General features: G+C 33.0%; 2 protein-coding genes across 4 annotated transcripts; both read right to left on the reverse strand.

The window, feature by feature from the left end:
• Positions 1 to 1,035: 1,035 nt before the first annotated feature.
• On the reverse strand, positions 1,036 to 1,823 carry LOC137838749 (uncharacterized). The gene is made up of 2 exons (XM_068647976.1): positions 1,323 to 1,823; positions 1,036 to 1,236 (listed from the first exon to the last, which is right to left on the reverse strand). The coding sequence occupies exons 1-2, from the start codon at positions 1,821 to 1,823 to the stop codon at positions 1,036 to 1,038; spliced, it is 702 nt and encodes a 233-aa protein (XP_068504077.1).
• A 29,501-nt stretch (positions 1,824 to 31,324) lies between these two features.
• On the reverse strand, positions 31,325 to 35,415 carry LOC137837574 (S-type anion channel SLAH2-like). 3 transcript variants are annotated; one of them, XM_068646598.1, is made up of 7 exons: positions 35,180 to 35,342; positions 34,463 to 35,058; positions 34,188 to 34,329; positions 33,539 to 34,012; positions 32,550 to 33,320; positions 32,013 to 32,044; positions 31,325 to 31,933 (listed from the first exon to the last, which is right to left on the reverse strand). In XM_068646598.1, the coding sequence occupies exons 2-7, from the start codon at positions 34,549 to 34,551 to the stop codon at positions 31,555 to 31,557; spliced, it is 1,887 nt and encodes a 628-aa protein (XP_068502699.1). In that variant the 5' UTR covers positions 34,552 to 35,058; positions 35,180 to 35,342; the 3' UTR covers positions 31,325 to 31,554. The 3 variants fall into 3 exon arrangements, with proteins under 3 accessions (XP_068502699.1, XP_068502700.1, XP_068502701.1); XM_068646599.1 differs by lacking the exon at positions 34,463 to 35,058 and having other exon boundaries at positions 35,180 to 35,415; XM_068646600.1 differs by lacking the exon at positions 34,463 to 35,058 and having other exon boundaries at positions 35,174 to 35,342.
• Positions 35,416 to 72,089: the final 36,674 nt, after the last annotated feature.

Below are 72,089 nucleotides of genomic sequence, written 5' to 3' on the forward strand. Positions count from 1 at the left end.
GCGTCCTTTTGAGTGAATTTCATTATTTTCAGGGTACATTCGATTGAGGGCTTGTAGGCATATGCATTTTCCTGAATGTGTACTTAGACAGTTTGGATATATACAGTGAATCCCTCGTCACCCAACCACCATTCACCATGGCGATCCCTCCACATCCGAGATCGACCATCGATGGTTAGATTTTAATGTTAACCTCGTACAGGGTTTCGTATTAGCAGCTGATGTTGGAACCTGTGTTCCTGCATTTTGGAGTGGTTTCAATTTATATCACACCCATATACCATTCAGATGGTCGAGGATAATCGACCTCCGGTGATCACCCCTGATGGACGACGTCAGGATGAGAATGATACTATCTCTGATCATCCTGCAATGGTATGAACTTATTACTTGCTTATTTAAATAGTACATGCTCAATTGCAATCAATGTAATTTGTTTATAATTGTAGGGTCTTTGTAGAAGAATAACATCCACCTTGCAGTTGATTATAGATGATGGTCATCTAACCGAAGATTCACCTGCATGGGAAGAGACATAGACAACCTTGATGCTAGCCCGATCAGCCACCAAAGACAGGTCTGTGTTTTTTTTTTTTTATCAACAAAGACATGTCTGTGTATGTCCGCAGACGATGACATGGACGATGATGATCATCATTTTAGTTGTTATGTTTTGTAATTTCGTGAAGAAAGACTTAGTTTCCAATTATTTCTGAATTTGATGAATGAACATTTTGGTTATGAAATTAAACAATTCTTCTTCCGCATTTATAATAGTCAAAATGTTAACATATTCATTTATCAATGCAATTACAACTATACATGTCGCCTAATAGAACATAATTTATGTAAACATTTGCATCCGACTAGTATAATATGAACACCAAGTTTTGGAAATTGGATAACAATGAGTAAACCATAAAATATCTGTTGGTGGAATCGGGCAACCTTCTTGCATCTGAACTTGTTAAAAATTGTAAGCAATGTCATGAATTATGTTTTACTATGATTCCTAAAATTCATTAACAATGAAGTTTAACAAACCTGAACAAAATGATTTCCATGAACATGTCCAATACAAATGATGCGGTGATGATTAAAATTTGTTGGAGGTTGGGATCTTAATGGAAAAATAGTCAATGATTGTTTAAGAGATAAACAAACAACAATCACATTATATCGATTCGTAATAACGTATCCCATATCCGGTATTGTCATCCACTTATCTGTACTTATCTGCAAACAGAAGAAAATGTAACAAGTTAATCCAACTCATACACCATTTTAGAATTAACAACATCATTCCAAATGAATAGAATTACCATGTGGTCAACTATAAATGATTTTTTTAAAAATTCAAATCGTTCAATCCTGGCAAACAAATCAATATATTCTTGACGCCATTGACAAACTTCTTTATGCAAGTTCATGCGTACAATAGCCCATGACTCATCTCCCATACCGAATAATGCACCAACCGCACGATAGCCACAATGACCGTCGGCCTTAACATTAACAATATCAACAATGTAAGGATGAATTCCCACAGGAAATTGTTGTAGCATTGGTATTGATTTGTTCGGAGGAGTCTCCGAAATAAATCCTTTGCTACATTTCAAACTAGATAAACTATCATGTTGTGAAAGAATGGCATCAACATGTTCAAAGTAAGAAGGAATTCGCTTCGTTGATCTACCAAATTTACTCTGATGCCCTTTTTGTGCATCTTTTGTTTTGACTTTCTCCCTTGGTGGACATAAAGATGTCTTATCTGGATAGGCAATGACACGTAATTTGGCTTTGATGTTAATCTTACCAGCCATGTCAACTTCATTGAACCGATTCATGATGACAACCCACTCTGTTGGATGGACAACTCTGCTGAAGTATCATCACTTGAAATATCTAAAAAGCTTAATCGTGTCCAAATGAGATGCACTGACTGCAATGGTATGCTACCCACACCAAAGGAAGCCAATTCACAAGCACAAGGAAGGCCATGAGTAGATCTAATGGTGCACCCACAACGAGATTTATCTAAACCAACATATTCAACTCGATCACTCTCTTCTGCAATATACTGCAAGGCATATTTCGATACGAAGCCAACCAATTTCTTATATCTTGTTACATTGAAGACATGACTACTACATGCAAACTCTTTTCAAATGAAGATTTAATTGCATTATGTTGCAAGATGATCATCTTATTAATGGAATCCCAACAAAAGCATAAGTCCCCCATTGACGTCTCAAGGATCCTCTTTAAACTCCAATGTGCAGCCTCAACCTTGTTACTTGTCGTGTTGCCTAACTGCATGACTTTATCCGTTCAAGTCTTAACAAACTTTTCTTTATGTGGATTAAACCAAGTACTAATTGTTGAACCAAGGTGTGTTCAAGCTTTGAAGAATCCAAACCCTTTGAAGGATGTGGAAGCCTTGGTTGTGCTTGCTGTTGTTGTGTTGTCTTAGTTAGGATCTGGGGTAGTTTGAGTATTGTAATCCACCCCTTGATTGAATCCAAAGCATAGGCATTCTCAATCTTTTTGAAAGAAAAATGTTTTTCAAACTAAGTGAAAAACAACCGATTGTTTTGTCGAAACAACCGATTGTTTATACTTAGATGTTTTTAGAAAAGATTGAAAACTGTTTTTCAAATGGTTGAACTGTTAGAACCAAAACAACCGATTGATTCGAGGAAACAACCGATTGTTTGTTTTGGTACCATAACAAAAAAACTGTTTTAACTTTGACTAAGCTTTAAATGATTTAACTGCTTACGCTCCAGTCTTTAAATGCTTTGACCAAGCCTTTAAATGCAATTAAGAGTTTGTTAAGATTTGATAACAAACAACATCTTTGAATATATTCAGAAAAACAGATTTTAGTTTTAATCAATATACAGATTTTGAGTTTTTCAAAGAGCTGAGATTGCTCAGAGTTTGTGATTGATCAAAGTGTGTGGAATAGAATTTCGGCTTGTATTGATTTCAGATTATCTTCTGTAACAAGTGTAATCCTTGTACTCTGTTGAACAAGTTTCGTTTGTGTGTTTGCTGAGATTTGATGTGTGTTCTTGAGGGGATCAAGATCAACAATCTTAGTGTTGGTGTGTTGGCCAAGAGAAGTGTGTTTCTTGATGGGATCAAGGTCACTTTCTTGGTTGTGGTGTAAGTGATCAAGGTGTGATTGCTTAGTGGAATTCCTCAGTGGTTTCTGAGAAGACTGGATGTAGCTCTGGGTTTAGAGTGAACCAGTATAAACATCTGTGTGCAATCTCTCTATCCTTAATCTCTTTAAATTCAGTTTTGATATTTGTTTGCTGGTATAAACAACTAATTGTTTTTCTGGTGCTGCTATTTTTTGCTTATTGATTTGGCAAACTGGATTTCTTATCAATTATTTCTTGAGAGAATTTCATTCTTGACTTAAAAGTTTGCGAAAACCCTCTTTAAACAATTCACCCCCCCTCTAGTTTAAAACCATCCATTCTAACAATTGGCATCAAGAGCTTGGTTCTTGAAAGTTATTCAAGTTGATCCTAAAACTGTTTTTAAAATGGCTGATAGACTACCTTTTGAGGAAGGTGCTTCAATTAACAGACCACCTCTGTTTTGTGGTTTGAACTACCAATTTTGGAAAGTAAGAATGAAAATCTTTATGGAATCAATTGACAAAGGAATTTGGGATGCAATTGAAAATGGTCCTTTTGTCCCAAAGTTTGAAAAAGATGGATCTGTCATTGAAAAGCCATGGTCTCAATGGACTGATTCAGAAAGCAAAAAGGCCAAATTCGATTGCATTGCCAAAAATATAATAACCTCTGCTTTAAATTCTGATCAAATTTTCAGGTTCTCTCAATGCAAATCATCAAAAGAAATGTGGGACACCTTGGAAGTCACTCATGAAGGGACAAATGAGGTAAAGAGAGCTAGGAAGCATACTCTAATCCAAGAGTATGAGATGTTCAGAATGCTTAAAGGTTAAACAATTGCTGAGGTGCAGAAAAGATTCACTCACATCATCAATCATCTCATGAGCCTTGACAAGACCTTTGAAAAGGAAGAGCTGAACATCAAGATCTTGAAATGTCTTGATAGAGCATGGCAACCACAGGTAACTGCTATTTCCGAATCTAAAGATCTAACATCATTAAGTATGGCTTCTTTGTTTGGTAAGCTTAGGGAACATGAGTTAGAGATGAATAGACTCAATGTTCAAGAAAGCGAAGACAAGCACATAAGGAGCATAGCCTTAAAAGCTTCCAAGCACAAAGGAAAACAAGAATCCAGTGATGATAGTGATGAGGAAAACCTTAGCTTGCTGTCAAGAAAGTTCAGCAAATTCTTGAAGAGAAACCGCAACAAGGACAACAACAAAGATAGGTATGGACACAAGAAATCCAATGATTTTAATTCCAATAACTATACTTTTTTTGGTTGTGGTGAGCAAGGTAATATAAAGGAAGATTGTCCAAACAAGAGCAAGGAGAAAAAGCCTAGCTACAAGGAAAAGAAAGGCAATACAAAGAGAGCCTACATAGCTTGGGATGAAAATGAGGTATCATCATCAAGCTCTTCATCAAGGGAAGATGAGAAAGCAAACATCTGCTTGATTGCTGAAGATGATGATGAATCTTGCAGCTCAAGTGAGGTTAGTTCATGTGCTTCTTTAAATGAACAAAATTATAGTGAATTGCTTGAAGCTTTTCAAGAAACTCATGATGAAGCTAATCGATTGGTTCTTTCAAACAACCGATTGAAAGAACTTAACAGTTGGCTGGAAAAGAGAGTGAAATCACTTGAAGATGAGATTGAAAAATCTAAAAATGATTTCAAAAATCTGGAAAATCATTTCAAAAATTCTTCTTGCAAGTGTGACACTCTCATTTGCAAAAATTGTGAAAATCTTGAAAAAAAGGTTCATTATCTTGTTGAAACTGTAGACAAGCTTTCAAAAGGGAAATCTAACTTTGAGAATGTCTTGGCATCTCAAAGCTGTGTTTTTGGAAAGGCTGGTTTAGGTTTCAATCCACACAACCAACAAGATAAGTTTTCAAAAAAAAATTCAAGAAAGCCAGTAAAACAACCTATTGTTAAATCGAAACAACCAGTTGTTACATGCTTTTATTGCATGAAAAAGGGCCATTCGGTTAGATTATGCAAAATAAGAAAATTCTCTGTTCCTAGAGGCTACATGAAATGGATTCCTAAAGGATGTGAGGTTCCAAATGAGAAAAAAAATCAATTGGACCCGCATTTGTGAAGGGACCAAATCTTGTTGCTTGAACTCATGCTTGTGCAGGAATTCTAAAGAAAAGTGAAGGACTAAGTCATGTGATCAAGTTCTTGGAAGAAAAAGACCATCATTGAAGCTGAATCAATGCTCTGCATCTGTCCAAAGGCCCTCAACAGTGAAAAGAGGCTTCTTGATCATAAAACACATGGCTCATTGAAGAAATAACATAAAGGATAAGATCTTCCTTTCTCTGTTCTTAATTTCTATTTTAAAGTTCTTTCACATGGTTAAACATCTTTATTAATATGCTTAACTTCATCTGCTTTGAACTTTTTCTGCTCATGGTTAAAATTCAAAATGAGTTTTAACTGCTACAGAAAAACAACCGATTGTTTTGAGTCTGACAGCACTGTGAAGAAATCAATTTCATTTCTATTTTGAATTTCTATCCGTTGTAGATCTTTTTAAAGAGAGAATCCTTGGTTAAAGAACCTGTGTTGAAAGCTGATCACGTTCAGAGAGAAGTTACAACAGTCATAAAGGAATATATTCCAAAATCTTGGAAATTCAAGAGTCTTAATGACTAGTCAAAGATCACATGTGAAGACCATGTGATTTTCAGCTTTTTCTGACGTTTTCTGTGCAGGGCAGGGTCAAGTCCTCTATCTCTGAAAATCTGGTACCCACTCATATCATTGAATGCTTTTGATTCTTTTACTGCTATAAAATCTGTTGCAGCTGATCTCATCCTCAAGAACAACCAATTGCAACATCTCTTGCAAAAACTGTGAAGTGAGCTTTTCTCTGTTTTCTTCTCTACCATCATGGAATCAACTCCTCCCACCTCAAAGAGAGTCAAAACCAGAGGTGTAAGGTCTGAAGGAAGGCTAGAAGGTTGGTTTTCTGGAGACAATGATCTAATTGAGAGGTATAGGTATGAAACAAGTATCAAAAAGATAAACAACCCCAAGGTTGTGTGCTTTGATTGGCTGAAAAGTCAAAAGCTGGATAATGTAAGGAGGCTGCTCAAAGATCAATCTCTCAGAAAGTTCCTGGAAATGAAAGGAAACATCTACCCAGATTTGATAAGGGTGTTCTACACAAATCTCAAGTTTAAGGGAAACAATCTAGTTTCTCATGTAAAAAGTGTAGTAGACATAGAGATAACCCATGAGGTATGGGCTGCTGTTGCTGGTCTCAAGTATTCTGGCCTTAGAATCAACAAGGGAAACCTTGGAGTAGTGGAGGATTTCAACAAAATCCAATACTACAAGAGTTGCTTGAAGAATCAACATGCTCAAGTTAGAACATGCTCGGTTGGAGGTCTAAAGCTTGATGAAAGGTTGCTAGCCCTCATTGTGACTTGGATTCTAACTCCAAGGGGAAAAAATCATTCTGTTCTTACTGGGGAGGATCTGGTGTATATCTTCTGCATCATGAAGAAGATCAAAATCAATTGGATCCACATCATCAAAGAGCACATGCAAAAGGCTATGAGGTTAAGTGACTATCACTATCCATATGTTGTTTTGGTATCTAAATTTCTACTCTATTTTGAAGTGAACCTTGAAGATGAAACATCTGAGTTGGTCAAGTCAACTCAATAGTTGAACAACGGATCACTCAACAAAATGGGTTTTACCAAAGTAGGTGGCAAATGGATTAGCAAAGATGGTGACCTTGGTGCCTCATCTAGTGCTGCTGCTGATCTTGAACAAGATGAACCTGCTGATATGAATGTTCAACATGATGATCCACCTGAAGATTATTAAGATGCTGGACCTAGTTCTGGTGCTGGAAATCAAGAAGAAAGGATGCAAACCATGTCTCCTTTTGAGAGACTCATGGTAAATAGGCTTGATAGCTTTGTGGAGAATCAAAGGAACCTCCATGATCTCTGTGTCAGCAATTTTCAGAGGATTGATAACAGGTTTGACAACATGGATGCACGTTTCATGACTCTAGATGAACAGATCGAAGTTGTACAAAACCAAATCTTTGATCTTCAATATGATGATGATGATGAATGAAGAAAAACAACCGGTTGATGTATCGAAACAACCGATTGTTTTTGGTGGTTGTATCAATTTTTTTTTGTTTTGCTGCTTTTGCTGTTTAATTCTGATGTATTCCAAACAATTATCTTGTTTTATCTCTTCTCTTTGTCTATTTGTGAAGACAAATAGGGGGAAATATATGTTGTGTTTAATTTCTTCTTTTAATTGCTTTATGCAAAACAGTTTGGATGAGTGAAACCTTATAGGTTTTTGCTCTTATATTTATTTGTTGAATACTCTGATATTTTGCTCTGAATTTCTGTATTTGTTTATATGCTAACCAAATACCAGGAGTTTTATGCTTTGCTTAAAACTGTATCTTAGAGGAACTGCTACAGATTCAATCAGGTACAACACAAGCATCAGGGATTTGTCTTCATCAAATAGGGGGAGATTGTTGAACCAAGTAGTGCTCAAGCTTTGAAGAATCCAAACCCTTTGAAGGATGTTGAAGCCTTGGCTGTGCGTGCTGTTGTTGTGCTGTCTTAGTTAGGATCTGGGGTAGTTTGAGTATTGTAATCCACCCCTTGAATGAATCCAAAGCATAGGCATTCTCAATCTTTTTGAAAGAAAAATGTTTTTTCAAACTAAGTGAAAAACAACCGATTGTTTTGTCGAAACAACCGATTGTTTATACTTAGATGTATTTAGAAAAGATTGAAAACTGTTTTTCAAATGGTTGAACTGTTAGAACCAAAACAACCGATTGATTCGAGGAAACAACCGATTGTTTGTTTTGGTACCATAACAGAAAAACTGTTTTAACTTTGACTGAGCTTTAAATGATTTAACTGCTTACGCTCCAATCTTTAAATGCTTTGACCAATCCTTTAAATGCAATTAAGAGTTTGTTAAGATTTGACAACAAACAACATCTTTGAATATATTCAGAAAAACAGATTTCAGTTTTAATCAATATACAGATTTTGAGTTTTTCAAAGAGCTGAGATTGCTTAGAGTTTGTGATTGATCAAAGTGTGTGGAATAGGATTTCGGCTTGTATTGATTTCAGATTATCTTCTGTAACAAGTGTAATCCTTGTACTCTGTTGAACAAGTTTCGTTTGTGTGTTTGCTGAGATTTGCTGTGTGTTCTTGAGGGGATCAAGATCAGCAATCTTAGTGTTGGTGTGTTGGTCAAGAGAAGTGTGTGTATTGAGGGGATCAAGGTCACTTTCTTGGTTGTGGTGTAAGTGATCAAGGTGTGATTGCTTAGTGGAATTCCTCAGTGGTTTCTGAGAAGACTGGATGTAGCTCTGGGTTTAGAGTGAACCAGTATAAACATCTGTGTGCAATCTCTCTATCCTTAATCTCTTTAAATTCAGTTTTGATATTTGTTTGCTAGTATAAACAACCGATTGTTTATGCGAAACAACCGATTGTTTTTCTGGTGCTGCTGTTTTTTGCTTATTGATTTGGAAAACTGGATTTCTTATCAATTGTTTCTTGAGAGAATTTCATTCTTGACTTAAAATTTTGCGAAAACGCTCTTTAAACAATTCACCCCCCTCTAGTTTAAAGCCATCCATTCTAACACTAATCACATATTCAGTAACTATAGGCCATGGTGAACAAACAACATTAAATGCCTCCACACGATGTTCATAGGACTCTACATTTTCACAATCAACAATTGCTCCCCAAGATTCCATCACTTGATCTCATGCCTCTTTTGGATGAACAATCATTTTACATTTTGCCTTAACATTTTTATCTATGTGAAAACGACATAACAAATTAGAAGCTTTGGGAAACACAACATTTATTGCATTCATTAGAGCAATATCTCTATCACTAACCACAACCTTTGGGTATGAATCAAATCTAAAAAACAAACCTTTCAGCCTCTCAAGGGCCCATACAAAGTTATGATGACGTTCTGATTCGAGTAACATAAATGCAACACTGAAGGTCAATCCCGTTGAGGTTACACCAACAACTTCAAACAAGGGCATCCTATACCTATTAGTTTTATACGTACTGTTCATCATCAATACAATGTTAAAGGCATTCAATAACTTCACTGAATCAGCGTGTGTCCAAAATAAATCTTGCACAACATTCGTCCCTTCTTCAAACCTAGACCAATGGACATACATATCTCGCTCAAGTAACATGATCAATTGTTGCATTTCAGTTCTATCACCTCGTACTGATCTTGTGTACATATATCGTGCATTATAAACTTGCTTTATTGTGCTCACAGTTTTCTCATTATGCTCTTTCTTTGTTAGCAAAATATTTCTAGGTTTCACCGAACTGTCTGTCATGTCCATAAGCATTGACTTTTCACTACATGTGAACCTACCAGCATATGGATGACCAACCAATGTATTTGCCAACTCATGATTATGAGACCCACAAATTAATTTCAATATCTATCCTTCACCACTCTTTATTGGATACCCTCGTAATCTGAAAGGATAACCACATTTCCTAGTTCCACTCTCAGTAACCTGTAAATCCTTCTTATATCGTCAGTATTTACCTCCTTTATCACAACCTAATAATACAAATGTCTTCCTTCCTCGTTGGCCAGTTGAAGTATCCGATCTCAATATCACAATAACAAAACCAAAGTGAAACACAACTTTTCTAACCCACTTTAGGAGCTCATCCCAAGTACGAAATACCTACAAAAGTTATCATAACAAATTATTTACTAATTAACAAACAACTTAAACATACTTTACAAACTTAACTTTACCTCATCTGTAGTAAACGCATATGTACATTCATATATCTTCGATTTAGATAATGACTTCTCAATATCATCATCATCCCACACATCAACCCCATCATATAATTCTTGTTCAAATTCTTCACTACTGTCCATGCTTCTACAAATAAATAAAAAATGAAACAAAATCATTGCATTCCGGATCCATGAATCCATAAGTCAAAAAAATAATTCCGGATCCAACAATCCATAATGCAAGTGATGCATTTCGGATTCAGGAATCCATAACACAAAAAACAATTCTAGATCCGCCAATCAGTAATGCAATTTAGGCTTCTGGATTCAGCACTCCGGAAAACAAAAATTTATGACCTTTTACCTTCCGGAACACCCCCTAATCCAGAACACACAATTTAATCAATTTTGGATTCATGAATCCAGAATATATTACCGAATACCGATATCTAGTAACCCCGAAATCCCCATAACCACCGTGCTCCTAAAAAAAACTTAACTCTTACCTCTATAACCCAAACAACACTTCAGCAACGTTGTGTACTCCTCCACCTTGCTCTGAACAATTACAAAGACCCTCCACAGAAGTTGATACTCAAGAATAAAGATGAACAATGACAGTGGAAATGCAGAACGGTGCCCCTTTTCAAATTATAGGTCAAGGTTAATGTTGGAATATTTACAATTGTGGGGGTGCAGGAAGAAAAACATGGGGGTGGAGGAAGAAGAAGCCATTGTATAAAGTTGTTTAGGATTTCATGGGTCATGTCTTGGGCCTAGTAGTATGAAATAATTGGACCAAATATTTGGGCCAAGTAACATAGGTTTTTGGGCTTGTATTTGGGCCAATAGTAAAATATGTCTAGTTAGGGTTCAAAGTGACTAGTTAGTGTAACAACTGGTCTTCTTTGAGCCCAATGTAACCCTAAAACGTCTAGGGTATATTGGAGGACGAAAATTACCTTGGCATGGAGCACATGGACGTCCACATGGCAACCTAGGAGTGGAGAGGATTTAGCATGGAAGATGTGAGCTAAACATGGAAGGCATGATTCCACATGACACCTTTTCATTTGAGAGTTTTATTTTGAATTTTCAAAATTTGGCTCCAAACTGTTCAGCCCTCTCTCCTATAAATTGAGGTGCTTGGCTCATGAATTACTAAGATCAGATTTATGAGTAAATGTTGCCAAATTCGCAAGCTTCTACTCCCTTGTCTAGTCTCTCTAGGTTAGACACCTTTGATCTTCTCTTTCACCTTTCACCAAGTGATATGGCCCAACCATTCACTCTCCCTACCTATCCTACTCCTTCAAGGATACCATAACTCCATTGGAGCCTCCTTGTTCCACAACATCCATTTGCTTCCGCCAACCTCTTCAATTCTCTAAGAAGAACAATTCGGAAATAGAGCCAACCACCATCACAACCACTTCTAGCTAAGATCTGGTATTCTTTGGAAGGCATGCACTTCTAGCTAAGATTGAGTATTCTTTGGAATGCAACCACTCTTAGCTAAACCTGAGTATTATTTGGAACATAGTCATTTTTGCTAAGATTGCAATATTCTTTAGACTTAGTCACTCTTGGTTAAACCACTTTAATTTCAAAGGATGTGATCTAAACGATCATAGGATTTTGCTCACTAAAAGAGAGTTAACGTTCTATGAAAAATGCAATATTGGGGACACACTTCGAGATAGCCATGAATACAAACATTGTTCTTTCTCACAAATATTAGGCTAATGATTGCTTAAGATTACAAAAGCTTGTTCTCGTTCTTGTTGAAATCGTCAACCTTCACTACTACAAAATATCAAAACGACAATCCCACATTTAGGGCGTTTCTACCTTCACATGCTGTTATTGAAAACGCGATGAAATTTTTGAAATTAACTTCATTTAAGAGGGTAACTATTTGGTAGAGTCACATTCTTAAACAAAGTGCTTTGTTTTAAGAAGGCAATTTTGAGGTAAAGTCGCCCTCTTAAATGAAATTGGTAGTTAAAACCTTGGTAGTTAATTATATATCAATTTATAAATTACTTAACAATAATAGAAACTAATTTAGAAACCAAATTTTTTTTTAGTCTCTAAAATGGTCTCTAATTTGATCATTATAGCAACTAATTAGTTTTTGTATTTAAAATTAGTTTCTATTTAATGATTTTCTTGTAGTGTAAGCCCAATAATAATCGCTCTCCTTACATGTTTGACCAATGAAGATTATCCTCTGCTAGATCGATGGTGATTCATCTGTGCCATTTGGTTAGGTGTAGAAGCTTCTAAATCAACTTTATCCTAGTTCGCAAACTTCAAATAATTTTCAATCTCTCTGAAGTGATCATGGCTCCAAGCCTATTCTTTTGTAGCCTTCTCTTTCTATGTTATGGCAATGGCAAGATCATTGGGGAAGAGGTCTTTATAGACAAAGCCATGAAAAGTTGATACAAGCAGTGTTGTTTGTTACTATGAGTGTAGAGATGAGTGTAAGTATAGTACATACTGTCTTTGAAACTGCATTTCTGACATTATTTGAGTATATAGGGATGCCATTGTCTGCAGCAGTCATTGGAAAAGCATCCACCATGCAAGCGAGAATCAGCAGAATAACAATAACATTCAAATATCTTTGTCAGAAAATTCAATAGTGTAACTGTATAAAGTAAAAATATATAAGAATACGTGAGATGTAATATTCGTGAGTGCTCTGAAAAAGTTGATTCTGCAAAAGCATATGAAACTACTATGTACTGGGTAATTTTGATGTCAGAAATCTAGCAAGTGTTGCATGTGAAACTTATACAAGGCCTTGTTTAAGAATACAGATATATGAAACCTAAACAACGATGATTATGCATATATATTTCAAAGGCCTAATTCCGTTTAGTTCTCTTGCGACTAGTGCAATTTATTCCTAATTCCTATTTAAGTAAATATTTTATTCATCAAAAGTGTATAGGGTTTTTGGTTTTTATACTATCTTCCAACGGTTGGATTCCAACCACAAACCTAATATGTTTCATTTTCTTGAAAAAATGCATGTCCATCACCTAGGTTTAAGTACAAAATGTACAATACCTTTAAATTAGCAAAGGGTTACGTGTAAGTATAATTAATGCGAAGTTTATAATTATATCATTTATATATCAAATAGAAGGGAAAAAAGAGAGGGGAAAAAAGTACTAATGAGAAATAAAGGAAGAGGGCAATGAAATATGTAACCCGTGATCCATAATCAAAAGAACCCTGAACGTTGGCCGATGCCATAGGTGCTGCAAGACTGTTTCTTCCTGCACCTCCATATCTTCTTCTGGCACCTTCATACACAACATGAAAATAAAATTTTATCCTTCTTACGCCATTCCCATATAATAGCTTCCAGATTATGTAATCCGGAAACGCATTTGAAAAAAGACTTCCGGATTACATAATCCGGAAAGTAATCATGCATATGAAAAAAGACTTCTGGATTATATAATCCGGAAGCTGATTACAAATTTGAAAAATGACTTCTGGATTATGTAATCCGGAATATTACAGAGGGGTATTTTTGGAAATACGAAAATCTATGGAGGTGAGAGAAGAAGGTATGGAGGTGCAGGAAGAAGCAGCCGTGCTGCAACAAACAGAAAGACCACACGATGCAGCTCTTTTGGAAGGGTATCATTTGTTACAAACAAGACTATGTACTGGGCCAGCCCAACAGAATAGAAGAAAATGGGCCCTTCATTTAGGCCAATAGAAGCTGGTTGTTTCTTCCTGCACGCTAACAAACTTCTTCTTGCACCCCATCATTTTTTAAGAAGACTATTTAACCCTTTTAAAAATGATTTTCAGATTGTTCTTTCCGGAATATTTTTTGGAAAACATTTTATTAATTCCAAATAAAAAAAATGTGTTCCGGAAAGGATATTTCAGAATATGTTTTGTCTTCCAGATTTCCTAATTCTGGAAACATTTTTGCTAACGGAGCCTCATTCTGGAATTACCCAAAACTGTGAAAGGATATTTTCGATATTTCAAAGAATGTAGGGGTGCAGGAATAAAAATGTGGGATGCAGGAAGAAGCTTCCATAGAAGCTCTTTGCAAACCCCACAAAATTTTTAATAACTGATAAAAGAAGGATTTTGCTTTCTGCACACAATCAATTCTAATCTGCTCCCTATTACTGATGTAAAATAATAAAAGTGTCCTCTTTAGTTTTTAGATTTGTTTCCTGAACAACTTTCTGGAATTCTTAGAATGTTTTCAGATTGTCTTTTGAAATCTCTTTTCCAAACTATTATTTCGATTTTTTTTCCAAGAATCCAATTTTTATAATGTATTATTTGTATTTTAAATTTACCTTTTTAGAATTGAGATTTTTTTTTTCCACTTTCGTTCCAAAATTTCATTTTCAGGATGCAAAAGACTTTTTCAAATTTTCTTTTCTTCATTACTAAAAAATCATTAAAAATAGAAACTAATTTCACTGACAAAAGTAATTAATTATTATATTAATTAAATTACATATTATTTTATATACTAACAAATTATTAATATATAATTAATAATATCTAATTTAGTCAATATAATAATTAATTATTTTTTTTAAAATTAATTTTTATGTAATAATTAGTGTAATATTTTATTTAATAATTATTTTAAATTTTAAATTAATTTAATTAAATATTAATTTAAAATATAAAATAATTAATAACTAAAATCTTAATAATTAACGTTACATACTAATTTAGTAAATATTTTCTAATTTTTTGTTAATAACATAAATTATTTGAGATACTAATAGTTTTTATTTATAAAATAATATTAACTTAATTAATATAATAATTAATTTTTTTATTTTTAAATCAAGTAATATTTAATGATTTGATTGTAATAATATTTTAAAAATATTTAGAAAAAACTTTGACATTCAAAGTACAAACTACGAAGAAAGCATGTTATGTACCGCATAAAAAAAAACTGATTTTTTTATTGGGTATTCTTGCCGGAGAAACAACTTTAAAATCATTAATTTTAATCAAATGAAAACGATGGTAAGCATGGAGCTGAAAAATGAAAATAAAATATTGAAAAATAATCATAGATTACACTTTTTTAAAGTTCAAGGACTTAATTTTTAATAAAGCAATCTAGATTTAAATTATTATCTCAAACACATAGTTGATTTTCAATAGGGTTCGAGTTTTATGTATAAAAAAATGTGATTAAAAAACTTTAATTAATATAATCTACCGATTTTAACAGTGATTAGTTATCAATAAATATTATCCCAATAGTATGTTTACAGGTATTCTAAATGAGATCATCAGTCCCGACTTAGTAGAACATAATTAATTTCTTAACAGTGGATTATGAGAAAGCCATGAAAAAAAAGTCAAAGTCAAGCAGGAGAAGAAAACAAATGAATAAATAATATACCACAAATACAACATTTCACTCACATTTTATGTTGTTGGTTCAACATTTAAAAAGTAAGTAGATGTCAACCCATGCCAGACACGGGTTTATATTTAAAATATTCAACAACATTATTTAAAAAAAATTAAGCAACTTTTTGTTTTATTAAAATAACAAAGATAAAAAGTATGATTATAGATATGATTGTAACGACTCGAGGTAATTTAACTGAAGATTGAAGAATGGCAAGTAGAAGAGAAGGTTAGGTAGGAGGGATGGAAGATAACACAAATGTTGTGTCAATGACTATGTTGATGATATTGTAGGAGGAATTTGAAACTTTAAAGAAAAACAATGAAGAAAAGATGAGTATGTTAAGAGCCGAAAACTCGTATATGAAGTAAAAGTTAAATGAAGAAACAGTTTTAAATACAACTTCTTTAGAAATTGTTGAACCTAGGAGACTTATTCATCAAAGTACATATAATGAGACAAGTTTTAAAGCAACACAAAAAAGGCGACAAGAAACATCAAACACATTTTTTGAAACATCTATCAGAAAACATCCCTTCTCGAAAGCGATTATAGAAACATCATTGCCTGATAACTGGAAGAATCCAACCATGGAAAAGTATGATGGAAGTACAGATCCTGATGAGCATATAGCAATTTACACAACATAAATCAGCTTGTATACATGGAATGATGTCATTCTTTGTCAGGTATTCCAACAACATTAAGGGGAGCGGCGTTAAGTTGGTTTACTCGTTTGCCTCCATTATCCATAGACTATTTTGATACAGTTGTTGAGAAATTTGGAGCACAATTTGCTACAAATCGACCACACCATTTGACTTCAATTGCCCAGTCAATATAAGGCAAAAAAAAGGAGAAGCGCTTAGGTTGTTCATGGAACGATTTGGAAAGTTTGCACTGAGTATATGCAATCTAAGTCCGGAAGTGACAATGCATCATATGATCACGACATTAAGGTCGGGACCTTTTGTCGATGGCCTTTGTAAGAAACCAGCTACTAATCTCGATTAGTTAGACAATGAGCTGCAAAGTTTATGCAGATGGAGGAGTTGAGGGATTTTAGAAATCAAGTGAGAGCAAACGGTTGAAATTTTAGAAACAAACTAAGAGAGAAAGAGGTTAGCAATATAGAAGGATAAAAGAAGGGCCTCATGGACCAAAATTCCCGCAATATACACCTTTGAGTACTAACTGAGCTCGAATATTACAAGAAGCGTTGACGACAGAGATAATACCAACACCTAGAAAGGCTCGAACGCCAGAAAGAGCTGATCAAAGCAAACATTGTCAATATCAAATAAATCATGGTCATCACACAAAAGAATGTATAGCATTGAAAGACCGAATAAAAGAACTGGTCTAAGTTAGATAATTAAAGTGTTTTGTAAGAGACAAATGAATGTCTAGAAGGGGGAGAAGTCCATAGCATATGAAGAGAAGGTATGGGAATAGAGAGAAGAGAGATATGATAGAAGAGATGAAAGAATGGAATAAAGGGTAGAAAGAAGAGAAGAGAATCAGAGGAATTGTCAAAGTCCTCAAAGGAGAAAAAGCCAAGAGCGAAGTTTAGGAAGGCCTGTTAGAGAATTTATTGTTACAATTTCAAGAGGACTTGCTATCGTCTTCTAGAAAGAAACACTTGAGAAATGTTCGGACAGTACATTTAGTTTTTAAATAAAGAAGTATGTCGCCAATCATGTTTACTAATGACTTTCAAGCAATTGATCCAGATCAAGATGATCCCATGGTGATTACGGTGGAAATAACAGAGTATGCGATTATGAAAACTTTGGTAGATCAAGGAAGTTTTGTTGATATTCTGTTCTGGGAGACATTTCAAAAATTAAATTTGGGGAAAGAAGATATTACGCCACACCGAGACCAGATAATTGGCTTTTTGAGTGAGAGGGTAGATACAAAGGGGTATATAGATTTAAAGACCACGTTTGGAATGGGAAATGTGAGGAAAACAATCAAGATTAGATACCTAGTTGTGGAGGCAAACACTTGATATAATATTTTGTTGGGGAGGTCCTATTAAACAAATTATGAGCTATAGTGTCAACACCACACACTTAGCTATGAAGTTTCCAACTGAAAACAGGAGAAATCACAACTATTTATGTTGATTAACGAGCAACAAAGGAATGTTATATGGCAAGCCTTAAAATGGTTCAGGAACCGAGAATAATAAGAAGTAGAGAAGAAGAAAGAAATTTAATAGCAATGTTTGATTTAGATATGAGAATGCATAATGAAGAAAGAATAGAGCCATAAGAAGAAACAATATTGATCTAACTAGGAGAAGACGAGAAACATTACACTTATATTAGGGGGAGTATACTTGAAGATTTGATGAAAGAATTGGTTAAAATCTAGAAAAAAAAAGAATTTGTTTGCATGGAGTGTTACATATATACTTAGAATTAATCCCACAAGTTGTCTTTGTGTGGAGAAGCTAAGCCGATATCACAAAAGAGAAGGAGGATGGTGAAGAGAAGAGAAGAGCGACTTTGGAAGAAACTGAGAAGTTGTTATAATCTGGGTTTATCCAAGAAATTCAATATACCACATGGTTGGCGAATGTGGTGTTGGTAAAGAAGTCAAGTGGAAAGTGGAGAATGTGCATTGATTATACGGATCTAAACAAGGCTTGTCCGAAAGATTCATATTCGTTACCCAGTATTGAGCGATTAGTAGATGGAGCATCTGGTCAAGCAATGTTGAGTTTTCTTGATGCCTATTCTGGGTATAATTAGATACATATGTATGGACCTGATATACTGAAAACAAATTTTACTACAAAGGTAGCTAATTATTTTTATAAAGCCATGCCTTTTAGATTGAAAAATGCGGGGACAACATATCAAAGATTGATGGATAAGGTGTTTAAAGAGCAAATTGGGAGAAATATGGAGGTTTATGTAGATGAGATGATTATCAAGTCATGTGAAGTTGAAAATCATGCTAAAGATTTCGAGGAAGTGTTTACAAAAATAAGAAAGTATGATATAAGGTTGAATCCAGATAAGTGTGTTTTCGGTGTGAAAGGAGGAAAGTTTGTAGAATTTATGTGAGGAAATCAAAGAAAATGCAAAGGAAGCTAGAGGAACAATCAAAGTATAAGTGTATAAGTGTATCTTTTGGAATAAGATATGAACTGAGAGGAACAATCAAAGTATAATCACTTGTAGATTTCATCATCGAGTTGTCGACAACACCGTTTGAAGAAGAAACATGAATTTTATATGTAGATGGATCATCGAATAAAAAAGGAAGCGGAGTAGGAATAGTATTGGAAGGACCGAGACATTTTCAACTTGAATTATCTTTAAGATTTAAGTTCAAAACTCGAATAATCAAGCGTAATATGAAGCTTTAATTGCAGGTTTAATTCTTGCCAGAGATATGGGAGCCATCAAGATCATTTGTAAAAGGAATTCTCAATTGACTGTGGAACACATAAAAAGGGAGTACCAATTAAAAGATCTTTAGTTGTTACAATATTATCATAAAGTTATAAATATAATGCAAAAGTTCAGCAAAGTAGACATTGAACATATTTCCAGAGAACATAACTCAATAGCAGATTCTTTGTCGAAGTTAGCCAGTTACAAACAACAAACTCAACATAATTCAATCATACAACAAACCATGAATAGTTCGACAGTTGGGGTAGAAAAGTGTTTGACAACGACTACAACTAAAGATGATTGGATTAAAATTTACAGAGAATTTATAAAAAAATCAAAAGCAAGGTGTCGAGAATGATGTAAATATTGCAAGAAAAGAGGCAAAGTTTGTTATGATAAGAGATTATCTATACAAAAGAGAACATTCAACCCCATTGTTGAAATGCCTTTCACAAGGACAAGCCAAATACATCCCCTAAGAGTTACATGAAGGACTTTGTTGATTACATTGTGGTGCTCGAACGATGGCAACAAAGGTCTTACGTGCCGAATATTATTGGCCAACAGTACGAGAAGATTGCAATGCATTTGTAAGGTCTTGTAAGAAATTTCAAGAATTCAACAATCTCAATCATATACCATCTCAAGAGTTACAAGGAATCATTTCACCATGGCCATTTGCAAAATGGGGAATGGATATCTTGGGTCCATTTCCCCCGGGACGAGGTCAAACAAATTTTTTAATTATGGCAATAGATTATTTCACAAAATTGATAGAAGCAGAAGCAATGACAAGAATAACAACCCAACAAGTCCAAACTTTTGTTTGGAGAAATATTTTTTGTAGATTTAGTATACCACATACCATGATAACTAACAATGGCTGATAAAAAAAACTTATGGAATTCTATGCAGATTTGAGAATCAAGCTGATAACAAGCTCAGTTGAACACCTACAAAAAAATGGACAAGCAGAGTCCGCCAAAAAAGTCATACCCAGTCAATTAAGAAGAAGACTTGGAAATGCTAAAGCATTATGGATAGAAAAACTACCAGAATTATTATGGGCCTACAAATGTACATCGGAAACATCAACTAGAGAAACTCCATTCAATCTTACATATGAAGCTGATGCAATGATGCCGGTAGAAGTGGGAGAGTCAACACTACGAAGACAAATTGAAAATTTGGGAATAAATGATGAATGTCTCAGAGAAGACTTATATTTACTAGAAGAACTCCGAGAGAAGGCAAAGATTAGAGAAGAAGCTGTAAAACAAAGAGCAGCAAAAAGATTCAATGCTAAAGTCAAACCAAGAACTTTTAATTAAGGAGATTTAGTGTGGAAAATGAGGACGAAAGCAAGAAAAGATCCAACTCAAGGAAAGTTTGCATCAAATTGGGAAGGACCATTTAGAGTGATTGAAAACCTACAAAACGATGCTTACAGACTTGAACAATTGGATGGAAAAGTAATTCCGAGAACATGGAATGCAAGTCATTTGAAGTTCTATTTCAATTAAAAGTTGTAAATCTTGTTTGAAGACAATCAATCAATGTACATACTGCCTCTTGGTTAAGGAAGTTTTTCACTCCAAGTGAATCCCTCTTGAGATGGTATCACATCAAATGAAGTAACTTACAAAATTATATTCTTACTTTCTTACTCAAGGCAAATGAATGAAAAACTACAAGCTCTCGGTCATGGAAGTTTTCACCAAAGTGAATCCCTCCCAAGAGAAATTTGTCTTTATTAATTTAAAGCTCTCGGTCTAAGAAGTTTTTGTTGAAGATGGTTGCTGCCCCTTCAAGACATGTGTTTGATGAAGCCATTTGTGTAAATTTCATTTGTATTTACATTTGCTTTAAGAATGTCTTAGGTATAGTTTAGAGTAGGCTTTTTGCTAGGTAACTCACCTCTTAACCTCTGACCATGTGATAAGAGCAAACACAAGTTTTATGAAACTGTTTTTCACATGTTTTGCAACAATTTCCTTACTGCATAAAAAATGAATCTGTTCTTGTCTAAATGAATAGATTATTTTCTTATGCTGATGCCTTGATTAAGTGTTTTTGAAAATCATGTTTTGGGCATCAAGTATTTTAACAAATTCTTCATTCCATCAAAACGACTGTGTTTCAATTGTTAAGAAGTTTTTGTTATCGTTTTGAAAATAAATCTGTTCATATGTAATGAATAGATTCTTTTTTGTCTGGTGCCATGTTTACCTTAAAAGGATTTTTACGTTTTATCCTTACACCAGGGTGTTTGACTAAGTCTCCTTCACATAACAAATTCTCTATCTGCCTTTGAAAATAAATCTGTTCATTTTATTTTCAATCTGTTATTTTTATAACAGCTTTAACTTTTTTTTGAAAATCTGTTATAAGATGTTTTTCTATAAAAGGAGAGTTTGTTCCTGCGTTTAAAAATTAATCATACAATTGATAAAACAAGTTTACAGTAGAGAAATAAGGATTTTCAAAGGATTAGCATGTGTTCTTAAAAGATTTTCCAAATCACAAATTGTGCTTGTTCTTAGTTGACTCTAAGACTTGGTTAGAGGTGCTGCTACTGTGTGAGCAATCTGTTCTACTGGTCTAAGGCAGATTTTTGCATTCTCTATCAGGTGTATTCGTTTCATATTTCAAATTCTTGTAAAGTGTGATTGTAAACTCTTCTTGATAGTGTTTCTTGAAGAGTGTGTGTGCTGAAATAGTGTTTTTCAGCAAGTGTGCCAAGATTCTTGTAGGGTTCAAGAACAGTGGCTGTGTAAATGTGTTTGGTACGTTTGTTTAGTGGATTTCACCTTGGATTAGGTGAGACTGGATGTAGCTCATTTGAGTGAATCAGTATAATTGTTGTGTGTTCAATTTCTCTTCATCCATGCACTCGGTTCTTGCTTATCTGTTAATCTGTCAGAAATTGAATCTGTTTCAATTAAAAATAAATCTGTTCTCTCTAGGCTTGTTCATTCTGTTCTTATTTTTTGGAAAATTAGTTTGGTTCTGTTAAGAAGATATATGATCTGTTAAATACAACTGGAACAGTTTAATTGTGATAGGTTACCCAATTGATTGTCAAGCTAGTAATTGAACCTTTATCACTTGCTTAAAAAGTTGGAGGTCACTGATTTTGTTTTTCATAATATCCTCTTAAAATCAGTGTGTGTATAGCTTGCAAATCAATCTGCATAACTTCAAGAATTACTTAGCAGGTATAATCGTTTTGAATACATAAACAGTGTAAAAATAAATCTGTTCATTACTAAATAAATCGATTTATTTTTGTGTACTGTAATAAAATTTGAATCTGTGCGAAAGTTTTAAAAGGTCAATTCACCCCCCCTCTTGAACTTTGACACTATTGAACCCAACGTTTTCACCAAAGTGAATCCCTCCGAGAGAAAATTCTTCTCGAATAAAAGTTCTTAGCCTAGGAAGTCTGCACTAAAGTGAATCCCACCCGAGAGAAACTTCTTGCTCAATAAATAAAAAGCTCTCGACTTAGGAAGTTTTCACCCAAGTGAACCCCTCTCGAGAGAAATCCATCTTCAATAAATAAAAAGCTCTTAGCTTAGGAAGTTTTCACCAAAGTGAATCCCCTTGAGAGAAAGTCATCTTAAATAAATAAAAAAACTCCCTACTTAGGAAGTTGTCACCAAAGTGAATCCCTTCTGAGAGAAATCCATCTTCATTATAGAAAAAGCTTTTGACTTAGGAAATTTTCATCAAAGTGAATCCCTCTCGAGAGAAATCCTTCTTCATTATACAAAAAGCTCTCAACTTATGATGTTTTTGTTAGAATTAAAGGCTTTAAACAAGAAGGGGGTGAATTGTTTAATGAAAGATTTTCGAAAATACTGGACACGAATGAAGATTAATGAAGAAGCATAGAACAAGCAATCAGATCAACCAAGAAACAAAATTGTTTTTAATTGATTCCAGAAAATCAACCGGTTGTTTATGCGAATCAACCGATTGTTTTTATCAGCAATTTGTAAAAACACAGTTCAAATAGTTTTAAGGAATGAGGGATAGAGACATTCATACACAATGTTTATACCGGTTTACTCTTACACCAAGAGCTACATCTAGTCCCTAGAAACCCCTGGGTATTCCACTAAGTAATCAACCACAACTTACAACACACAAACACCAAAGAGGTGATCTTGAACCCTTCAAGAACACACAACCTCTTTGATACACAAATACTACACCCTCTTTGATACACAAATACTACACCCTCTTTGATACACAAACACTACAAGTCAGAATACCCTTTGATTGTAGACACCAGTACCTTACAAGTTTAACAAAATATGAAATGAATTACAAGTAAGAACAGGAAAGATCACACCTGATACAAAAGGATTACAGCAGTTCCTATTCCACTCTTAACCAAAGCAAAGCCTTAAGCAATCTTGCAATCTTGGAAACCTTTAATCTTTCTAGTAATTTGATCTCTCTTCCTTTTTCAGAGATGTAAACACTAGTTTTATGGCCTAAAAAATATCTGTTTAAGACTTTTAATCAGGGCCCGAAACAGTTTAGAATCATGCAAAACAAATTTACCAGACTTAACCAATTCTGTTAAGAATTTTAAAAAACAATCAATTGACAAATCGATTCAATCGATTGAATTGGTCTTGACTGTGAGGTCAAACAATTTCAACTTTTCCAAATCCTTTTCAAAACCACTAAGTGTAAAACAACCGATTGAAACGATAAATCAACAGGTTGTTTTTCACTACTTTGAAAAACACTTTTCTTTTGAAAGAACTTGATTGATTCATTTTTGGATTAAGCTAAGAGTGGATTGACAAATTCTAATCTACCTAGAACCCATGCCCACAAGCACCAACCTAGTCTTCAATCAATCTTCTTGGATTTGGAGACATCAAAGTTTTAAGTTCAATAGTTTTCAACAAAGTGAATCTGTCCCGAGAGATATCCATCTTACTATACAAAAAGGTTTCAATGTAAGAAGTTTTTCACCAAAGATGATACAATCCAAGCCAACAAGGAGATGACCAAGGACTCAAATTACCATTCACACTTTGCGAAGTCATCTCAACTTTTAAGTGAAGACCCCACCAAGGATCTAACAGACCTCACCAAAAGGAGAAATAGACAAAGATGAGAACATCAAATGTTCTTCCTTCTGGTCTTCTTAAGAATAAAACAAGTTGTAAATAAAATGGGCTTACTTTAGGGGTCCAAATAGCAAGATAGGCTAGAATAGGTGCCTTTAGCATAATAGGGGGTGTAATTATCATTTTAGCTTGTTTTTTACCTAGTTTCTAGAAGAAGTGGCCTAAGGTGTGGTTTTGACTTAGTCAAACCCTAAAGGCAGCCCCTCACACATTTAACATCCTACCCTTGCTTCTTGTTTTCCAAGGCACCATCTCCTATAAATAGGGTGTCTTACTCCATGTATTTACATGTTGAATTTGATTAGAAAAGTTACAATGCACAAATTGTGTGAGGTGTTTGTGAGGCTTGTTTCCTCTTAACATTAGGTCTCATCTTGAGTGATTGGAGACCTCTCAAGTGGCAGCCATCTCACTTGCCTTGGAGGAAGACCACACTCCAAGTGGCATGATCAACTCTCTTCTATCTCCTAAGCATTTTCCTTCCTTCATCTCTTCCATTTTTTTCCATTACTCCATTTATCTTTGTGTTCTTATATTCTTATTGTCTTCCATTGTCAATTCGGTTTCCATCATGCTTTTATGTTTTCTTCCATGTTCATTTAATTTCCGCCCTTCATCATCAATCACCATATACTTGTACTTTTCATTTGCCCTCTAGAAGTGAACTTTCACACTTACTTAATAACTTGGGGATCTTCCATGTTCGTGTCTAGTGGGGATCTTCTTTGAGTTCTCACCATATAATTGATAAAATCTCAATCCTAAGTAAAGTGTCACATCTAAAATGGCTAAATCTAAAATAAACTCACATCAAAAGATCCATTCCATTACTTGGCGAATAGACTACTTTATATTCATTTCGCTAAACTGAAAATATTTCTTAAGTTGTTGGCTTAAAATTCTGATAATTTTCATAATTCTTTATTTCGCAAGCCGGAAGTTCAAGTAAGTTAACTTCTTTTTAAGTATTTGAACAATATTACTTGTTTGGTGAAGGCAAAATAGTAATAAAGAAACCATTAATATTAAAACGGACAAGTCTAAATGCCTGAACCAACATTACAAATGTTTGACAAATAAAGTCAAACCAATTAACAAAAATCGAAAACTAATGGTCAAAAGACACACAAAAAAGAAAAAACTAAGCTAGTTAAATATCTACAATATCATCTTCAACGTTGGCGACATCACCTTCACCTTCTTCTTCATAAGGAATTTCTTTATGTGAAAATCCTTTTGAACATCAAATTTTCCTTTATTAAGTGAAATTTTGTAAAAATACTTGGCCTATTGAAGAGCTTTTGAAGAAACAAGCTTGTGTTGCTCTATTACAAAACTCTAAGCTTCATCTAACTCTTTCTCTAACAGAACTATTTTTTCGGCATCAACTTGCTTAGAAGAGGACAAATCATTCAAAACTTTTTTCAAATTTTCATTTTCGGTTTGCAAAGAAAGTCTTTCAGCAATCAAGGCTGTGATTTCATCCTTCAAAGCTTCTTTTTCGACATCACAACGAGAGTGAACATCCAAAATTTCTTTAACTTGAGCTAGCAAAGTCGTGTTCGTATCAAGAGAAGATTAAAGCGTCTTTCCAGATTTTCATGCTCAGTAGAAGAGATACCATTCCTGATCTTTTCTTTCAATCTTTTACAAATCAACAAAGACCAATAGAAAGTTCAATAGTTGCATGCGCTAATGAAGGAATTGTTGTTGAATGAAAGACTTGTGTTTTTGGTCCACTTAAATTAAAACTAACAGATTCTAAAAGCCTCATAGAAGGACCAAAGAGACTTTCAGAAAGAGGTTGTGAAGAATCGTCAGCACCATGACGATGACGCCTAGGTGATGAATGAGAGTGTCGACCACTCTTATCTCTTTTCCTAGATTTCTTTTGAGGTTCAAGATGAGTGGTTGCAGGAATAGGATTAACACGAGTGATAGGTGTTACAACTTCAACTTTTGCTCTCGGTTCAGGAGTAGAACCACTCAGTCTATTCATAAGCTTTTGAAAATAAGCTTTACCTTTTGGATGAACAAAAGCCATCAAACCTACAATTCAAGAGAAAACATAGCAATGTTAAAATCCAGTTATAAAAACAAGAATATTAGAAAAAATGCATACCGTTGAAGTTACTTTCCAGTTTGGGGGAGAGGTAGATTCGTAGCAAACTATGAGTAGGAAGCTTCTGGGATAAGTGATCTAAAATTGAAAGGACTTGCAAACATTTTGGCTGTTAGAATTAGAGGCCTTAAACAAGAGGAAGGTGAATTTTTGGGAATTTTTTGCAAGTATTGAAGGTATAGTGAAAAAGCTATGAAGAAACAATGAATTAAATACTCGTTTAGCCAAGTAGAAAACTGTTTTTAAGTTTGATTAAGAAAATCAACATGTTGTTTTTACGAAACAACTGGTTGTTTATACTAGCAGTTTTAAAAAACAAAGATAAAACAGTTTAATGAGTGTAGGGATAGAGAGATTCACATAAGATGTTAATATTGGTTCACTCTTAACCAAGAGCTACATCCAGTCCTCAGCTAACCACTGAGAAATCATTATGTAATCAAACCTAGATTACAAACCACACACCAAGAGTGATGATCTTGAACCCCTCAAGAACACACGCAACTCCTTGGCAAACCACACAATTTTCAGAACAACCCTCTGAAACTGCACCACACTAAATCACACAGAAATACAATGTTCAAGAAAAGAAAGAAACAAAATACACTTGGATTATCCAAAGATTAAAGTTCAGAATACAAGACCCAATCCTATTCAACACTTGAGATGATCCAAAAGCTCTTTGAAATCTTGAAAAGTGATTTTGATTAATCTCTCTTTCTTAGTTCAAGAATAGAAGCATAAAACAACCTTTTTATACTCCAATCAAATGGTCAAAGCATTTAAATCAAAAACCAAAAGCTGTTAGGACCATTAAAAAACAGTTCAACCAACTTAAGAAAATTCTGTTAAGGTTTTTAGAAAAACAATCGATTGAATTCACGAATCAATCAATTGAATCAGCTTGACAACAAAGTCAAGCTGTCCAAACTCATTTTAAAAACAACTAAGTGTTAAACAATCGGTTGAATCGACATTTCAATATGTTGAAATTTCACACTCTTTAGAAAACACATATTTTTTCAAAGAGATTAAGATTCAATTAACCTTGGATCATCTTAAAGAGTGAATTAACAGTTCAAAGACTACTAGACACACACACAACCAACAACAAGGTCTTCAAGTATTCCTCTTGGATTTGGAGACATCAAAGCTACTTGTTCAACATCGGCTTCATTGAATGGCGCGACCAAAAGTTGAATTTTAAAGGAATGTTAGTCTAATAAAAAGGAAATTTTGGAACATCTCCATCATAAAAATATTTTCTCCCAGCTTCTTCTATAAGAATTTTAAAAAAAATCCTCCTTTAAAATTTGTATAAGAAGAAGTAAAAGGTGATAATAAGCAAGTCTTAGACTAACTAATCAAGGATAACCAACCGGAACGCTTGTCAGGCCGAGAGATATAAAAGTAAAAAAAAACTTCAAGAGTAGGAGTTAAAGAAAGATATTTACAAACGATCTGAAAGGCTTGTAGTGAAACTCAACTATTATGATGCAGTTGGGTGGGAGCTACATTCAAAAGACGAAGAACACCCATTTGGAGTTCATCCAGGGGAAACCGAACATGAATGTCGATAAACAGACACTCGTAGAAATAAAAATAAAAATCACAAGACTCACTTTCACGACCATGACAAGCATTGTCAATAGCCCAACAATGTCAAAAAGATATAACATCTTCAGTGTCTTAAGGGGAGTAAATGGAAATATTTTGACAAAAAACTACGAAGAGTTGAAGACCAACGATACCGTGAAAAATACTCTCGAACTCTATAATCAATCGATTTATAAACTCATCTTAAACTCCAATTTTCTTTCGCCCTTTCGGCCCGATGTTCAGCTTCTATATCAAGAGAATCTTCACTTGAAGGCAAACCGAAAGAAGCTTTATTTCTTGAAACTGATATAGTTGTAGATGAAGCGTAATGAACATTCCTACCAATCTCTTCAACTACTCTCTCGGCAACTTGATCACTTGTGCTCGAAAACTATGAATCCCCATCAAAACCGGAAATACAGCTTGAAGAAGACATAATACCTTCTTAAAAATCTTGCAAAAATACTTCTCGTCCACAACAAAAGCAGTGGGTCATTGTCATGAAGGAAAATCTATTTATAGAAGTAAATAATCTTTGGCAAACGAAACGATGCAATTTCTTAATCGCTAGATTCAAATGCATCCTATGGCCAAGGTTGAGAGACACTTCAAATCAATGCCAATATTAATCATCACGCATGCGAATCAACACAATTTTTCGTACAGTTGCATTTAATGTAAAAGATATTATAAATACAAAAATGGTAACATTATTAAAAAAAATAAAAAATTATGAGAATTCTTATCGACATTTTGTCATTCCAAAATACATGGTCGAAAGGTCGAGAGACCAAAAGACCGTTATCATATTAAAGATCAATAAAATGAGAAAAAGATAAAGGAATAATAAAACAGTTTTAATACGGTATCAAAGCCCAATGAATATGCTCAAAACATTAAAAATACATTTAGTAATTGTAAGGTATAAAAAGTAAAAGTCCAATAAAATTAATAAAGCCCAATAACGAGCACTATAAAAGAGAGTCCAAGTCCATTTAGTCGAGAGAAAACCCAAGTCCACCTAGCTGAGAGAAAGTCCAAATCAATTCAACCAAGTAAGAATCCAAGTCAACTAGCCTAATAGCCAGAAGCCCAAACTTTCAACAAGATACCGAAAGACCGTAAGAAAGAGAAGGAAGTTATTTACTTCGTAGTAAACCCTATAAAATATAAAAACAATATACACAAAATTTATTTCAAAGTAAACAAATTAAATAGTGTAATAAAAGAAAGTTTTAATTAATTAATTCCTCTAATTTTAAAAGATGGATCACGCAACTCTTTTGTCCAAATTGAAACAAACAGCATTATAAACCAGTTTAAATGTATCAATTTTGCACCTTTTCATATTTTGACGATTTCAAAGGTATCATAATTTTTTATTAGATTTTAATACGTCAACACTAATTTTTAGTGCTTGCATCGACCGTTGGTGGCACTTTTAAACCATGATAAAGTGTAAAAGTGACACGTTTCGAAATGCTATAAACGTGTTTGTCTCAACTTGGACCAAAGGATAATATTAAACTTATTATGAAAATCAGAGTACTAAACTAAATATTCTTGAGAAAAGAAAAGTATAAAATTGAAAAAGTTGATTTTAAACACCTAATTTAATCTAAAAATTATTCTATGAACATATATATATAAGTCATATCAATTATTTAGATATATTGATGTATGCCGAAGTATGAGGAAGAATATTTTTGTGAGCAGTGGAAATCATGTCCTTCTTACCTTACATGCGGAAATACCACGGAAAAACACATCAACATTAATTATTTATCTTATTTATTCAATATTTTGACAAGCTGAAGGAAAAAAAAAATAACAAAAAAAATCATATTATAAAACACAAATATTAAGTATATTTATAATAAAAATAAAAATATTATATATATTTATAATAAAATAAAAAATATTATATATATATATTAATAAAAATAAAATAAAAAATTAATTATATTATAAAAATTATATATATAATTGATTGATTATGCATAGTATAGTATATAAATTTGATAATATATTATACATAATGATTATGCATATAAATTTTATAATACAATTAATTACAATAATATAATATAATAATGAAATAATAATAGTAATATAAAAATATTTATATATTTATAATAATAAAAAATATTATTAATATTAATAATATAAATATTTAATTATTTAAATAATAATAATAAAAATTAATTTATAAAATAATGATAAATTTATAAATGATAATTTAGTTAAAATAATTTTTTAAAATAATGATAATAAACATAAATTAAATAAAATTATTAAAAATAATTAAATTTATTTTATTCTATTTATATCAAATATTTAATAATATTATAATAATAATTATTTATTAATAGAAATAAAATTATAATATAATAAAATAAATATATTTATTCATATCAAAAATAAATTTATATCATCTTATTATTAATTAAAAAAATAAATATATAAATTAATTAATTAGTTTTTTTTTCAAATATAAAAATAAATTTTTAATCTTAATCACTCACAAATTTATTATTTTTATAAAAAATTTCATGATAATAAGAAATTCATGTTTGTTTAAAAAATAATTATTCAATGGTATTGAAAATAATTTACAAAATTTTAATTAACTTAAATTTTAAAAAAATACTTCATATTTTATTATTCAAATATTTTAAAGATAAGTGTAAATTTGTAAACTTATATTTTACACCTTTAAAAAAAATAAAAAATTCTCACAACTATCATATCACTTACAGATTTCAAAAAAATATTCTCACACATTCACTCTAATATACCATAATTTAAACACACTCACTTTGCTCTGAAATCCTCATACATCCGAGGATACCCTTATGTGTGTTTGGATTAAAGAGTGAATTGAAGGGAGTGGATGAGGAAAAAACTATGGGAAAAAGATTAAAAAATGATGTTATTTAAATTGAGAAAAAATGAATAAAAATAAGTGAAAAAATTATATATGATTTGATTGATATAGTATAATGAATATATTTAAAATGTGATTTATAAAATATTTTTTTTAAATAATTTAAAATAAAAAATATTTTTAAAAAATATAACTAAAATAAAATTTAATATTTTTTTAATTTAATATACTTATTTTATTTTAAAAAACGTAAATATTAAAATAATAATCAATTATATAAAAGTTATAATTCGATTATTTCTGAAAGCTATAATAGTTCTTCATAATTTTTTCATTGTTATATAGAAAGTTTAAGTGACTAAATTTTGCTAATTTTAAATCATATTTCACTTTTTCAGTCTTAGTTGCTATCGTCTTTCTTTCCTCTCAATCTTTTCTTAGAAACAAACAAAGCATTAAAGAGCAAAGGACTTAGGGACATAATATTTCGCAAGACAGAGTGATAAGGTTGGAACTAGAGAGAAAATTGCCTATAACTTTTTTACAATAGAAAAATGTACCCAAGATATAAATTTGTTTAAGAATTTTTTTATGTAAAATATAATATTTTTTGAACTGCAAAAATTTTCAAAAAGATCTTCTTAATTTTGTATCCGAAGATGGTACAAAACACACCACATTTGTGCTATTCATTTCTTGTCTCAATGATACTGATTATCTACTCATAGTAACACAATTCTTTATTGGAGGGAAAGGGTTCTACAATAAACTGCTCTTCCTGCACAAACCTTCGTATTCCACAATACATGGTCACTGGAACAGTCAAAACTCCTACTTCTGCTCCTCACATGTTTGGCTGATGAAGATTATCAGGGAAGAAACTCAGAATATTATATTCTGTCTTTTGAAGGACACACATTACTATAGTAACAAAGCAAATATCCTCATATAGATGGTGAATCCTCTGTAACATTTGGTAGGGGGGTTGAAGCTTCTAAATCAAATTTATCCTGGTTCACAAATTTCAAGTAATTTTCAATCTCTTTGGACTCATGGCTTCTGTATAGACCTAGCCACTTTCTTTGTGGCCTTCTCTTTCTGTCACTGATGGCAATAACAAGGTCATTGGGAAAGAGGTTTTTGAACACAAAGGCATGCAATATAGTTGATACAAGTAGTGCTACTACTATGAGTGTGGAGATGATACTCAGTATGACACAGAGTGTCTTTGTAACCCCATTTGTGACCTGGTTTGAGTATCTTATTGTTGCAATTGCTGCACCGGTCATTGGAAAAGTATAGGCCCACCATGCAAGCGAAAATCTGCAGAACAATAACATCAAAAAGAGTTTATCTGATAATTCAATGGAGTAATATAAGAGGAACAGGATATGAAACATACGTGAATCCTCTGAAGAAATTGATCCTGACAGCCTGCAAAAGCATATGAATGTACTAAGTACTAAGAAATTTTGATATAAAAATTCTATCAAGTGTTGTACATGAAAATTATAGAATGCCCTGTTCAAGAATACATATGAAAGCTATACAAATTTGAGTATTTTAAAAGGCTAATTACATTGAGTTTTCTTGAAATTTGTGAAAGTTATACTTAAATCCTACATATTTAGAAATGAGAAACTAGTTTAAGCATATATAGAGTTTTTATACTATCATCTAATCACTGTTATGCATAACAAGTTTGTCAAAAAAAGTTTTTCTTTTATAGTTACTATCCTAACAATTATGTCGACAATAATTTCTGATCAGTAAATAACAAAATTTTTTACAATCACAGTACATAAATATTTGCATTTTCTTTAAAAAAAATAAACGTTCATCACCTTTTCTTTATGTACTAATAGTACACACAGTATCTTTAAAATAAGAAAGGGAGTAAGTATAAATAATGCTAACTTTAAAAAGGTAAAAGAGTTACCAGTGAGAAATAAAGGAAGAGGGCAATGAAATAAGCAATCCGTGATGCATTATCAAAAGAACCCTGAATGTTGGCCCATGCCATGGAAGCAACACTTGGTGCTGCAACAAACAGAAAAAATACAGGATGGAGCTCTTTTGGGAGGGTCTCATTTGTTGGAAGTCTCTGATAGAGAGTTACAAACAGGACTATGTAGTGGGCGAGTCCAATAGCAAAAAAGAAAATAGGCCCTTCTTTAAGACCCATAGATGCTCCTAGTAAAGCCCCCACAAAGTTTCCAACAACTGATAAATGATTTGAAGGATTGGCCACCTTCGAGAGCCTCCTTTGACCCCCTGACATCCACTGTCCATAGATCTTAATTTCAAGACAGAATATTGGTATCATTAGAATGTACCAAAGGGCATGGTGCAAGTCTTTGGTCACTGATGGGGGAACCCCGAGAGCTAAGAACAAGAGAGCTATCCATGGTGCAAAGAAGAAGTTAACACGGATTGGATGGTAGTACTCACGACGAACTGCTTCAAAGTAGAAAATCATTTTGAGAAGATAGGTGGTGAAAATTATGGCAACAAGAGCAATGGATATGATCCATAAGATTAAGTTGATTTTGAGGCTTATGTGAAGAAATTGAGTGGATGGAGATGTAGCAAGTGCTTTCCAAAGAATTGCTTGGCTGGTAACTCCAAGGCAAACACCAAAGCATGAAATAGGAAACCGAAGAAGAAATGGCCATTGTCTGTCCTGAGGAAGCACTGTCTCTTCTGAAGCCTGTTTGATGAGGTAGGAAAACAAAATATGTTATAATCTTCAATAACTAATAAGCAAAAGCAACCACGCCAGAAATTGTTTAGGAGGATAATAGTCACTCAAGTACTTCATTGAGCATCTCATACCATTCAACATGAGACTTAGACACCCCATATGGATTATATTCAAGTTATATCACACAACTGCATATGAATTGATAGAAGAAAGTAATCACATACCCTGAGAGTTTCTAACTCTGGACCTTCCAAGGCATCGAAATACCGATCGACTGGTAAAGGCCTCTCAGTGCTCCTGGGGTTGTCGTTACCATCTTGTGCAGTTGCTCTGGGTGACTTTCCTCGTAGAATTGTTAATTGTCTCTCAAGTGTTCCAGACCATGTTTTAAAAGAGTCAAACCTCTTGTCCTTGAATGCTTTGATGCCAGGATGGTTGTTTATGTTCTCTCTATTAGCTGCCTCTTGTAGCACATGGCCTTTCGGCATTGGTTGAGAGTAACATTTTGATGCTTGGGGATGGTTAGAGGTAGCAGGTCCTGATTCAGAAGAGGAAACAGGAATACGATTTGTTTTGGTGTCCAGTGGTGGAAGCTCCACTTCTTCAGAAGAAAGTGGCATGCTAATAGAATACTTCCTTTGATGATTGATGACTACAGGTGCATTATTCTGTCTTCCTTGTGAGATTGCTCCACTTCCCTATTGCAAACATGGAAGCACTTCGATTTTACTAATCTCTCAAATTTTTTACATAATAGAGCTATATTGTAAATTACCAAACACACAGGCACTCTAAATCCTATATGCCAGAAAAGAAACTCAAATTTTGGAATGTGTTTATAATTTTGCTGGTGAAATACTGAAAGAGTCTTACTTTGGTGGATGGGCTGGGAAACTGAAAGTCAGAAGTATCAAAGCCAGCAACTTCACTTGATGATATATACTTAATAAGTGATGGAACTTCTGGAGAGCCTTGTTCTACAATTTCAATGTTTGTGTTGTTTTCCATACTAGACCTGAGAAAGATATATATGTTAGACTCCCTTTTTACTAATGCATGAAAAGTTACATCAGATAAGATTCAATCAAATATAACATAAAGCTTTGCCACCAATTAGGAGAATCTCATTGGTGAGCATAGAACCATACATGTAGGAACAAGTGGAACTGGTCAAATCCAGATCTAAATTAGATGAGCAAAATGAATAGACGGTATTGGTTGACATAGAATTATGCATCGCCCATCACTTATATCTTTGCTCTCATTACAGAGACAAAGACAACCCTTTACATTCAATAAGATGATAACATTCATCCACTTAGTTCACAGAGTACTTATTCTTTTCATTGAAACTACGTTCCTGCCAGACACAGCAAATCCGAACTGAATTTCTAAGTATGTGCTCATTCAAAATCAGTGAATATGCATATCTTTTTCTCTAATTTAAAAGCCTTCCCTCTTCTGAATGGTGCTTGTCTGCTAAATTAATAAAACAAGGAAAGGTCCTTTTTCCCTCCCCACAGAAAATAGACAAAACAAAGAGAGTGAATGAAAATCAATAAGCATTATTGGATAATGACTGCAGAGTGTCAAATCTGAGTCCCTTCCATCTTCTCCAAAACACTGTTAACATTAATTTTGTTTGGACGAAGCCATAAATGCAGCAGCCCCAGCTATTAATTTAATCCGTATTGGCCATGGATCCATATTCCATATAATGGTGACATGAAAATCAGATCAATCTCTGCAGAAAAGAAATCAAAGGCTAATGCAACCTCAAACACATGGCAGACTTGAAGTTTGGATTAGTGAAACTATATTCACATAATACATATATAGCAGGATAATGGAGAAGTAACCTTTACCCTTTTCTCTTCTCTGCCACAGGACTGATTTTTAGAAAGCTTGGACAAAGTCCTAGTAAGCTGATAATCAAAAAGATGGAATTTGAATATGAACAAAATTTGAATTCAGCAGAGAAAATGCAGCATATGCTTAAAAAAATGAAGATGGAAAAAGATGTGGCTTGAAGTCATAGAATTAGAAAAGATGATTATATATGGTCCAAGACCAAGGTAGGCCAAGTGTACTTTGCCTCCGTAACCTTGAAAGGTCCACATTTTTTATAATCACAGCTTCTTATTTGTTTGAAAAAGACGCATCCGAGGAAGAGGACAAAACAGCATAAAATATAGTAGGACAGGTTAGAAGATACAAACTTTGAAATACCAACTTATTTGATGAATGAAGTGATGAACAACTGTGTTTGACAAGATATAATAAAAAAAAAAAAACTATGGAGTAGTTACGTAGTTGTCCTACAATTGAATACAATGGTGCGTTCCGGAATGATGAATGATGATGAAACTGTGAAAAGAGATTGTACTACACGTTGTAATACAATTTCTTTTCTATAATTTTGGGTAAAATTTACTTGAACATGCAAAATTATAGTTGTTACTCATAATTATAGAGTGAACGTTACACCATTTCATAGGCTTTCAATAAATTTTAATTAGTTTATAAGGAAGGTTGTGTCTAAAATAGTGTGTTAACCACGGAATGTGTAAATGGTACTAAGTTATTCTTGTTTAATTAATAATTACAAGTTTGAGTCATGTATGTTGCTACATTACTTCCCGGGAAGAAAAGTTACTATTCATTAACAACTCAAATAGGATTGTCTAAATCCAAAAAGGGGTTGTAAAACGGACTTCTATGCTAGTCCTTCACTAGTACTAGTTTGGGTTGATATTTTTATCTAATTGGTAATTTATTTTTAAATTAAAAATTACAAATGAAAAAAATAATTTAAAATATTAACTTTTGAAGAATGCAAATATATTATAATATTGTAAGTTAAAATACTTACAAATTAAGTTCCAATTAATAATTATAATGGAGGAATTTAACCTCTAAAGATAATATATAATGCTTTTAATTTCTCTAATTAAATATATTAATTAACCAATTAAAGACTTATAAAATATTTACATTTTATATTTATTAAATAAAAAATAACAAAATCATAAAAAAATTTGGCAAGTTGACCTCTTGTGTAGGATGGGTCAAGACTTCAACCCACCTAATCATGGTGATTAACTCACCCAATATTGTTTTTTTAGCTAATGATAGGTCGGACAGTCTTGTTTCACCACCTCTAATTACAAAGTATTAGCTTCACATAACAATCACAAGAGTGAAAAAAAAAAACTTTATTATAAAGAAATCTATACACAAATGAATATTTCATACTTCTATAGAGGTTCACATGTTTCTCTATATATAGAACTAGGAAAAAAATAGAAAAGCATTAAGACAAAGTATCGCCTACAAGAATATAAGGGTAATAGTAAACAATCTATCTAAACTTTTAAGATTACTAGATAGTAGATGGTTTTCTGCACTCTTTCATAAGACTATAATGATTTTAGAGTCAAAACATCACAATTTTCCATTTTAACTATAAATCATGGAAGAGCTTCCATACCATCCACATCCGTTCTCAAAGGAAAAATTAATCTTCTCTAAGTAACGTTGGAATCTTAATATTTGTAGAGTTTGTAAAAACATCCAAAAAAATTCCTCTAAAGATATCTTCATAATCCTAATCTCCCAATACTCAATAATATCTCTAAATTTATGGCACTTTGACTATCGCAATGAATAATCACACAATCTTACTTAAATCCCAACACTTCTATCATTTCTTTCAACCATAAAATGTTTTTAACCCTTTCTTTAAGTGCAATATACTCTACTTAAGTAGTACAGAAAGCCACCACTAGTTGCAAGTTGGCTTTCAAACAAACTACAACTCCAAACAACATGGAAACATACATAGAAATTAAGGGTGGGCAAAAAAATCAAATTGCCAAACTCAATCTATAATTATCCAAATCCATATTACTTTTAATTCATTTAAATGGATTTATCTCAAATCCAAATCCATATATTTGGATTTTAAGTCCAATCCATTTACTTGGATATGAATTAGATATTGGATAGATTTTTGGATTATCCAAAATGAATTTTGGGTTTGATTTTCACTTCGCCCCAACCTAGGTTGAGCCGAGTCAATTCGGGCTCAGGTCGAGCAAAGTCAGCCCAAGTCCATGTCGAGCCGAGTTGGCCCGAGACAAATTTGAGCCGAGTCGGCCTGGGACAAACTTGAGCCGAGTCAGCCCAGGCAAAAGTTGAGCAGAGTTGGCCCAGGCCAAAGTTGATCCGAGTAAACCCTGCCCGAAGTTGATCTGATTGGGCTAGAGACCAAGTCAAGTCGGCACCCGGACAAGGTTGAGTTCGTATCGAGCCCATGCACAAAAAGTTGAATCGGGCCCATGTCGAGCTGAGTCGGCTCGGGCCCATGTTGATCCGAGTTGGTCTGGGTCCATGTCGAGCCGAGTCGGTCCAAACCCATGTTGAGCCAAGTCGACCAAGGCCCATGTTAAGCCGACTCGGCCTGGGTCGATGTCAAGTTGAGTCGGTTTAATCCATTGTCAAGCTGAGTCGGCCCGAGTTGATGTGTAGCCGAGTCGGCCTGGGCCCATGACTAGTCGAGTCGGCCCGAGCCCATGTCGAGCCGGGTCGATCTCGGCCATTGTCAAGTCGAGTTAGTCCTGATCGGTGTTAAGTCGAGTTGGTCCAGGCCCATGTCAAGTCGAGTCGATCCTGGCCCATGTCGAGCGTAGTCGGTCCTGGCTGATTTCGAGCCGAATCAGTCCTACCCATGTCGAGCCGATTCGGCCCTGCCCATGTCGAGTCGAGTTAGCTGGGTCGATGTCGAGTTGTGTCGACCCGGGCCCATGTCGAGTCGAGTCGATCCGAGCCCATGTCCAGCTGAGTCGGCCTAGGCCCATGTCGAGCCAAATGGGCCAAAGCCTTGGTTGAGTCGCTACCGAGACTAGGTCAGGTCGAGTCGATTCAAGCTCATGTTAGGCCTAGTGGGCTCAGGCCCATGTCCCATAGGCCCAAGTAGAGTTGAGTCGGCCTAGGCCCATGTCGAGTTGAGTCAGTCTGGGCCCATGTTGAGTTGAGTTGGCCTGGGTTCATATCGAGTCGAGTTGACTCGGACCCATGTCGAGTTGAGCCTTCTTGGTACCAGATCAAGCGTAATCTGCCCGAGTCCAAGTCGACGCGAGTCGGCCTGGGTCCAAGTCGACCCGATTCGGCCCGGGTCCAAGTCTAGCTAAGTGGGCTCGGGTCCAGGTTTAGCCGAATGGGCCCGAGTATAGATCTAGCTAAGTCGGTCCAGGTTCAGGTCCAGTCAGCTTAGGCTCATGTCGAGTCAGATTAGCCCGTGTCCAGATCGAAATGGATTTAATCTAATTGATAAAGTGAATTTAATCTAGATTTAATCCAATTTAAATAAATTGGAAAAAATCCAAATAAATTTGATCTAGTTAAAGTGGATATGGATTTTAAATCCAATTCATAAAGTTCTACGACATCTTGGATTTCTCTTCTTAAATCACTTACAAATCTAGCTATCTTTGACTCCTTATTTTCATGCATGTCAATTTTAGTCAAAGTAGTTTCAAGATCTTTAAAGTACTCATCTACACTTCTAGGTCCTTGTTGAAGCCGTTGGAGCTTCAACAAGAGTTCCTTCCTATAATGAGGAGGAACAAACCGTGCGCGCATGCATAATTTTAAATCGTCCCAAGAGACCACGGTTGGCCTCTTGTTTAGCCCAATGTCCATCACAACTTTGTGCCACCATTGCATGGCATAGTCTAAAAATTCTAGGGAAGCTAACCCAACCTTTTGATCATCTTGGACCTCATACACATTGAAAATTTGTTCTACCTTAGCTTGCCATCCTAGATATACATTGGGACCACTTTCTCCATTAAAACTTGGCAATTTAATAAAAGGGAAAGAGGGCTTGGATTGTTGGTATGGGTGGCGCCTTTCATCATATTGGTGCATCCTCCACTCTTACTCTTCTTCTTGGCTACCATAATGGGAGTAACTCCTTGAGGATCTCCTTTGCTCCCACCTCCTTCCTCTTGGTTGTCTTGTTTATGCCGTTTCAAGCCTTTGCAATCTCTCTTCCAATTTCCGCATGTATTCTTCTTTTTGGGCTAATGCTCTTTTGGTTGCCGCAAGCTCACCCATAAGAAAGGCCTTTGGGGGAGATTGAGGTTTGAATTATTCCTCCGAAGAAAGATTAGCCATAAAAAATTGCACAAAGAGAACAAACAATTAGTGAAAGAAAAGTTAATAACCCTCTTCTCACTTGTGTCACTCTTTTGTGTAGCAAAGAAGAGAATTGAACAAAGAACTCAAAAATAAAATTCTCTCAACAAAGGACTATCTTGGTATTGCAATCTCTCAAATGAAAAAGGACAAATCCCTTAACACTTGATCTCTAAAGAACCACAACAAAACTTAAAAGAATTTTAAAAGACAAGCAAGAAAAGCTCAAAACAAAGAAGTTAAACCAAGTTGGAAAGAAGAGATGATGACAAAACTTTAAAGAAAGACAAGCAAGAAAAGCACACAAAAAGTGATGAATTTGTGTCCTTCTCTTTTCGGTTTTGAAGGTGATTTGCGGAAGCTTCATGAATTGGAGATGGAATAAGGTCCTCCTAGGAGTGGTGGTGACCTTGAAGGTGCATGATAGGTAGGATTTGAGAGTGGTGATGCCAACTCTACTTGGAAAGGGGAAGTTTATGAAGATTAAGAGCCTAACCTAGGAGGTTTTGGGCAAAGAGTGATATTGGCACAATTTTGGCAGCAATTCACTCATGTATTAATCTTGAATTTACATGACTCAAGCTCCTCTATATATAGCAAGAGTGGGCTGAAAATGAAAAGAGAATTGGAGGGAAATTCAAAAGTGTTGGCACATGTGAGGTGGCGCCTATTTCAGCCCATGTGAGGTAGATTCTAGAATGCTTCCATGTGCTAGAAACTCTAGAACCTTTCACTCACTCTAGGTTAAATGTGGGTTGGACCTAGGTTCAATTAGAAATAAGAATTTCTAATTGAACTTAGGTTAACCTTCTAAGTACCACTTTGCATGTTTCAACATATTTACAAAAGAATTAAACTATGCTACTTTTGACAAAAATTGTAAAAACTATTCTACACTAGAGTTTATGACATGTAGAATGTGTCCTCTTGACCCCTCTTTGACCATAACTCTAGTGGTTGCCTCAATTTGATATTTTGGTGGCCTTTCAATGGATTGGTGCTTAGGCCTCTTCCATCATCCCCTCCCTCTTGAAAAGGATTTTTCCTCAAATCCAAGGCTTCATCCTCGTCATTAGTAGGTGGATGTATATGGTTGGATGGTGTCCATCATCTCCTCTTTCTTGAGAAAATCTATCCTCAGATCCACAGGTCGATCTCGGATAGCAGCCTCTTGCTTTGACAACCATGCTCGTCCTCCCAGATCAAACGTCCATTTATGGGATTTATCAAACAAAGCAAATATGTTAGTTTGAGCTGTTGTATAAAAATCAATTTTATTAAGTTGCCCTTCTTGTTTTTCTATTGTTTTTGGCAACTTGTCACATGATTTCTTTAGAGAGGAGTACATAATTTTCTTTTCTAAGTTTTGCTTCCCTTGTCCTAAATTAACCTCTTTAAGAATTTTTCTATGTGTTCCTTTTATAAGACTTGAAGGTTGTTCAACAAGAATCATATTTTCAAATGTGTTTTTAATTGTTTCTTCTTGTTGAATGACCTTGTGGGAGAGAACACTCTTCTCCCACTCTTTTTTCTCCCCAAGGGCTTTTCCTTGGTTTTCTATTTTTATTATTTTTTCTTCCTCTTTTTTTTTTTCATTTGCACATGATCCTCTACCACTTGTGAAGGTAATAAAGGATGAAGTATAAACTTCTTTTCTTTGTGAGTGAAAGTAATCTCGTTGGTAAGACCATTGTGCATAGTTTTTTTTATCAAATTGTCAAGGTCAACCCAACAAAATATGACAAGCTTCCATGGGAACTATATCACATAAAACTTTGTCTTTATAGTTTCCCATAGACTACTCGACTTTCACTTGCTTATCTACAACTAATTCCCCACCTTCCTTGATCCATTGAAGTTTATAAGGTTTAGGATGAGGTATTAATTATAGATTTAGCTTTTCAACTATTCTAGTGCTACAACAATTGTAGCAAGAGCCACTACCCACAATGAGAGAACAAACATGTTCAAAAACTTTACATCTTGTATGAAAAATGTTCTCTCTTTGTGTCTCTTGGTTCATACTAGATTGGTTGTTGAGGGATCTTTGGATCATCATTAATTCCCCCTTTAAAGGATATACTCTCTCATTATCCTCCCCCTCTTCTTTTCCACTAGGTGCTTCATCATAACTTGTATACTCATCTATGCCTCTTAAGAACAAGGTTCTTTGGTTTGGGCATTGAGCTTGCAAATGCCTCTTCCAAAACATTTGAAACACTTAACATCCCTAGTGCGAATGGGTGGAGTGAGCATATCTTTACTTATATTTTTGGGAGTCTCTTTTGGTGTTTCCTTAAGTGTACTCTCCTCCCTTTCAAATTCTCTTCTTGGGTAGGAGTTGGACCATGAACTTTCCTTACAACTTGAAGTTTTCCTTAAATTTTGTTGTTCAACTTTGATACATAGTTGAACCAAGTCATTCAAGTCTTGGTAAGGTAGAAGTTCAACTCTGTCTCTTATTTCAAGATTTATCCCACTTAAAAATCTAGCTATGGTGGTGGACTCATTCTCCCTAATGGAGCCTCTCATCATATATAGTTCCATCTTTTGCCTATACTCATCTACACTCATGGTTCTTTGTTGGAGTCTTTGGAGCTTGTCCATTAACTCCCTATTATAATAGGAGGGAATATGGCGACGTCGTAAGGCTCCCCTAAGTTCATTCCAATATTCTATGGGAGGGTCCTTATGAAGGCGTCTCTCTCTTTCAAGGATCGTCCACCAATACATAGCGTTGCCTTGGAAACTTAGAGTGGCTAAGGGTACTTTCCTCTCTTCACTTACTCTATGGCAAGCAAATAATTGTTCTACCTTCATTTCCCAATCTAAATAGACTTCTACGTTTTCTTTTCCATGAAAATGAGGTAGATCTACCCTAACCTCTCTCGGGCTCTCTTGTTCTTTTCTTTCTCTTCTAGTTCTCCTAGGGGGTGGTTGATAATATTCATTTATCCTAAGACTTTCTTCCCCAAAAGATTCATGATTGTGATAACTAGATGCATGTGAACATATTTTTTTAGATTTTTGAGAGCTTTCATCCTTTTCTTTAGTCATTTTCAACTCTTTGATTTGTACCTCATGTTCCAATTGTCTATATGAGAATGATTGAAAGTCCTTGGCTAATTGTTTTAAAAGAGATTTAATAGACTTTATATCACTTTCACTAGATTTAGAAGAGTGATTTGACATGACTAAAGCTTTGTGTTAAAAGTATTTTACCTCAAGAAAGAAAAAGGAAAGTAATGAAGGTAGCTTTCCAGGAAAGAGTTGTGGATCACTAAGATCTCTTAAGTACCAAGTCTTTCCTTGCCAAAACGTATCCCTCAAGACTTCACACAATTCTTTTTCTAAGTAATTTACTTAGATCACAATTAGGAATGAAAAGTCAATTTTTATGCAAAGGACAACAATGCAAAGCAATTAAGCAATGCAAATCAAGTTTGACAATACAAAACAAGTAATTAAAGTAAAGCAATTAACTAAGCACAAATTAAAGATTGCTAACTACAAAGCTTTAAACTAGACGATTCCTAAGGTGAGGCTTCTAGACACTTGGAGCCATTGAAGACACACTCACCGTCTACACGCAATTAATCCACTAATTAATCAAGGTTGAATGTAATTACAACTCAAAGAAATACAAAGAAATTGAATTGCACAATATAAAATTCAGATTTCCTAAACTATGCACTCCTTGGCTTGTGGTTGATCTTCCTTGATGTGTATGTGTTTGTAGTTATATTTGCTGCAGCTCCTTGCCTTAACCTCTTATGGTTAGCCAATTAAAATGTTCAAAACAGTACCTACTAAGTAGGGATAGACTCACCACAAGGTTAATTCCACTTAACAAGCACCAATTGAATTTTTGTTCTCCAATCAATTTTAGAGGTCAAGAAATGAAAGCAAGAAACAATTCAAATTTTAAAATAGGACAACAGCAAATGGATTTGGATTATATGACACAACTTAGAAGGAGTATTGAATGATATTGGACAAACAATAAAAAAAATAGGCACTCAGCAAAGGATGACACAGAAATGGAACCTAAAGAAAGGCACTAGAATTGATTAGAATTGAGCTGGCTATTTTGAATTTGATTCTAAAATTTTAACCACAAATGATTCAAGGTCTTGGCAAACTTTTGGCGCTGGAATCACACCAAAATCATGCACCAAATAATTGTGATAAATCTTTCAAAATTATTGTCCAACTACCGTATATTTTGGCGCCACGATGCACACTTTTTTTGTTTTATTTATCATTTTTTTCTCTATTTTGTCTTTTGATCTGATTCTTTTTTTTTCTTGATTTTCTAACACATCAAACTGTATAGATCCAGATTTTCATAATTTTTCTTCAATGTATTTGAAACTCATAACAAAAAACAGCCAACACAAAATTTGAAAAACAGAGTAATCCTAATTCTGGAATTTAAAAACAGAATGAAGAACTTCAAAAACACAATGGAGTGAATGTATATGAATTTGTATGGATCTAACATACAAATATGAACTCAAACTAAAAGAAAAATGCACCAAAGGATCAACAAACACATAATTATAAATTTGGACTCAAATCAAATCAAGAAATCAAAATTATCGACAAATTCAGCACTACATGGAATTGATGACAAATTAGGAGAAACATGACTTAGATAAAACATAATTGGATTCAGAAATTAAAATGACTCAAGACACATATAATGAACTGAATAGAATTTCAAATAAGACTTAAATAAACTAAAAACAGCACAACAACACAATTCTATATGGATTCCTACACAAAATTGCACAAGGATTGCTCAAGAACAATTGAACAAGATGCACCGATTGGAATTTCCAAACAGCACACCAATTCAAAACGAAAATTAAAAAAAACAGCAAAACAATATGGAAGTGATGAACAACAAGGAATCCAGAATCAAACACAAAAATTAAAATGAAAAGAAGAAGGCACACTTAGCTCTTGAAGAACCATAGCTCTGATACCAAATGATGGATTTGTGTCCTCCTCTTTTCGGTTTTGAAGGTGATTTGTGGAAGCTTCATGAATTGGAGATGGAACAAGGTTCTCCTAGGAGTGGTGGTGACCTTGAAGGTGCATGATAAGTAGGATTTGAGAGTGCTGAGGCCAACTCTACATGGAAAGGGGAAGTTTATGAAGATTAACCTTCTAAGTACCACTTTGCATGTTTCAACACATTTACAAAAGAATTAAACTATGCTACTTTTGACAAAAATTGTAAAAACTATTCTACACTAGAGTTTATGACATGTAGAATGTGTCATCTTGACCCCTCTTTGACCATAACTCTAGTGGTTGCCTCAATTTGATATTTTGGTGGCCTTTCAATGGATTGGTGTTGGGGCCTCTTCCATAAAAAAGACTCTAAGACACTTACTAAACATTTAACAATGAAGCTTTCTTTTCTTTAGAACTTGTCCACAATGTTGAAATCAATTTGGCAAATAAAATGAACCCACTATTTTGAAATGTTGCTTTTGAAAAGATTGGAACAAAGAATTTGTGCAACTTCTCTCCTTCCTTTTTTTATACTTGTTTTTGGTTTATGGAAATAAAATGTCCATAATTTTTGTCATGCATATTTTCATTTACCTCCAATTATCACAAAAAGTTTCGGATTCAAATTAAATGAACACTTGAAACTATATTTGGAACTTAAATCTACTTCTACTCAAACAAATTCTAGTTACTTTTATACCTTCACAACTAAAAGCAAGTAAGTAAAAGAAATTAAGGACTCCTAGAAACACTATGAACATATGACTCAAGCAAAAAGAGTAAGAACAAAAATGGACATAACATAAACATTCAAAAAACAAAAAGAAGTGCTAATGAATAAAAATGCCAAAAAGTAAAGACAAGAAAGTAATGGCTGAATTTAAATTTGCTTGAATGTAAAGGCAAGAATTTAAATTTTCTTGAATGTAAAGGTGCATGAAAATTAAAGTGCCAAATCAACTCAAAGAATTTAGATGTGACACTTTACTTAGGATTGAGTTTGTTATCAATTATATGGTGAGAACCTAAAGAAGATCCACGAACATAACCAAGTGGTTAAGTATGTATGAAGGTTCACTTCTAGAGGACAAAGGAAAAATACAAGTATATGGTGATTGATGATGAAAGGTAGAAATTAAATGAACATGGAAGGAAACATAAAAGCATGATGGAAAACTAATTGACAATAGAGGAAAATAAGAACATAAGAACACGAAGATAAATGGAGTAATGGAAAAATGGAAGAGATGAAGGAATGGAATGCTTATGTGAGGGATTGAGAATGAATCACGCCACTTGAAGTGTGGTTTTTCCTCCAGGATAATTGTTGATGGCTGCCACTTGAGAGCTCTCAAATCACTCAAGATGAGACCTAATGCTAAGAGGAAACAAGTCTTACAAACACCTCACATAAATTATGTAAAGTAACTTTTCTATTCAAATTCAACATGAAAAATACAAGGAGTATGACACCCTATTTATAGGAGATGTTGCCTTGGAAAACGAGAAGCAAGGGTAGGATGGGAAACTTAAAAATGGGGCTGCCTTTAGGGTTTGACTAAGTCAAAACCACACCTTAGGCTTGTTCTTCTATAAACTAGGTAAAAAAACAAGCTAAAGTGATAAGCACACCTCCCCTATTATGATATATGAACCTACTCTAGCCTATCTTGCTATTTGGACCTCTAGAGTGAGCCCAATTTATTAACAACTTGTTTAATTCTTAAGAAGACTAGCAGGAAGAACATTTGATGTTCTGGTCTTTGCCCATTTCTTTTTCTGGTGAGGTCGACTAGATCCTTGATGGGGTCTTCACTTGAAAGTTGAGATGACTTCTCATAGTGTGAATGGTCATGTGAGTCCTTGGTAATCTCCTTGTTGGCTTGGATTGTATCACAACAAGGAGCAAATCAATGACTCATGCAAGTTTTCATATACAGAAAGTCATTGCCACAATTAATCAAGGTATGATGTTTGTTTCGTCATATTACATACAAATAGAAAGCCTTTGGGACGAGTTAGACACATATCGTTCATCATCGCCTTGTAATCAAATGAAAGCACACAATGATAAGAAGGAAGAAGACCGTTTAGTGCAATTTCTTATGGGTCTCAATGACACCTGTAAAGGTGTCCGACCTAATATTTTGATGATGTCTTGTTTAACATTTGACAGACATATTCATTAATTATACAGGAAGAGACACAACAACAATTTTCGATGATTAATTCGAGTAACCATTATGTTTATGCAAATGCAACAGGTTTTCTCATGAAGTTTAATACTTCAGTAAATTTTGTCTTCACAAAACCATGCATTTTGGACAGTGGGACAACTAATCATATTGTTTCAAATGCAAAACTATTTATTAATTCAACTTCATCACCAGTTTCTTTAGTAAACCTTTCTGCAGGATCAACAACCCCAATCACGTCCAAAGGGACCATCTAATTTAATAGGGATATCAAATTAGAGCATGTTTTATGTGTCCCTTCTTTTTGTTTAAATCTTATTTCAACAAGTAAACTCACTAAAGCTTTAAATTGTTGTATTGTCTTACTTCCAAATGGTTGTTTCCTGCAGGATCTGGCTACGGGGAGGATAATTGGCTCAGGTGAACAACGAGGTGGTCTTTATTACATGAAAACTTTAAAAAAATTGTCTGACTCTTTTCTTTTTTCCAGCAACATGGATCTCTGGCATATGAGGTTTGGTCATCCGTCTTCATCCCATTTAAAATTGGCATCTTTATTATTTTCTTTTAACATCTCTACTCATAATAACTGCAATATTTGTCCTATTGCTAAACAAACAAGAATGCCTTTTAGTTCCAGTGCAATAAATACACAACGTCTATTTGATTTGTTACATTGAGATATTACTTATGCAAATGCACAATTTTTTTTAACCATATTCGATGATTTCACTAGATGCACTTGGGTAGTTTTTATACAACACAAATTAGATACTCAACGTCTACTACAATCTTTTATTGTCGAAGAAGAGCTTTGATGACTCCAAATCTACATGGATTGCTTGAAGGTTGTTTTTAGCTTAGTTGTGTGTATTCTGGGGTAGTTTGAATCCAAAGTTAGTTTAATTCAAATCTTTTTGAAAATAGTGTTTTATGAAGAAGCAGAAAAACAACCAGTTATTTTATCGTTTCAATCGATTGTTTCATACTTAAGGTTTTTGCAACTAGTTTTGGAAGATTTGAATTTGGTTGACTTTGCTATCAAACCAATTCAATCTGTTATTTCGACAAACCAACTGACTATTTTTTTAACTGTCTTAAAATTTTATTAAGTTTGTTAAATCCGCTTTAAATTATTTGAAACTGATTTGGCTTTTACAATAAATGTTTTCAACTGCTAATTGGAGTATAAATGTCCTGTTATACGCTCCTAGCATTAAGGTTACAAGATCAGTTTTTCAAATCAAGTTTTCTCCAAGATTTCTTAAGGCTTTGGATATTTCTCTAAGGGTGTGTTTGGATTAGAGGTTGTGGGTGAGTGGAAAGTTGAGGGTGTGGGTGAGTGGAAGTGTGAAGAAAGTGTGGAGAAAGTTGAGGGTGTTTGGATTGGGAGATGTTAGAGTGGATGTGTGAAGAAAATTTATTGAAAAGTGTGAATGATGTGATAGTTGTGAGAGTATTTTAATATATTTTGAATAGTGTAAATTATAAAATTACAAATTTACCCTTATATAAATAAATAGGAAAATAAAATATTAATTAGTTTAAAGGATATTTAAGTTAATTAAAATAATTAGTATTATATTATTTAATTTCTATTACATTATATATAATAATAAAGTATACTTTTTTGTCCATGTGTAAAAAAATGATTATTACTTTTATACATAATTTTCATAATTAAAATAATTGTAAGTTTCAATTATAACTTAAAAAATAATATAAAATTGAAATTAATTAAAAAAATAAAATATAAAAATGAAATATGAATTTATGTCCAATCAAAAAAATATTAACTAATCCTAAACCCTAAAACTATTATTTACAAATAAAAAGCTATTTCTTATAAACAATTTAATTTTTAAACACTAATAACTATCTACAATAATTATTAATTTTGTGCATATTTTAGTTAATTAGAATAATTTAAAATTTTATTTATAAATAAAATAAAAAAATGTAAAATTCAAAAAAATAATTAAATATAATTTTAAATATAAGTATAATTTTATCATTTTCTATCATTTTCTTCTCTAAACCTTTGATTATCAGTTCCCTTCAAAAAGCCACATAATCGATTATCCACAGACATAATCGATTATGCTTGTAGTGCAAAAACTAACATAATCGATTATGTTAGTTTCATAATCGATTATGGTCAAAATAACACATGACCCATAATCGATTATGGTTGCCAAAAATTTCCAGATAACCGATTATGTGAGCAAACATGAAGCTGAAATAATCGATTAGGTTCAAACTGAAATAAAAAAACATAACCCAAGGCACACATGAACCACCAAACTCACTCTCCTACCTTTATTCTCACTAAAGACCCTCTCCAAGCACTATATCAATGCAACTCTTTCTCTGTCAAGGCTAGCCAGATGTATATATGGTGTAGATATGGTGGTATTCGAAGTGGTGTAGATATGGTGGTCTTCGAAGGCACTTATATAATGGTTCATCGTGGCAGAAAGAGTTACTGTGCGTAACGTGAATAAAGGGCAGCATGGTAAATGAAGGAATCCTACGTGGCTTTCCACCCTTCTCACTCTCCTATCTCCTCATATCATAGATGAACCAAAAACCACTCTCCTTTCCACTCACCCTCACCCTCACCCTCACTCATCTACAGATCCAAACGGGGGTGGCACCCAACATCCGTCTGCGCCTATAGTGCCACCCCCAAAAGCAAACAAGCCCTAAGAGTGAAGTAGGACTTGTTATGTACTTTGATTTGATTTGTACCAGGTGTGATCAATCTTATTTCTTCTTGATTTGTAATTCTGTAAGTACTGGTGTTCACAGAGTCAGAGGGTGTTATGATATGTGGTGTGTTTGTGGTGTGCCAAAGGAAGTGTATGTTCTTGAGGGGATCAAGATCACTTCTTTGGTGGTTGTGTGTTTGTAATCTGGTTTTTTATTACTTAGTGGATACCTAGAGGTTTCTGGGAACTAGATGTAGCTCTTGGTATAAGAGTGAACCAATATAAAATTGTTTGTGTGATTCTTTTTCTCCCTTAACTCTTGTATATATGTTTTTAGTTGTTTTTACACTCTACTGATAAAAACAATCGGTTGAATTTATGGAATTCAACTAATATTGTTTTCTATCTTCTGTTCTTTGATTCCTTTGGCTGTGATTCTTCTTTGACTTTCTTCATACCTTCAAAACTTTCTTAAAACGTTTGAAAACAATTCAACCCCCCCCCCTCTTGTTTAAGGCCTTCAATTTTAACATTTATAACATTTGCATATACACAATTCCACATTCGTGTTAAAGCTGTCCGAATAGATAATGGTACAAAATTTCTTTTTATGCGTCAATTTTTCTTAATCACGGTATTGAATGTCAACGTACATGTGTCTACACCCCCAACAAAACGAGGTGATTAAGCGCAAGCACCGTCATGTCCTCACAGTTGCAAGATCTCTTCTTTATCACTCTAATTTACCTATTCGTGTTTAGGGAGATTGTGTTTTAACTGCGATTTACCTCATTAACCGCTTACCTTCCCCCATTTTTTCAGATAAAACACCCTTGCAACTATTATACAACCAAGTTCCATCTGTTACACATTTACGTATTTTTGGCAGCCTATGTTATGCAACAGTGAATCATCCCAAACACAAATTTGATCCCCACGCTCGACAGTGCGTCTTTATTGGATATCCACCTAATCATAAAGGCTACAAATTATATGATCTTTAAGACAACACTATTTTTGTCAGTAGGGATGTGGTTTTTCACGAAATCATTTTTCCTTTTCATGAAACAACATCACCTTCACACTCTTCTGTCTTACCAAATTTGGTCCCTGACTTAGACCGTTAAAATTCTACATTTCCTACCACACTACCAAACTCACAATCGGCTTCACCAACTTCATTGAGCACATTACTGAACTCATACCCATTGAGCCCATTACGAAACCTATACCCATTGAGCCTATTCCCGAACCTATGACCACTGAATCTCTTGTGCCTAATTTATCCCCTGATATTTCTGTACAACCACTTCGACATTCTACACATCTCAAACATCCCCTACATGGAATAAAGATTACTTGCTGCCACCTCGCTCCAATCAGTCCACTCCTAGCCAAGGTTCTCTCCCAGGTACACGATACCCCATTTCTCATTTTATTTCTTATTCCAACTTATCTTTTGCTCACTGCAATTTTTTAGCTAACATTTCTACACATAGAGAGCCTTTATCATATGATCAGACCATTCTTTCTCCCCACTGGAAGGAAGCCATGGAATCTGAGTTATCAGCATTGACAGAATACAACACCTGGAACATTGTTTCATTACCAGCTAGACACAAACCCATAGGATGCTGATGGGTTTATATAATAAAATACAGGTCTGATGGAAGCACTGAACGATATAAGGCATGCTTAGTCGCCAAAGGCTACACGCAAGTGGAAGGGTATATTGTGACTTTGTCTTCTATTGCTAAACGTATGACATTACGTTGTCTTTTTGACTATTACAGTTGCTAGAAACTGGTTCACTTACCAATTAGACGCAAAAAATGCATTTTTGCATGGTGTGACCTTCATTAAACTGTTTATATGGAGCTTCCTCCTGGATTTCGCCGACAAGAAGAAAATTTGGTTTGTCAACTTCATAAGTCCTTGTACAGATTAAAACAAGCGTCTCAAAACTAGTTTGCTACTTTCTCTAAGGTTACTCAAAAGGGAGGATATATTCAATCAAAAGCATACTATTCTTTGTTTATGAAGATTGTTGGATCCTCTTTTATAGTTGTCTTGTTCTATGTCGATGATACACTTTTTAATAGGAAATCATGATGTCGAAATCAAGCATCTCAAGGAATTTTTGCTCCAACATTTTGAATCAAGGATCTTGGCACCTTAAAATATTTTATGGGAATTGAATTTTCTTGGTCTACACATGGGATTTTTATGTCTCAAAGAAAATATATGTTGGACATTTTAGACGATATAGGTCTAACTGGGTCAAAACCGGAGAAGTTCCCCATGGAGAAAAATTTAAAATTCACTCTTACTGATGGTGATTTATTACATGACCCAACTAAATATCGCAGTTTAGCTGGAAGACTCATTTACCTCATCGTCACAAGGCCAAATATCGTCTACTCGGTTAGAACTTTAAGCCAGTTTATGCAAGAGCCTCGCAAAACACACTGGGATGCAACGTCACGGGTTATGAAGTACATCAAGGGGACACTCGGGCAAGGATTATTACTTACCTCTGATAATTATCTTAATTTGAAAGCCTATTGCGATTCAGATTGGAGAGGATGTCGTATTACTCGAAGAACAGTTAGCGACTATTGCATTTTCCTGGGAAATTCATTGGTATCCTGGAAGTCTAAGAAACAAACCAACTTGTCAAGGTCATCTGTCGAAGCAGAATATCGAGTCAAGGAAAATGCTTGTCTGGAGCTAACATGGTTACATTATATCCTATGAGACATGAAGGTCCTAATTACCATGCCTACACCTTTGTATTGTGATAACTAAACGACACTCGATATTGCAACAAATCCTGTATTTCATGCGTATGAAGCATATCGAGGTAGACTATCACATCATATGGAAAAAGTTGCAAGATGGGATGATAATTCCATCACATGTCTCTTCGCATTGTCAGTTAGCAAATATATTTACTCACCAACTTGAGGGGGAGTATTGGAATTATTATATTTTCTATGTAGATGTATATAGAAAGTGTATCAATGTATAATATATGTAGTAAAAATAAGACAATAATTTGGTGTAATTATTGATAGATAGACATAATATAGAGTAATGAATTATATGGAGCATATTTCTCCAATCTGATTATATATAAACAATAGGCATGTGTTAAATTGAATGTATCCATAATATTTGATAGTTACGATAGTTATTTTTCATTCAAACCATAAAACTAAACCTTAAACGTCAACCTAAATCAGTATAAGTTATATATACCAAACGAACTAAAGAATCTTTTTAATTTAAATCACATTTTTCAAGCCTATCCACAAATCTATTTTACACCTTTAATTAGATATGATGCATGCATGTTACAAAAACAAAGAGTAGAAGCTAAAATATTTATATATCATCTCATACCTAATATGCCAACTATTTGACGTTTAAATAATGAAAATTTTATGGTAATAGCTATTGACAAAGCATGTAAAAGTGTTTAGCTAGTGTGAAGTCAGCACCAGCAGCCAAAGTCAAAGGATTAGCACGGTTTCGATTTTCACATTGTGCTGTCTTTATCAATACAGCAAAGACACGGTTGCAATTGTTGCTAAGGTTTGAACGGAGGGTTTTAGGTTTGAACCTCACAATTTTATCTTAAAGGGAAGACATGTTTAGCACGGAATTTTAGATGTCACCAACTCACATTTTAATAACTAAATTTTAAACTACTCAAATTCATAATATTACAACAAAACCAATTAAATAAAAATCAAGGATTCTTTAGATAGCATGCATGTCCATGGAAACTAATCTTCATCCATACAAAAACTGTTTAATGTATATACCTGAAATTAAGGTGATGATAACTTCTAGAAAATCTGTCTATAAAAAGATAAACTTTTAAAAAACCACTGTCAACGAGAACAAAAACGAATGAATAAATAAATAATACAAGGCAAATGCACCAACTAGCCCACTTTATTTTCTATAATACACTCCAAGCTTTTAAAAATAAAGTGTAATAAAATGTAAATTTTCTTATCTATATATCCTTCACATCTTCATTTTCACATTCAGTTTGACTTTTGTCTTTTTCAATTCGTCTCTAATCTTTCATGTTGGATGTCTTTGTGGTCGTTCTCCCACCACTGGACATCACTCTTAGCTGTGTTTAATGTTTCTTTAGCTAATGCTTTATTCTTTTTCACCGAAAAATATGTTTCCACTGTGTTATATATATATATATATATATATATATATATATATATATATCTATAATTGAAACACGTTTTTGTTTGGAGAAGTTTATATATCAATAAATACATTCATAATAGAAGAAAGAAAAGTGAGTTGTTTTGGGTTAAAATTAGCTTGTATAAATTCAAGAAAAATTGTACACATTAATATGATTTTTATTTTTATTTTGCTCTTCTGAAAGGTGTTTACATTTTTTTTTATCTAAACATACTAATAATATATATAACAGAAACATTATTCTATTTTTACTTTAGTTGAATAAAGCTGCTTACTTTTTGTTATTTAATAAAAAATAATGTTAAATAACTGATAGAGTAAGTTTATAGTATTACAATAATAAAGCACTAATGTCAAAAGTTGAACGCAATAACACTTCAATTTCTTTTATATTGTCATGTGGGGTGAATTTCCTACAACCAAGGAATATAATAGAGTTTGGCATGATTGTCAGATACTCTTGGTCGGAATGATACATTATAGATTAAATATAACTAAACAGGAAGATTAATTAAAATGATTAATTAAATCTTTTAGCAAAAATGGAATTAATTGATATTTCATTACATATATATTATTAAAAAAAATATTAAAACAGTATTTCAACTTTAAAAAACTAGTCTGTATTGAATTTCATGTTTTAAATTAATATAATTATTTAATTAAATATTTATAAGTAAACTGATATTAATATATATATATACATATATATATATATATAATATTAACTATGAAAACTAAAGTACACATTTATTAAATATGCGAATAAAAAAATACTGAAATTTTTGAAATTATTAATTTGAATAATGCCAATTTTGGATATAACAACATTTTGTTTTAGAAAAAGGTAAAATGGAAAACTTGATAATGAGTGGTGTGAATCGATAGCACCAAAGCTGGCTGAGGAAGGTACATTGCAGCCCCAACCTACTCTAAATAAAACAATGAGATGTGACATTTATTTGCAATAAATTTTGTAAGCAATGATAGGCTAAAAGTTGTAGTTTTAATTTGTGACACGCCATGTGATCTGTAATGAGTTGGCGTGGTACCAAAAAATGCAATGTATCTAAATTTCTGGGATCTCATGAACTCATATAGCTGTACCATATCTAAGTTTCCAGAACGTTCATAGAACGGAAAATTTTACATTCTATTTTTATCCCAATTTATCATAATAGATATTTTTAAAAAATTATATAAACATATAATAAATAGTGATTTATCATTTTATAATAAAGAAATCGTTGTTAAAAAATACCATTTCAACTTTAACATTAGAAGTTATATAAAAGTTGTGAAATATGATTTTTTTTACATCAAAGTTGTGTTTAGTATGTAAAACTTTAGTTTGAATAAATTTACTGAAGGATTGAAGTCGTGTTAAGGGAAGATAACTTTCATTTTGATTATGGTGCACGTTTGACCTGTAATCGTTGAAGTTTTATATAGAAATTTGTATGAGAAACGCTATTTTTTTATTTTTCTAAATAAAAATAGTATATGGTAAGCACAAATTTTTCTTTATTTTTTTTTTCGTTGTAGGTTGTTAGTTTTAATAAATATGGTTTCATAAGCATGTTTCACGTTTCTTCTCAGGATGTTAGGATATTTTTAATAACTATAAGATTCTCAACTTTTATATATATATATATATATATATATATATATATATATATATATATATATTGGTTTGCCCATTGGGGGGGAAGAAAACATGATAGTCAGTCATCAACAAATTTATAAAATAACTATCTTCCTAGAAATACAATTGATTATCCTTTGTAGGGAGGATGTACTTGATAAGTTCAATTTTGTTAATACAATCTTTGTTTTATTTATCCTTCTTTGGAGTGTCTAGAAAGTTGACAGGTAACAAATCTGAATAAGTTAAGGTGGAACTTCCAACAGAATGATAATTCTATTTAGAAAAAGATTATACCGTCAACATGTGGAGCATGAACATCACTCAAGTTGGAGAGACATAAAAATGTAGCAGAAGAGATAGTAAAATGAGATCATTTGATATGTTTGCAAATAGAAAAGTTGGCGAGGGAATTAATTCAAAGTTTTGGCTAGATAAATGATATGGATAGGACAATTTTGAAAATATATATTTTTATCAACAATGAAAAAATTAAAACACAAAATAGATTTAAGGGATGCTCCAACCCTTGTACAAAAATCATATCCTAAAACTAGTGTTTTATGATGGACATAGATAACAACCACTACAACAAAATCATGAAATAGAAACCAATTTTTAGAAACAAAAAATAATTAGTTGTTATAGTAACTAAATTAGAGATCATTTTAGAGACTTAAAAAATTTTGGTTTCTAAATTAGTTTCTATTACTATTAAATGGTTTTTAGATTGATGTCTAATTACCAACCAAGGTTTTTGCTACCAAATTTAGAATCTAAATAATTGGTAGCTAAAACCCTGGTTGCTAATTAGACACCAATTTAGAAACCAATTTTTTTTTAATGTCTAAAATGGTCTCTAATTTAGTCACTATAGCAACTAATTATTTTTTGTTTCTAAAAATTGGTTTCTATTTCATGATTTTCTTGTAGTGAACAATGAGTGAACAAGATCTAGATGGGAATAAAAACTATAATATGTACATACCTTCCAAAAAAGAAATTATACAATTGAACAAAAAACCAGAATAAAAACATTATGCACTCATAAACACCTATTGTAGCCCTGCCAAGTTTTGAAAATATGTATAACGAGTTATACCTTCTCTATATAACGACATATAAAATATGACATAGAAATTTCTTGTGGGGCTGGGACTTAGAAGGAAGAAAAATTGTGTGGACTTCGTGGAAAAAGATTTGTGATTCAAGGGAACTAGGAGGGCTAGGAATGATAGAGTTAAGACGATTCAATGTTGCTTTATTAGGAAAGTGGATATGGCGATTGGGCACTGATAAGAAAGGATTGTGGAAAGAGGTTTTAGAATCAAAGTATGGAGGTTGGAGGAATCTAAAGACTCAAAGGAATAACATATTAGATTCACTCTGGTGGAGGGATCAAAAGGAGGTTTGGAATTTTGAGGGTTGGAAAGGTAAGTTTGAGGCTAACTTCATTGGGAAGGTTGGGAACAGGATGGAGATAAGTCTTTGGGAGGATAAATGGGTGGGCAACGAGGTTCTAAAGGATAAATTTCTAAGGTTTTTTTCTATTTGTTCTTATAAGGAATCCAAGCTATGACAATGAGGGGTGGAATAATAATAACGAGTGGTCATGGAAGATAGGATGGAGAAGGAACTTGTTTGAATGGGAAAGGAATCAGGTGCAACAATTGGTACAACTTATGGAAGGTAAGAGTATTAATGTGGAAAAGTAGGATACATGGGCTTGGAAAGAAAGCGAGACAATATGAATTACGATAAAATCTACATACAAAATTCTACAAAAGAAGTTCAAGGGGATGGTGTAGCTCTATATGAGGGTTTTGGGAGGATAAAGGTCCAACCATCATCTCATATCATAGCTTGGAGGGTTATAGAAGATAAGATTGCGTCTAAAGAAAATTTCGAGAGAAGGGAAACAAGTATGGTAAACAACATATGTAGTATGTGTGGGGAGGAAGAGGAAAAAATGTATCACCTATTTTTTACTTGTAGAGTTGCTTGGCTTGTTTGGTCTAAGTGTTATGAGTGGGTAGGGTTGACATCGATAAATCATTGGGAGCCAAAAAGGAATTTCTTACATTTTAAGATGAGCAATGTCAATGAAGTTGTAAATTAGATTTGGGGTTGTGTGTGGTTAGCAGTTGTAGGATAATTGTGGAAATATAAGAATAAGAAAATTTATAAAAGAAGTAGAATAGACCATATTGAAATTTTCACAGTGGTGCAATTGAACTGGGTAACTTCGAAAGTACATTTAGCATTTTTTCTTACTCACATTGGTGCCTTGACTCGCTGATATGCATGAAATCAATCAAAAAGTATCAGGTGTGTGGAGCAGATGGCGGTTGAGAGGGGTGTGGTTTTGTAGGTCTTGGCAAGCTGACGAGTTGAGGGGATTGGCAATCTCATATGGAATGGTATGTACTAAGTAGCCAGGGCAAGAGATGTATGCTTAAAGTCCATGCAGGTGCAGGGAATGATAGCAGGTTGGAATAGTGAAATGACATGCAAGAAAGAGAGTACAAAAGGCTTTAAGTACAAAGGCACCACACCATCTGAAGTTAAGCAATTAGAACCAATGTTTCTTTTATGTAAAGTGGTGGAGTTGTTGTGTGGTTTGTGGTTTTGTGTTTGCGGGTTAGATGATGTGGTTAGGTTTGGAAGAAGGTAGTTCATAAGGTGCTAGAGTAAGTTTTTTCTGCATACTTGCTAGTTTAAGTGGGTATGAGACTTATGAATGGAGGTTTATATGGATAAAAGAGCTTTTCCTGTGGGAAGAACTTCTAGTACATGGCTATAAATAAAAAATGGTAAGGACTAAGATCATTAAAGGGATAGAAGATAGATAGAAATTGAAGGACAATGGGACTAGACCATAATCTGTAAAATCAACGTATTACAAATTGCACGAATTGAATTGTGGGTGTGAAATCAACGTATAACATATTCCTAATGTTTTTTTTTCTCTTGTTCTTGTAATACTATTATACTATATTTGGATAAGTCAACTTGACATATTCCAAATGTTTTTCTTCTTATTATTTGTTTCAAAACATTTTTTAAAGACCTAAATGAAATCACACATTCATTCGTTTTTCTATATAAACCATCTTATTCTTCATAAAATTCTATGTTGTATGAATTGTATGGTGTTTATCAATTTCATTGAGTGTTTTATTTTACTTTGTTTCTGCTTTAACTTTTCTAGAGGATAGCTTCATTTCACGTAGTGAATCTTCAGTTTCCATGAACACAAGTCACTTAGTTGTTCAATCAAACAACAGTAGATGCTTTGAAAGTGGTAAAGATTGAAATCAACTTCATATACCAAGCTTTCTGCATCAAGGCAACTGATAAGTGCCAGATTTAAGTAATATTTCATATTAAAATATAGGTCCTTATGGGTATCAATTGATAAAATAAACATAAAATAACCCCTAATTTATGAATTTATACATTTTTACATATTTTTTTATTTTAATTTGAATAAGAACGATTTATTCCCAAATTTGTGTTAATTTAAGGATTCTAGGGAAGAATGAAGATGATTGGGCAAAAGAAGAATCTACAAAGTTAGAAAGTATCTGCACTCACCAAAGCTCGCCCAAATTCACCTAAGCCAGACGCCCCCAGAGGATCTCGCCCAAGCGAGTTTTCTCCAAAAGTGTTGGACCTTTTTTCGTGCAACTCGCCTAGGCAAGACCAATAACGCCCAAGCGAGAAGTCACTTAGCTGAAGCCAATTGGGTTAAATAGGAGTCTTGAGGCAAAACCATAGACAAGCAAGATTGAGAGGAAAACACCATTGAGTGAATTGTAATCCAATTGGAAGAATAGGAGGTGTTAGAAACCCTATAAAAGGCACTCGTTGATATGATTCCAATAGTCAGATATAGATGATTCTTTGACATTTTATGGAATCAACTTGAGTTGGAGATAGAATAGGCACTTTTATAGAATTGGATCAATGTTCTATATTCCAAGAACTCACCAAAACTTGCACCAAACACCAAAGCTCACATGGAAGTTCCATTTCTTGTCAATTGAACCGATTAAAAAGAGCAAGAAAGCAAATGAACCGATTAAATTACTTAAGAAATGAAATGAACCGATTAAAATGCTTCAAAATTGAAAGGCACCAAACAAAATCAAAGGAGAAAGAAGACGAACCGATTGAAACTTGAATTTAAGCAAGAACACCGAATATAAAGCAAGAAAGGAACCTAAGACATGTTTAGGAATTCAAATAGGCACGGAAATGGAATGAGAAGATGGAGAAGAAAGATGACTTATGTGGTTGTAGTTCTTGGTTGATGAACACGCCACTTGAAGTGTGAATGCTCCAAGATAAGTGTGCAATGTCGCCACTTGAGAGAACCAAGGCACTCAAGATGAGACTAGGAAGAGGAGAAGGCAAGTTCTCACTACACTCAATCACCAATTTGGGAGAGTTTTGTTACTTCAAATATCAATTCTCCATTATGAAGGACCTAAGCCCTCATTTTATAGGAGCAAGGGCCGGTCATGGCTTACAAAGCTTGTACCACAAGCTAACCAAAAGACTCCTAAGCTAACGCCTGTAGTGACTCATGAAGAGTCACCTTCTAGAAAATTCTAAACTAAAGCCTAAAGATGCTTTACAAAAGAGGTTTCTTTGGTTTTCCTCTAAGCACCTTCCTAAACACTATTCTATATTGTTTACAATTTAATACAAAAGAAACTATAAAGAGAGATATTTAAATGAAGCCTATTCTTGAAAGCTTGTAGACTTCTTTGGCTTTAAGCTTAATCCTCTCTTTATTTTATGTTTTCTTTTAATTTTGAGAAGACTAGAAGGAAGAACTTTAAATGTGAAGGTGAATGACCTCTTCCTTCATTAAAAAAAGCCTCCTTTATTTGATTCTCATCATACTCCTCGACCACGAATTCTGAATCCCTGCATATAACAAAGTCAGTTTATTTTTACAATTAAAAGTGGAAGAAAAAGGAAAACATGACTTAGCATTTGTAAACAATGGGATTTCAGAAAAGGAGGTTCTATAAATCGACCAAGTTGGAAAAATTTGTTTGGGAATGATGATATATTTTGGAAAAAGGCGTTTTAAATGGGGACAACCATTAGGAGGTATGAAAAAATCATCCCTAACATTTTTTAACCAAGATGGTGGTGAAGTAAGAACCTTTGGTAATGAAAAAGATAAGGAAGGAAAACACCTTGGATGTGAAAGGATAAGACCCATGTCAATTTGGCCTTCTTTGTCTTTTTCATTTTTACTTGTGGTGGGTGGGTGAATTAAGTCTTGTTTTACTTTGTTTATCTTTAAGATTTGCTTTTGTGTACAATGAAGAGCTATGTGCCCAAAACCTAAACATTTAAAACATTTGATATTTGAAGATTTAGTAGGTGACTTAGGAGTAGAAGGATTTGTAGTAGAAACTTTTTTTGGAAACATGGTTTGTTTGGAAAAATTGGAAGGAGAAATTTGAGTAGAAATTTTGTTTGCATCCTTCCTAGAAGAGTTGTAGAAATCATCATCATGAGTATTTTTGAAAGTTTTTTTCAAAAGATATGATTCCACCTTGATGGCTTTGCGAAACACTCTCTTTAAAGAAGAATACTCTTTTAATTCTACAAAGTCTCTAATATCTCTTCTCAAACCACGTACAAACCATTTAATCTTTGACTCTTCATTAGCATGCATATTCATTTTAGTCAAAGTTGTTTCAAAATCTTTAAAGTATTCATATACCATCTTATGTCCTTGAGGAAGCCTTTGGAACTTCAACAAGTGTTCCTTCCTAGAAGGAAGAACAAACCTTGCGTGCATAGACTCTTTCAAAGCATTCCAAGAAACCACGGGAGGTCTCTTGTTATATACAATGTCCATTACAATTTTATGCCACCATTCTTTTGCATAGTCCAAAAAGGATAAAGAAACTATCCTAAGTTTATGGTCATCTTGGACCTTATACACATGAAAATAATGGTCAACCTTAGCTTCCCAATCTAAATACACATTAGGATCACTATCCCCATTAAAGGTAGGAATTTTCATAAAAGGAATGTGAGACTTGGAGTCTTGGTGATGTCTTTGGTCACGGTGATGGTTTCTCTCATTGGAAGGATGATGATGCCTCCTTCTTCTAGTATCCTCTCCATTGCCGTGAGCATTTGAAGAGCTCTTGGAAGAATGCCTAGGAGAAGGTTGTCTCTCATGCAAAGAATGGACAACTCCTTCTTGTAATTCAATCTTGGCCAAACGTGCTTCTAATCTTTGCAATTTTTCATCCTTTTGAGCAAGAACCTTCCTTGCTTCTTTCAATTCATTAAGAACATAAGCTCTATGAGTAGAGTGTGGCTTTGAAGATTCAGCACTTGAATAGGTATCCATTAGAAAAGAAAAACAGCAAACACAAGAACAAAAAAAGGTAAGAAAACAAAATTAGCAACAACTAAATCAAAATGCCGAAGTGAAGTGTCACTTAAAACACTCCAAGGAAAGAATACTCCCCTTTACCAATCTGATCTTGAGGCCTTTAGTAACCTCAAATGAAATATGTCAAAGCAAGAACACACAATCTCAAAGCTAATCACCACAAAACCAAAGAAACAATAAAAGACAAACAAGAAAAGGTATAAACAAGAAAAGGCTATAACAAAAGGAATACAAGATGTATGACAAACTCAAACAGTAATGAAGAAAAGACAAGCAAGAAAATAAGGTACTCAATGAAAAACAAGGCACACAAAAGATACCTAAAGAAAAGCACTAGAGTAGATGAAGAAAACAAAAACAGAACTACTGAAAAAAAATAAAATTATGCAAACTGTGCTTGATGTTCACCGATTTATCTGGAATGATATAAAGTGAACTGGATTATGAAATTGTAACCACAGAAAGTTCAAGATCTTAGCTCAACAATGGCACTGGAATTACTTAAAAACAGTAAACCAATTAATTGAGATAAATTTTCTAAAATCGCTGCCAGATTACCGTATTTTTTTCGGCAGAATTACACACTTTTTGTTTTTGATTTATCATTTTTTTTACTTTGAATTTTGAAGTACTTCTTTTTTCTACTTTTTTATAACACTTTGACGAACACAAATCCAAAATTTTCCAGTAAGTAAATCAATTGCAATAAGGCAAAACAGTAAGCACAATTTCTTAAAAACAGAGGAATCCTAATAGGAATGAAAAACAGAATTAAGAACTAGCAAAGACATAATAGAAATGATGTATAGGAACTTGTATAGGTCTAAAATACAAGTATGAACTCAATTCTAAAAAGAAAAATGCACAAAGGATCAAGAATCAAACTCAGAAAACTGTATTACACAAAAGCAAGAAACAAAAATTACAATAAAAGAACTACAAAGAAGTGATGACATTCTTGGAAAAACATGACTATGACAAAACTTGTATGGATTCAAAAATTAAAATGACACAAACACAATGTAATATCAAAAGGAAAAGAGCAAGAAAACTCAAAAATATCCTAAAAACATAAATGAAACAACAAGAATTGAAAGTTCTTGAATTAAAAGTGCAACACAACTCAAAACATAAACAAAAAGAAACCTAAACTCATGATACCACATGATATGATTCCACTAGCAAGATATAGATGATTCTTTGACATTTATGGAATCAACTTGAGTTGGAGATAGAATAGGCACTTTTATAGAATTGGATCAATGTTCTATATTTCAAGAACTCACCAAAACTTGCACCAAACACCAAAGCTCACATGGAAGTTCCATTTCTTGTCAATTGAACCGATTAAAAAGAGCAAGAAAGCAAATGAACCGATTAAATTGCTTAAGAAATGAAATGAACCGATTAAAATGCTTCAAAACTGAAAAGCACCGAACAAAATCAAAGGAGAAAGAAGATGAACCAATTGAAACTTGAAATTAAGCAAGAACACCGAATATAAAGCAAGAAAGGAACCTAAGACATGTTTAGGAATTCAAATAGGCACGGAAATGGAATGAGAAGATGGAGAAGAAAGATGACTTATGTGGTTGTAGTTCTTGGTTGATGAACACGCCACTTGAAGTGTGAATGCTCCAAGATAAGTGTGCAATGCCGCAACTTGAGAGAACCAAGGCACTCAAGATGAGACTAGGAAGAGGAGAAGGCAAGTTCTCACTACACTCAATCACCAATTTGGGAGAGTTTTGTTACTTCAAATATCAATTCTCCATTATGAAGGACCTAAGCCCTCCTTTTATAGGAGCAAGGGCCGGTCATGGCTTACAAAGCTTGTACCACAAGCTAACCAAAAGACTCCTAAGCTAACGCCTATAGTGACTCATGAAGAGTCACCTTCTAGAAAATTCTAAACTAAAGCCTAAAGGTGCTTTACAAAAGAGGTTTCTTTGATTTTCCTCTAAGCACCTTCCTAAACACTATTTTATATTATTTACAATTTAATACAAAAGAAACTATAAAGAGAGATATTTAAATGAAGCCTATTCTTGAAAGCTTGTAGACTTCTTTGGCTTTAGGCTTAATCCTCTCTTTATTTTATGTTTTCTTTTAATTTTGAGAAGACTAGAAGGAAGAACTTTAAATGTGAAGGTGAATGACCTCTTCCTTCATTAATAAAAGCCTCCTTTATGTGATTCTCATCACTCGTCAAGGAGAAACATCCAAAATCTTCTTTTCTTACTCTCCCTGTTTGTAACAACCAAGTTGTGTGGCTAATTCTAGTAATCTATTCAAACTCTTATGTGTTTAGGTGATATCTAAACATAATATTTTGTTCTTGATTGATGGTTGGTATTATCATTTTGTTAGTAATGCTTGTTCACCTTGATCTAGAAATTTAGATTTGACTATAAAGTACTTCTAAGTTTCTGACCCAAATGGTAATGCTTAACATATTTGAATGCTAAGAATAGATTTGAAATGTTAACATATATCAATGTCTAATCTTACTGATAAGATTTTTTTTATAAATATGCGAGGAATCGATATTTTGGAGACATCTTAATAATTTTATATGTGAGGAATCGATATAAATAATTTTTATACGGGCATCAATATCAATCAAAGGACACAATATTATCATGCTAATCAAAATACAAAAGAGTGAGAAAGATGAATCTCAATCCCTGTTTTCTCAATTAAAGCAACAAACTTTTTGATTTGTTTTCTTCTTAATCATTGCAATCATAACAAACTCCAACAAACTTTATTATTCTGTTTTCTATTTAGTGAATTTTTTACTTGATTATTCAACTGTTTCATATGGTTCTATATTCATCCTTAGGGACAAATTATTACTTCTAATAACATAGTGCACTTGTCGTAGAAAAGTTATCAGCAACCATTACAAAAAACTCTTTAGAGTTTTGTGGCATTAGAAAATCAATGATTATGATTGTTAACTAATTCTTTAATTTGTTTCATTATAAGACCTAAAGAGACATTTGTTGTGTATAACATTGTAGAACTTAAAAGATGTTTTTATTTTAAAGATCTAGTATATATTTTTGAATAATTTAATTTAATTGGATATAAGAGTGTAATGATTAATTTATTATTAATAAAGTAAATACTTTTATAAGAGATATTTATTGGAATTAAGTATGTTTTTTCTAAGTTTAACAAAGGTGATATTAGAGGTTGTCCTAATTGAGTTGGCCAAGTGATTTATATGTTTAACTCCTATTATAATCTTGTGAATAATTTTATCTTGGATATCTTATTACATGTAAGTTGGTATTGATAGATAGTGATGAAATTTTTTATCTTCCTTATATGTCAATTGTTTGAACTTAGAAACATAAAAAACTAGGAAAAGAAAATCAATCCTCTTTTGGAATGATTGCACTTAGAATTTGCCAAAATAAGAATCTACCATTCAATATATTCATAATAGTGCTACTAGACAAAAGCAAACCCAAGTGTTTCCGTTGTTTTCTTACACTACAAGAAAAAATAGTTTTAACGAGGGTTTATTTTTACATTACCAAAGGTTAAAACTTTTTCCTGGGGTTTAAAAAAACCATTGCAAGAAAAGCGCAGCAGCCAAAGATTTGAACACAAGTCCTTCCAATAACCAGGAAAGGGCTAACCACTGGACCAAAAAACTTCTTTGATCATACTATCATTTTTATTTAACTTATTATTATTAACATAATTTATACATATTAATATAATATTAATATATATATTAATATTATTATAATATTAATATTATTATAAATATTATTATAAATATTATTATTAATATTATTATTAATATTATTATAAATATTATTATTAATATTATTATTAATATTATTATTAATATTATTATAAATATTATTATAATAATATAATATTAATATTATTAATAATATTAATAATATTAATATTATTAATAATATTAATATATTAATATTAATATTATAATAATATTAATATTATAATAATATTAATATTAATATTAATATTAATATTTATATTAATATCAATATTATATTAATATTATTATTATTATTATTATAATTAATATTATATTAATATTATTAATATTATTCATATTATTAATAATTATTAATATTATTACTATTATTATTAATATTATTACTATTATTATTATTAATATTATTATAAATATTATTATTAATATTATTATAAATATTATTATTAATATTATTATAAATATTATTATTAATATTATTATTAATATTATTATAAATATTATTATAAATATTATTATTAATATTATTATAAATATTATTATTAATATTATTATAAATATTATTATTAATATTATTATATATATTATTATTAATATTATTATAAATATTATTATTAATATTATTATTAATATTATTATTAATATTATTATAAATATTATTATTAATATTATTATAAATATTATTATTAATATTATTATAAATATTATTATTAATATTATTATAAATATTATTATTAATATTATTATAAATATTATTATTAATATTATTATAAATATTATTATTAATATTATTATAAATATTATTATAAATATTATTATTAATATTATTATTAATATTATTATAAATATTATTATAAATATTATTATAAATATTATTATTAATATTATTATTAATATTATTATAAATATTATTATTAATATTATTATAAATATTATTATAAATATTATTATTAATATTATTATAAATATTATTATTAATATTATTATAAATATTATTCAAAATTTGATACTGCAAATGTAAACAAAAAATAAATTATGATGATGTATATATGTGATAAGTTAATGTCACTTCACACACAACTTACTTTTACTTATTGGAATTCATAAAAACAATCTTTAAGAATTGAATAATAATTTCAATTAATGAAGTGCCTTCTAACTTCAATTAATGAATCAACCTCTAAGACCTAAGTTCAAAGCATATTTAAATATGTATACCAGTTTAGGCTAAACTCACTAAAAAATTTAATTATATCTATTTATTAAGAATTGAGAAAATATAAAATATTTTATTGATGTTTTACAATAAACTTTTGACACTTAAAAAAAATTAAAAAACTCTATTATTTTGATGAGATTTTAGAATAAATATTTAGAATTTAACGAAGGTTTTAAAATAAACCTTTGGAAATTAACTATGGTTAAAAAAATCTTCGTTATTTTATGGAGGTTTTAAAATAAACCTTTGTAAATTAACAAAGGTTAAAAAAACCTTCGTTATTTTGTGGAGGTTTTAAAATAAACCTTTGAAAATTTACAAAGGTTAAAAAAACCTCCGTTATTTTGCGGAGGTTTTAAAATAAACCTTTGTAAATTAACAAAGGTTAAAAAAACCTTCGTTATTTTGTGGAGGTTTTAGAATAAACCTTTGGAATTTAGCTAAGGTTAAAAAACCTCCGTTATTTTGTTGAAGTTTTAGAAAAAACCTTCATTAATTAAATCAATTCCTAAGGTTATATTAACCTCCACTAAATAACCTCTATTAAAACCTTTTTTTCTTGTAGTGTTAAATAATCTGACTTACTCTGAAGATAATTAAAGAAATTGAATTCATTGAATTAAGACATAATAACAAATAAATTACAAAAAAAAAAATTGGTGATTGTTGTAATGAAGTCCTAAGATAATTTGTTTAAATAGTTGGAAGAATGATAGAAAAGGTAAGAGAGACAACATTGAAGAAGAGTAATAGATCAATGTAATTAATAATGAATAACTATTGGTCATGATAAAGGTGTAAAAGAAATTAAATATTGAACCAAACCAATCTTAACAAAGTTAGAGTTGGTAAGAGAAGTTAGAATTTAAAAATGTTGATCTTGAAGAAAGCCTCAGCCCTCAAGTGATGATATTTTAATAATGAAGATTGAGGATGAAAATGCTTTGATTTTCATTGTAATTGTTGTTTGAGTCTTTCGCACTAAGGTATTCATAAGATTAGCACACAACCATTTTAAAATGAGTTAAAATGTATTTTGGAAAGAGAAAAACTATTTTAAAAAATTTCAGGAAAAATATAATCAATTGCATTTTTATTAATCAATCAAACTGTTTGTGATGAGATTTAGAACATAATAATCAACTATATGTTGTTTAATCGATTATAACAGAAATTTGGAAAATATAATCTGAATAGTTTAATCAATTAAAACAAAAAAACATGTTTAACTAATTTTCAAATGATAATTAATCAAACACTTATATAATAGATTAAAAGCGTCAATTTTAGTTTTTAATATGTGAAGCTTTTCTCTTACTCATTTATGCTTTCAAGATTTTCAAATCAAGGTTGTGCAATTGTTGATAAAGAAGTTTCTGTTGTGAAACTATGATAATGTTTTATATGTTCTTTTTTTTTTGTTGTAACTGGATTATTCTAGTGATTTGTTCTTGGTGATTAAGAGTTGGACTAATATGCTCTTAGTGTCAACGTTTGTTGTTGATATCCTCTTGAAATTATTGATTAAACCCTAAACCCTAAACCCTAAAGGAGATGATTCTCTCTAATTACTTTGAGAAATTAATGGAACCAACAATTCAAATGTTGAATTATTGAGATTGAATACAAGTTTTTGTTATTTGAACCAGTAAAAAATATTTTGATTAATCTTTTCTTAGTTATCTTCTTTTAATTGTCTTGCAGTTCATTTTTGTATCAATGTTATTTTCATGATAATTACATTTAATTTTTTAGTTTAAAAATACTTTTGAAATAAACTTAATGAAAGAGATATTTTTTTTAAAAGATTTAAAAAATCAATTTATCTCCTCTTATTATAATCAAGTCATTCTTTTTTTATATATAAGTGAGTGTATGTAGCAACTATAATGTCATGGAGAATTGATTTTGATATCATGAATTCATGTAAGGTAATGTTTTCGAAGTATTGAACAATTTTTTTTATATTATTGGTATGTGGTGTTGTTCCATTATGCATGCACAATGACACATGTAGTGTTTTGTGGATGATTCTAGGAGTAAATTTGAATTTTCAATGTTTCATTCATAAGTTAACTATATTTGTTTGGTGTTCTCTTCTTATAGACTCCTAGTATTAACAATAATAATGTCATGACATAGGAATAAAATAATATCTTCTTCATTTTTCTATTTTTCTCTATTTGATTTCATTAGGCCAATGTATATATATATATATATATATATATATATATATATAAAAGCTATCTCTCAAAACCTTTGGAGTCTATAATCTTGGTGAAGAGGAAAAATTACCTTGTAACAAAGATGATAAAAGTTGTAACAAATACTCTATTCTATTATTGGAGAAGTGTTATTTTAGAGTTTGTAGTGGAAGCCTAGTGGGTGTTACAATCATGTCCAACTCCAAGACATTTTTGGATGGGAACTAAGATTTGTCATCCTTGCTATTTTAATGATATTGTTGGAGATCCCACATCGATTAGTGATAATGACATTAGTATATAACCATGTGAAAATCTCACCTTATAAGTTGGTTTTATAAGGTTGAGCTAGACTTAAAATCCACTTCCTAATATGATATCAAATTCATTTATAGTCAATCATAACGAGATCATTTGTTGGGCTTATCAGGCCATCCATTATCAGGCCGCTATCGAACCACCCATAAATCACTACAAGATATAGTGATTTTAGCCTCCTAAAAAAACCACACAAAGACAAAGGGAGACACTAAATGGTAATTAGTGTTGGGAAAAATGGGTAATTTTCCCACTAAAACAAAACCCTAACAGAGCTACCCGACAAATAATATTGAATAAATAAAGCGGAATAATAAAAGAGATAAAGAGAAAAAAACACACCCGAAAATTGTTAACGGAGTTTGACCTGTTTAGCCTAATCTCCGAGCACAGCTAAAACAGCCCGCTTTTATTATTATGGGAGAAGATATTACAAATTGGGATATATAACAGTGAAGGAGGAGAGTTTAATTTATAACCCTCAAACCTCCTTCCCAAACAATGAACCCACCGATGTGGGACTTGGGATTAAGCTAAAATCAACAAATCTCCACCTTGTCCTAATTTCAAGTCCCACCTAAAACAAATCTTCTCAAAACATAACAAAAACAAACTTTGCAGTGCTTCAAATTTGCGCCTCCGGGCGCCAACTTCAAATGTGCAAGATATTAACCAAGTCTAAACAGTGTTCAAACTTGGTCCTTGTAACCACCTTGGTGAGCATATCTGCAGGATTCTCCGTAGTGTGAATCTTCTGGAGAACAATCTCCTCTTCTTCGAGAATCTCACGCACAAAGTGATAACGAACATCAATGTGCTTCGTCCGTGCATGAAAGACTTGATTCTTTGCTAAATGAATAGCACTCTGACTGTCAGAATATAACTCAAGTTGTTTCTGACCAACTCCCAAGTCTTTAAGCAACCCATGAAGCCAAATTGCTTCCTTCACAGCCTCTGTAATCATCATATACTCTGCCTCTGTCGTAGACAAAGCCACTGTAGACTGCAAGGTAGACTTCCAACTAACTGGCGCTTTTACTAAAGTGAACAAATAGTCAGTTGTAGACCGTCGCTTATCCAAATCACCTGCATAATCAGAATCACAATATCCAACTATGCATTGACCAAGTGATTCATCTTGCTCAAATGTCAATCCAACATCTAAGGTATTTTGGAGGTACCGTAGAATCCATCTCACAGCTTGCCAATGTTCCTTCCCCGGATTATGCATGTACCTGCTAACAACACTCACAGCCTGTGAAATATCTGGTCTTGTACACACCATTGCATACATCAAGCTTCCAACTGCATTTGCATATGGGACTTTCGCCATGTATTCTCGTTCTTCATCAGTCGTCGGAGATAAACGGCTACTCAATTTCAAATGAGGAGCAAGTGGGGTACTTACAGGTTTTGTATCTTCGTGTATACCAAAACGTTGTAGTACCTTCTGCAAATACTGCTTCTGTGACAGCCAAAGTTTTCCCCTCTCCCTGTCCCTGTTTATCTCTATGCCGAGAATCTTCTTGGCTTCCCGCAAATCCTTCATCTCGAACTCTTTACTCAACTGAGCCTTTAACCTGTTAATCTCAACTTGGCTCTTTGCTGCAATCAGCATATCATCAACATATAAGAGTAAGTAAATGTAGGAACCATCTTCAAGTCTGTGCAAATACACACAGTGATCATATTTGCTTCTCTTGTACTTCTGATCCTTCATGAACTTATCAAATTGTTTGTACCACTGTCTTGGAGATTGTTTTAGTCCGTACAATGATTTGCTAAGTTTACAAACCCAATCTTCTTTACCATCAACCTTGTATCCTTCTGGTTGAGTCATATAGATTTCCTCCTTTAAATCACCGTGTAGGAACGCGGTCTTTACATCAAGTTGAGCTAGCTCCAAATTCAACTGTGCTACCAAGGCCAACAAAATTCGAATGGAGGAATGTTTAACAACTGGAGAAAATACCTCATTATAATCAATTCCCTCCCTCTGAGCAAAGCCTTTAGCAACTAACCTTGCCTTGTAGCGAACATCTTCTTTATTAGGAAATCCTTCTTTCTTTGCAAATACCCATTTGCACCCAATTGCCTTCTTACCTTTTGGTAATTGTGCCAGCTTCCACGTCTTGTTCTTCTTCAAAGACTGCATCTCCTCTTCCATCGCACCTGCCCAATTACCACTCTCTGAACTCAGAATGGCTTTTGGGTAAGTGGATGGAATGTCATCAAAAATTGGAAGTGCATAGGCAACCATATCCATGAAACGAGCAGGCTTCTGAGTATCTCGTCTCTGTCTTCTAACTGCAATTGGCGCTGATTGCTGTTGAGATTCTTGGGTAGGAACCTCTTCCCCATCTGACTCTTCTTCTACCATAGGAGAGTCACTTGTGGTATTTCGTGTTGGAAGCACCACTGTCTGCTCAAACTCCATCTGCTTTCGGGCACACTCCACCTGTTGCGGAGTACTATCAGCTCCTTCTGGATTTACCTTCTTTAACATGGAAGATTCATCAAAGGTAACATCCTTGCTGATAATCCTCTTCTTTGCCTCTAGACACCACAAACGGTATCCCTTCACTCCAAGACTAAAGCCCATGAAAAGAGCCTTCTTTGCCCGTGGATCCAACTTCGATTCAATCACGTGATAATATGTAATAGAACCAAAAACATGCAAAGAATCATAATCAGTTGCAGGTTTTCCAGACCATACCTCTAACGGGGTTTTGCCATCTATAGCAGATGATGGCAATCGATTGACGAGATGTTGAGCGTATGTCACAGCCTCAGCCCAAAACTCTCTACCTAACTCA

Source organism: Phaseolus vulgaris, chromosome 4 (genome assembly GCF_000499845.2).
Source record: "Phaseolus vulgaris cultivar G19833 chromosome 4, P. vulgaris v2.0, whole genome shotgun sequence".
NCBI classification, from domain to species: Eukaryota; Viridiplantae; Streptophyta; class Magnoliopsida; order Fabales; family Fabaceae; genus Phaseolus; species Phaseolus vulgaris.

Bases quoted from the DNA above. Each gene is read 5' to 3' on its own strand.
- LOC137838749 (XM_068647976.1), bottom strand. From the start codon at position 1,823: ATGGCTGGTAAGATTAACATCAAAGCCAAATTACGTGTCATTGCCTAT. The intron at 1,237-1,322 runs GTAATTCTATTC...TTCTGTTTGCAG, and splicing joins CATTTATAGTTGACCACATG to ATAAGTACAGATAAGTGGAT.
- LOC137837574 (XM_068646598.1), bottom strand. From the start codon at position 34,551: ATGCATAATTCTATGTCAACCAATACCGTCTATTCATTTTGCTCATCT. The intron at 34,013-34,187 runs GTAAGACTCTTT...TGTTTGCAATAG, and splicing joins TTCCCAGCCCATCCACCAAA to GGAAGTGGAGCAATCTCACA. The intron at 33,321-33,538 runs GTATGTGATTAC...CTCATCAAACAG, and splicing joins CAGAGTTAGAAACTCTCAGG to GCTTCAGAAGAGACAGTGCT.